General features: G+C 47.0%; 2 protein-coding genes across 2 annotated transcripts; one reads left to right on the top strand and one right to left on the bottom strand.

The window, feature by feature from the left end:
- The first annotated feature begins 3245 nt into the window (after positions 1–3245).
- SYNGR3 (synaptogyrin 3) lies at positions 3246–26093 on the top strand. Its single transcript, XM_032230185.1, has 4 exons — positions 3246–3344; positions 17321–17558; positions 20295–20437; positions 21260–26093. The coding sequence occupies exons 1-4, from the start codon at positions 3246–3248 to the stop codon at positions 21470–21472; spliced, it is 693 nt and encodes a 230-aa protein (XP_032086076.1). The 3' UTR covers positions 21473–26093.
- Positions 24741–54764, bottom strand: ZNF598 (zinc finger protein 598). Its single transcript, XM_032230184.1, has 12 exons — positions 52262–54764; positions 40389–40501; positions 39634–39763; positions 39308–39519; positions 36584–36801; positions 35733–35850; positions 34281–34459; positions 34051–34135; positions 32793–33544; positions 32184–32319; positions 29051–29195; positions 24741–27398 (listed from the first exon to the last, which is right to left on the bottom strand). Exons 1-12 carry the CDS (start codon positions 52448–52450, stop codon positions 27033–27035), a joined length of 2643 nt encoding a protein of 880 aa, XP_032086075.1. The 5' UTR covers positions 52451–54764; the 3' UTR covers positions 24741–27032.
- Positions 54765–60496: the final 5732 nt, after the last annotated feature.

The raw sequence follows: 60496 nt of genomic DNA, 5'->3' as shown, positions 1-60496 counted from the left end.
ATGATCAGACCATGACAAGGTTGGATAGAAATATCCCCTAAATCTAGATCATTCATTCACTACCCAGAGACAAAAATCAGGTCGAGCGTGTGTCCCCTATTATGGGTAGGGTCTTGAATTAACTGAGTTAGGTCCATAGCCGTCATGGAAGTCATGAACTCCCAAGCTGACTCGGATATCTCACCAATGGAAGGCAGATTGAAACCCCCCAGGATCATAAGCCTGGGGAAATCAACCGGTAATCCGGCTAACATATCCAGCAGCTCCGGCAGGACCTATGAAACGTAGCAGGGAGTACATAACAAAAAGGCTCACCTGAACTCGAAGGCCCCATTTCACAAAAAGGGACACACCCGCCTATCTGAGGCACAGTGACCTCCTGCAATTTTATGGGGGGGTGGGGTGGGGGGTTGATCTGGGTGGCTCATACAGGGTTGTGGGGGGGAGTCTGCCAGGGCATAGGCCAGAGCTAACTAATGGCGCGGGTCGGGAGTGCTGGGAAGGGTTGGATTCCGGGGGAGATATTAAGGGAAAGGGATGGTGATAATAATTTTTTATCGCTATTCAAAAAAAGTCACATGCATCCTGCCAGAGTAATTAACAACCACCCTGTTAGGTAGGCCATCGTGCATTCAAGAAAGAACTAATCTACTACAGATTTTTATGTGCTGAGTTAATGGGAATCGGTTTAATATTTGCAGGGTTTATGATGGGTTAGCGCACAGCTAGCCAGATATTCAGACTGGATTTGACATTTTTATTCCCAAGGACCTGGTATAGGCCTATTGGTATTTTATGGTATTAAGGAGTATCATTGCAGGATGGATTCTATTCCAAGTCAAGCTGCCTTTTGCAATTGACTGATTGAACGAAGGTCTCTGTTGCTGTCTCTCTCTGTCTCTCTCTTTCGGTGTCTCTGTTTCTGTCTCTCTGTCCCGCTGTCTCTCTCTGTCTGTGTCCTCTGTGCCTCTCTTGTCTGTTTTTGTTCCTTTCTATTCCTCTGTCTCTCTATCTCTATGTCTCTGTCTCTATCTGTCTGTGTCTCTGTCTGTTTCTGTCGCTCTTTCTGTTTGTCTGTCTCCCTTTCTGTCTGTCTGTCTGTGTCTCTCTCTCTGTTTCTCTCTCTTCTACCTTGCAGAGCGGTCTTATGGAAATAAGAGAACAGGAAATGTTTGCCCACTTGAGCTGTTGCATACTAGAAATAAAGGCAACAAGTGTATTTTGGAAAACAGCACTGAGAAAACAAGCAATATGGCTATCATTGCTGCTCGCTTTGAAGGGTCTCCCTCTTCTGGGTAAATAGGCAACTTGGTTAAAATGGGGCTAGGGGAGACACAAAGCCTGTAAATTATGCCTCTCTTGCCACTAGTGGATTTATCACCTGGCCTCTGCTTTTAAATATTTCCTTCCTCTTCAGGCTCCCTCACTGACGATTTTGCATCTGCAAATCCTGTTTCTACTTTGAAGTTTTTCCAGTGGACTGATCCATGTTGTCTTTAATAACTGCTTTTAATAGGATTAAAAATAAACAGGTTGTTTTATCTGAGATGTGTCAGATTCATAACCTCCTTTGCATTTATACGAAAAGCTATTAATTTAAGCTAATGAGCCAACATCTGTTCCTTGGAGGCAAACTTTCCACCTCGCCCTTTTCTCCCTATCCTACTGCTCATGCATAACCTTGAACTCAGTTCTTCCTTCCCGTTTCATATTGCTCTACACATACAGACTGCAAACCCACTTGGAAAAATGGCAACAGGATTATTTCTGGATTTGTGCAGCAGCACCCAGCACATGATACAAATTAATTAGACAGCAGAATAAACAAAGGGCAAATCCTAAACCCAACTCTATTGTCATGCCAAGATGCATGTTTGTTTGTCTACCTTTGCAGATGTTTGTCTACCTCTGTAGATTTTCTTTCTGCACATTTTCATCCAGCTTTTTAAAAAAAATAGGAACACACAACCCTCCTTAGGGCCATAATATGTAGCAACCGTCACTCTTTCACTGGGAAGAGACAGAATGGCAGGTTTGTGGGATGGAATTTTCTTTATCTTCTCTTTATACAACTAAATATTGTGGTGAATAAAGCTAAGAATTTTCTGCTGGAATACTGCGATTGCCTATTTTTTCTCTGTGCTTCCCTTTCCTTCTCTCCTCTTCCTCCATGATTTCCTTCCACTCCTCAGGTAGCATCTATTATTCTGAAAGATCTTGGAGAAGCTTCAGAAATTAGAAAATAAAACAAAAAAATAGTCATCTTAACCTTTTGGACTGCCCACTCCCTTTCCTGCAGTTGCTCCAGAGTGAAATGCAAACTGGAAACCAATGGCCGGGGCCCAGTCAGAAGAAAGCTAATGGTCAGCTTAAAAGGCTTTAGAAAAACAGGGAAGTGCTTGAAGAGCAGGAAAGATGAGACCTGAGAATTGCAAAGAGAAGACTTGTGCCAAAGAACCAGACAAGCAGTTACAGGAAGACCAGTATAGATTTAATGTCAGGACAACAATGCAGAGGCAAGAGTAGTTTGCTGTGGGGATCAATGATCCAGAGAAGTGAGGGGCATTAAAGCAGTGGTCAGAAAGGTCGGCAGTTCGAATCCCTAATATATTCCTCTCCTGTGTGAACATGGGGTTGGACTAGATGACCTCCAAGGTCCCTTTCAACTCTGTTACTGTTAAAACGCTGGTTAGTTTGCTAGCTTAACCGTGGCTTACAGAAATCTGCATCGGCACTACTAGAATTTGCAAGCCAAGCACGAACAAGCAAACCCAGAGGGTGTGGAGTACAGTAACCCAATAGGGGTCGGCAGCCCTGTCCAAAGTAGGCCGGACTACAAAGCTCATAACTGACTGAAAATGATGGACCGGGATAGTCGAACTGGGGCGAGCAATGAGGCTGGCCAAAGGTGGCGGCGTCTTAGCTTGGTGGGGCCGATGAAAAGCCGTTTTCCTCCGCCTCGCGTCGCCGAGGTTTAGCTCGGTGCAGATCTTCCACTCGCGTCGGCATGAACGTGGGAAGTGGGACCCCTCCACGGGCAGAGACGCGTCGGGGCAACCCTTCTGGGCGGACGCGCGGGGTCGGGGGCGAGCAATGCGGAGCGGCTAGGGCAGCGCCAGCAGGATCGCGGGCTGCGCGGCTGGCGGGCGGGCAGGTGGTGGCGCCAGCTCGCCCGTCCCTGCCCGCCGCCGCCCCCTCCTCTCTTTGCCTTCGCAGCTCGAGGCGGCGGCGGCGGCGGCGGGACGATGGAGGGCGCTTCCTTCGGAGCTGGGCGGGCGGGCGCGGCGGTGGATCCCGCGGAATTCGCCAGGCGGCCCCAGACCCTCCTCAGGATTCTCGCCGGGGTAAGAGCGCCCCTTCCTCCGCCCCCGAAGCCCTTTGCTGCCCCCGGGAAAGGGAGCGACGCCACAGCGCGGGGGCCGCTTGGCTCCTCTCGCCTTCCTTGGCGCGGGGGCTCCGAGGCACCCTCCTCGTCCCATCATCCGCAGCCAGTCTGGTCCTTGGGGGGCGCCAAGCGGGAGCCGGGCAGGTGACTGATGGGAGAAGGGGAGAGCCGGCCAGCTGCCTCCCGCCGCTCCTCCAGCCACCCGACTGTCCCCTGCAGGTCTTCCGATCCTTCCCCTGACCCTCCCCACGCTTTGCCTTGGGAGCAACAAGCAGGCGTCCCCGCCGTGCCAGCCCGCCCTGCCCGACCCTGCTGCTCGCCATCCCCGAAGCCAGGCGCCACGGAAGCGCCGATTGCGGCATCTCGGCCGGCAGCCTCTCCGCCGAGGGGGCTCCTCCCGTCTCGGGGCTGCCGGCTCAGCGGCGGGGAAGCGAACAAGGCCTCCCGCCGGTCCGAGGGGAAGGAGGGCAGCGGCCGCCTTCGGGGGAGCGGGCTCGGCACCTTGACGGGGTCCGCCGGGGAAGAGCTGCTCTCCTGCCCAACTTCGGCGGCGATGGGAGCCCCCGGCCCCTCCTTTGCGAGGCCGGTTCTCCTGGGGTCTCCTCCCCGCCTTAGGTGGGCTTTCCTGCCGAGGCCCCCAAAGCTGCTGCGATTGTGCTGCCTCTTTTGAAGGGCAGAAGTGATTCCCACGAATCTGTTTGGGTGAGGAAGGCGGTGGGCATATAGATAATGTCATTGATATGCTACCGGCAATTATCTGAAATACTACCAGTAAGATAATTAAAAAGAAAAGGATTGAAAATCTATATGGAAAAAAGACCAGGATGTATGTGTTGTTATTGTTGTTGCTGCTGCTGGGGAAACCTGTAATCTTTAGTTTAATGTTTTAAGTCAATGGAGAAACACTCTCACAAGCATACAGGACTCTGAAGACAGGTTTTCCTTCATAATCTTCTTTGGCTGTGCAATCTCAGACTGAAATATAATCTAGAGGAGGCTGTCATCTGAGCATACACAAAGTATTGTATATTCTCCACTTCCTCAGACCACATTCACAAGGAAACTCATTTCCTTAATTAACCCATTTTCTTTATTATTTAACAATATCATGAATGCACTAAATTGGGATGGGTCTAAGCAATATGATAAACCAGATTAAAATGAGCCGAGTAGATTTGAATACATACAGTCGCCAGGCCAGTGTTTCTCACGCTTAGACTTTAAGATGTGTGGACTTCAATTCCCAGAATTCCCCAACTAGCATTTCCTACTTCAGCTTGCTGGCTGGGAATTCTGAGATGAAGTTCACATAGCTTAAAGTTGCCAAGACTGAGAAATACTTCATTGACCTTTCCCTGGCCTATTTAAACGTTTTGGCCTTATTCAGGTATGGATTATTTTCTGGAAAATAAAGGTGTTTATGGACAGGGGAGAGGGAGAAATGATATATGATCATGAAAAGAAAGACAATTATCCGTGACAGTAACAGAGTGACCTTGTTGAAGGCTTCTGTGTTGTGTGAACAGCAACCCGTTTGTAGCCAGGGGCTCTATTGTTTAAATATCCCCTTTTCAGCCTTTAGTTTTTGTTCCTCTCTCGGTACTTTGAGAGGGTCAGTAGAAACCAATAAAATAGGTTTGATAAGCTTGTTCATACTATTGCCCTGCTCAGGCTGCACCTATAAAGAGGGTGCAATCTAGGGGGTTTCAGCAGCCCCAGAAAGGAACTGGCCACTCAGAAGCAACTGCAAGTTGAGGCTGATCAAATCTAGAAAGATCCTCTTGCCAGAGTCAGGCTATAAAGCAAGCAGCCCTCATTTTAACTCGCCTACCCACCCACCCACCTCCTGAATCTGGTTGCCCGTTTCTGAACAGCACTTGCTATCTTCTATTTTGTGGGCACTCTCACAAAATGGCTGCCATGGGCTGGGCTTATTAATGGCTGAGCTTCCAAAATGGCCGTTAATGTTTCCCTGAATGCCTGCTTATCAGAATAGAAATAAATAAGATTGCTCCCCTCAAAATGCTTCCATCAGCTTGATTGGGTTTTTCCCTTTTTTTCTGGGCAAGTGACTGGTCTCCCAAACCAAGTTAAAATCAGCCAAGTCATCAATATTTGGGGAAGGTTGGCACCAGTCTGCCCACCCTTCTTCTGTAAAGCTGTCTGTTTTTTTCAGAGCTGCAGCAGCTGCAAATTGGGTAAGCAGCACCTTTGTGTTTTGAGGCCTGTAATGTTGAGCAGCCCAGAGCCCTGGTGTGTTCCCAGCCTTGCTTCACCCAAATGGTTTCTGCAGGCCCTGAAGCTTTCTCTGTGTCATATGGAATTGTTCGCTTGCTGTTGCTGAACTTTGCATTAGTACTATGTGTAGTACAAAGTTTATTACCTTGCCAACAAGGATTTTGCTGGGGACTTTATTAGATTCTTAAGGATATTGTTCTCAGCCACAAGATGCAAAGATAACTTGAGTCATGCAGTAGATGAGCTTCCATGATGTGAATGCTTACTGAGCTCAAGTGATGAAGGAAGCCAAATTTAGCAATTTCACAAGCTGGAATTGTTAGGTCGGCGAGAAGCAGCAGGCAAGAGGCGCGAGTGAGTTTCAGCACTTTTTATTGCAAGAGTAAGTGACTGTGCTCTGCCGGCTGGGCTGCTGGAGCTCACCTTTTAAGGAGCTCTGGCAGACCAGCCGGCCAATGACAGTAGTTTAAACTTCTAGGGGTTTGGGCAACCAATCCCCAGTGAGCATGTGAAAACATGTAATTTTAACAACGTCCATACGTGCGTAACACCCATCCCCTCCTAGAATGAACAATGTCCAATCCCCTGCCTACGTAGTTGACGTAGTCTTTCAGGTAGGTGGGGCATGCCAGTCTCCTACTTGACCTGCACAGATCACTTGTTCCTCAGAGCTGGGCCGGTGCAGTCGAGCCTGCTGTTCCTCCAGCTGCCTGGGAAAGAACCTTCTGGAGCTCCTTGCCCTGCAAGCTCCAGCCTGGTTCCTTCAGCTCCTGAGATGCCATTTCTTCGTAGGATGGCTTTGGATGTAGCTACGTGTTCACGGCTTGGATTGGATGGTTGTCCCTTGATCTCTTGGCTTGGTGGGGCCAGTTCCTGCCCATCTGCTTCTTGGCTGGTGGTTGAGCATGCTCCGCGGGGTGGAGACCTGGGGTTTTCCAGGAGATGTTCTGAGCTGGTGGGTGCGGTCCAATCGCCCTGGTTCCTCAGTTCAGCATCCCCCAGGCAGTGTCAGAGCTGGTCGATATGCCTCCATCAGATTCATCTGTCCTCTAGCTCCACTCGGTACAACTTCAGCCCAGTGACGGCCACGATTCGCCCCGACAGCCAAATTGGGTACCCGGTGTAGTTGTGGGCGAATACCTGGCCGTTTATGTTGAACTCCCAGGCTGGTCGAGCGGAATCCAGGGGGTTCTCTGAAAGGTAGGCCGGGTGTTACCGGTCGAATCTGGACCTCAGACTTCTCCCCATCAATAACTCTACTGGACGTTTGTTGGTGGTTGCATGGGGGGGTGATGTATTGGGTGAAAAGGAATTGATTGACCTTTTCCTGCCAGCTTCCTGGTCCTATTCGGGTGAAGGTTTCTTTTGTGAGCCTCACCATTTGCTCGGCCGGTCCATTGCTTGCCAGATTGAATGGGACAATGAGAACATGCCTGATCCCTTGCTCTGCAAGGAATGCGTCCATTGTTTTGGTGGTCAGTTGGGGGCCGTTGTCGGAGACTAGAGTGTCGGGTAGGCCGTGGGTCACAAAAAGTTTCCGGAGAGCTCTGATGGTGGTGTGATTGATTGCATGCTAACGACCTCCAGCCATTTGGAGTAAACATCCACCACGATCAGGAACGTCTGTCCTTCTACTGGTCCCGCAAAGTCAATGTGGATGCATGAGCACGGTCCCTTGGCTGCTTCCCACTCTCGCATGGGTGCCTGGGGTGGGGCTGGTCATGTCTCCTGGCAGGATCTACCCACTCCGTGATGTCCTTATCCATATTGGGCCACTAGATGTAGCTCCGGGCTAGTGCCTTCATCCGTACTATCCCCAGGTGACCCTCGTGGAGGGCTTCAATGGATCGCCTCCGCGGCATCTAGGGTACAATGACTCTCCCCTCACAACAAGCAACCCTTGATAGTTGATAGTTCAGCTTGCTTACTCTGGTAGCTCTGGAACTCCTCATTCAGTGTCTCCTGTAGCCACCCCCTCAACACCCAGTTCAGAACCTTTCGCAACCCCTTGTCCTTTTGTGTGTACTCGGCAATGTCCCTGGCAGTGACTGGACTGGCTGGGTTGACGTTGATTAGCAGTACCGTGGTCAGGTTCTTCCAGCAGCTCCGGTAATGGGCAATGGCTGAGTGCATCGGCGTGGCTGATATCCTTCCCTGGGCGGTGGATCAGCTCGCAGTAGTACGCCGTGAGTAAAATGGCCCATCTGGTCATCCTTGGGGACATGTACGGTTTGTTGGTTCCCGGCAAGGAGCCCCAGCTCTGGCTTATGGTCTGTGACGAGTTCGAAATGTCTGCCATACACATACTCATGGAATCTCTTGATCCCTGCGGCTGCAACCAAGGCTTCCTTGTCGATCTGGCTGTAGTTGTGTTCAGCTGGGGTCAAGATCTTGGAGTAATAGGCTATGGGAGCTTCTGATCCATCCGGTAGGCGATGGCTGAGGACCGCTCCTATTCTGAAGGGGGGGGGCATCACAGGTGATCCGAACTGGCAAAGTATGGTTGAACTGGATGAGCATGCTGTTGGAGGATAGGAGCTCTTTTACCGCTGCAAAGGCCCAGTCTTTTCCCAGTTCCATGGCGCTGTCTTTCCCAGGAGCTTGTGCAGCGGCTCAGCAATGATTGCCTTCTGTTGTAAAAAAATACTACAAAAGTTCAATAGTCCTAAGAAGGCTTGGAGCTCTGTATCCCAGGAACTCTACCTGCCTCAAGCCAATTTTACATTTCTTTGGGTTCACTTTAAGTCCCTTTTCCTTGAACCTCCCCAAAGTCTCACACAAGCGTTCCATTAGCTGTTCTATGGAGTCCCCTGAGATGAATACGCCTTCGAAGTATGGCACCACCCCAGGGATTCCTTGCAGTAGCCACTCCATTAAACACTGAAACAATCCTGGGGCTATGCTGACTTCAAACTGCAGTCTGGTGCATTTGAAAGCCCCCCTGTGGGTCACAATCATCTGTGCTACTGCGGTAGCTTTGTCCACAGGCAATTGTTGGTATGCCTGGGCCAGGTCCAGTTTTGCTAATATTTTCCCGCTTCCTAGGGAATGCAACAGATGTTGCACAACTGGCACTGGGTACGCGCTTTGTTGTAAGGCCTTATTCAGTGTACACTTGTAATCCGCACAGAGGTGGACGGAATCATCTGGCTTCACGGGGGTGACTATTGGGGTTTCCCATACTGTGTGGTCAGTTGGCACAAGGATTCCTTGGGCAATTAGTTTGTCCAATTGCTCATTTATCTTGGGACGTAGAGCAAAGGGAACCTTTTGGTGTTTGAGACTGATGGGGGTTACATGGGGGTCTAGGTTAAATGAAATGGGTTTCTCCGTATATTTACCTAGGCCCCCATCGAAGACGTTCGTGAACTCTGCCAGTAGCCGATCCAGGTCATGGCTTGAAATTTGATGCAGGCCAGTGATGTTTAGCCCCAGGGGCTTGAACCATTCCACTCCCAGTAGGGATGGTCGGTGGCTGGCACTGACTGTGAGGGGTAGACGGCCCTGGAATTCGTGGAACACCACCTTGACCTCCATGCTTCCTAGGACTCGATCTGGTTCCCCTGGTAGTCGTTGAGCCGGATGTTTGGTGGTTTGAGCAGCTTCTTGCTGGCTGTCGGGTTCAATTTATTTTTTCCCCCCGAAATTTTTTTAAAATAAAAACAAATAAAATCATCCTCCATTACAATGTTGTAGAAAGTGTGTCAATTGGTTACACAGAGTTTTCGTGCATCCCTCCCTGTCATCACCTCTAATTCATATCAAATTATCTACATCATATATATTTATATATGGTTGTTATCATCATACCTCATCCTTCATATGACTATAGTTGTTTTAACATCCCTTTATAACAAACATTCAAAAATTTAAAACAGAACTACATAGTGGCATTCCCTTATCTATTTTCAATATCATCCAATCACATTATTCCTTTATAACACAAATAAAAAAATAATTATGTTTAATAACAAAGTTTTTAAACCTCTTTCTTAATCATTGTTACAACTTTTATCCAATTTCCCTTTTATCCTGTCAATACAAATCATTACATTATTATCATTATCAGTCATTTATTTAGCAATAGTTTGACTACATTTAACTTTTCCCCCTTTTTTCATCATTTAAAATTTTAACCAAATTTCCTCTTATCAAACCAATACATACATACACACACACACACACACACACACACACACACATTATTATCCTTATCAATTATTTATCTAACTTTATCCATTAATACATTTTTAACATAATTCTCTAATTTTAACAAAAATTTTAAACCTCTTTTTTACAATTTATATCCAATTTTCCCTTTTATCATGTCAATACAAATTATTACATTATTATCATTATCAATCATTTAGTTTGACTGTAACTTACTTTTTCCCCTTTTTTACCATTTAAAAATTTATAACAAATTTACAAAGTTTTTAAACCTCTTTTCTTAATCATTGTTTACAATTTATATCAAATTTCCCTTTAATCCTGTCAATACAAATTATTACATTATCATCATTATCAGTCATTTATTTAATGATAGTTTGACTGTTTAACTTGCTTTTTTCCCCTTTGCTTTTTTCACCATTTAATTTTTTTTACCAAATTTCCTATCAAACCAATACATACATACATACATACATACATACATACATACATACATACATACATACATACACATTGTTATCCTTATCAATTATTCATCTAACTTTATGCATTTACATTTTTAACATAATGCTCTAATTTTAACAAAAACATTTAAACCTCTTAATCATTGTTTACAATTTATATCCAATTTTCCCTTTTATCATATCAATACAAATTATTACATTATTATCATTATCAGTCATTTAGTTTAACTATGTTTAACTTACTTTTCCCCCCTTTTTCACCATTTAAAAATTTATACCAAATTTCCTCTTATCAAACCAATACATATGTACACATTATTATCATTATCAATTATTTACCTAATTTACCTTTATAATTATCACTACATTTTTAACATAATGCTCTAATTTTAACTAAATTTGACTAGTATTTTATTATTAATTTTCATATCTCAACCTGTGTCTTTTCAGTAATAGTGTAGTCCTATTTCTTTTGCCATTTGTGGAATTGATCTTCTGGTTATTTCCTTAATCAAATTTGTTTGGACTTCTCTTCGCAACTTGTTGCTTATTACATATCTTGTAAAATCTTGAAACCCTCCATCAGCTTCCTTAATCAGTTTATCTTTGGTTATCAGTAGTGTTTTGGTCAAAATGTCTCTCCTTAAGTCCATCCATTCTTCTCTTTTTCCTTCTTCTATACCATGAAATCTGTAGTAAAGCACCTTTCCATCTATCTTCCCTTTCCTTGTTCTGCTCTTTCCATCTCCAACCACACTCAGTTCACTGTCAATATCTACGGTTATCTTGCCTCTTTGTTCATTTCCCCCTGTGGGTTTTTAGAACTCCAGCCTCCACTTTTTCCATTTGCTGAATATCTTCTATTTGCTGAGTATCTTCCATTTTTCCATCAGGTTTTGCCACATTAAAATTTATATTTTCAAAATTTTCAAATCTCTTTTCAATTCTCTCTGTTGTTTCTAATAATTTTTGAATTGCCGACATAATCTATTGTAGTGTTATGGTTTCTTTTTGAAGTTGTGTCATCTTGCAATTAATAAACACTGCCACTCTAGTTTAAAAACAAATCTTTGTTTTCGCTTTTTTCCAGCTAGCAACAAGCATCCAGAGAGCACCAAACAATCCATGCCCTTCTTTATAAACAAGCTGAAGCCTTTGAAGTGCAAGGTCAAAATGATGAAAGGGAACAAAGAAAAAGCAATGTTTCCAGTTCTCAACCTCCAACCTCCAAGTGGCAGTGTAACTTCTTTTCCCTCTAAGGTTGCTACCCTCTTTATATACCTTTTAAATCTTCTTTATTTTTCAGGCTTTGGAAGAAATAAAGTTCTTAAATGAAACCAAATAAAAAGAAAAAATCCATCCCAACCAATATTGTAGAAGTAAAGGAAAAAATTTAATACATAGATAAAAAACGAAATAGAAGAAAATCCGAAACTTTCACTTTAAAAAGTAAAAAATATTCACAAAACTTCCATCGATAGAAAAAATAAAATAAAAAAAGATAACACACTGTCCAAGAATGCTTAATTCCGCCACTTTTTTTCCTTTTCTTTACCAATTTAATTTAACTTCAATCTTTTTGGGGCAGTCTTTTATAAAAATAAAATTTCCTCACCAGATGAACACACTTTCTCTTTCCGCTTTTCCTTCCGTTGCAGAGCTGTCCCGACTTCAGCAGCTTGAGGCTGTGCTTTTTGTCACTGACTAGAAGAGATTATCTTGGATCAATCAGGGACTTTGCGATGTCCCTGAGATCAGCAAGATGTACTCTTCCCTGTCACCATCTCTTCGGGACGGTTTAGGTCCAGATGGACCATCTAGTGGCAAAAGTATCGGCTGCGATCTCCAGAGCCCCTAGATTGCACATCATATCGTCACGACATCAGTTCCTTTCTCCTTCCGGGTTCAATTTCTTAATGGTCTGCCAGGACACGATCATAAAATATGATCCTGTGTCCAGCTCCATCTTGCATGGTCCCCCTTCAATGGTCATTGTGGTATGAAACTTTTCTCCTTCCTAGACATCTGAGTGGCCCACAGTGGTGTGATGGATCTCCCTCTGAGCTTGGTGCTGTTCCTCTCTCCACCTACTCCACTGTTGGCCGGGTCATGGGTTGTTTTGTCTCCCCTGCGGAACAATGGGTCTTGGATGGGACAGGGTGGGCTGGGATGCTATGGACACCTTGGCAATGTAGCCTTTCCGCTGGCATCTGCGGAAAGGCCACAATCCCTGGTGAGCATGTGGAAACATGTAATTTAAACAACGTATGTCCATACGTAACAGAAATCTCCGTCAGAAATTCCTCTGCTTGAGAACAGCAAGGTTCAGGCCCGCAAGAGAGAAATAGAAAAAGGAAACAAGGAGGAATTGGAAAGTGGAGGTCAAGAGGAAGAAACATCAGAACATAACGAAAGAAACAGGAGAGAAGAACAGAGGCATGAAATAGAGAGAGCAGAGAAGGAACGTGCGAAAGGGAAAAGTCAGATACAAACCAGAAGCAAAAAAACCCAACCCCAGTTAAAGATGATCAAGAAATAACAATTATCTCGATAAATTTGAATGGACTGAATGTTGGTATACAGACTATAGAACGAAAAAGAAAAAAAAATGATATGACATTATATGGGTTTGTGGAAATACCATCTCCAAGAAATCATAAACTGAGATTTGAAAGAGACACCAGTAACAATAGAAAAAGAAAGGGAGGGAAGAAGGAAGGAGAGGAGAGGAGGAAGGAAGTAGTGGAAGGAGGGAAGAAGGAAGGGAAAGGAGAGGAGGATGGAAAGGGGAGAAAGAGAAGGAGAGACAGTAGGGAAGGAAGAGGAAGAGTGGAGGAGAGGTAAGGGAAGAAGAAAGAGATAAGGAAAGGTGGGTAGAAGGGAGAGTAAGAGAAGGAGGGAGAGTAGGAGGGGGAAGAGAGAGAGTAAGAGTAGGAGAGAGGTAAGGGAAGAAAGAAGGGGAAGGAGAGGAGGTAGGAAGGAAGTAGAGAAGGAAGGGAGAGAGAAAAGAAGAAAAAGAAAATAAGGTGGTGTCATAATAGAGGCTTGGTATGGTAATCAATACAATCGAAACTGTACTCTATAATTTCTTAAATGGAATAACAATAGTATAAGATGGGCAAAGAAAAAGAATAACGATGTTTACCTGGAATTGTATGTATGTATATATAGCACATTAGAGATAAGCAATATTTGGTTATGAATAGCTAATTATAGAAAGGGAAAATACTAATTGCAAAGAAACCAATACGGAACTGCCCTATGGTTTTTGATGGAACTTTTGGTTCCTATGTTGTCCTAAGTCATGTGTTTGTTGTTGATGTGTTTATGTTTGTAAAATAAAAACTTTAAAAAAAAGGAATGGAGAATAGGAGACCCGAGGGCCTCTCTCATATATTAACCATTGGGAGGACAGTATTGGTCAGTATTTCCTTCTTCCGGGCAGTCCTCTTCTCCAGGTGTTCCACTTTTTAACAGCTCGTGTGTTGCTTTTTGATCCCTGGCAGCCCCTTCACAGTCCAGAGCCCCTTAGCTGCCCTTAGGCCAGAGCTGCTTCTTTGCTGTGCCTGAGAGCTTCTGCTGTGGTCCTGCTAGGAAGCTCGGCTGCGCAGGAGCTCCGACCGGAGGAGCTTGCAAACAGGGAAGTCGAGGAGAGAAAAGCATCACAGCAGGGGAGGCTTGAAACCGACTTCATCTTGATTTGCATGATGGGGGCAAAATTCCCCGGTTTTATTTTTCATTGCTATTTCCAACTCTTAGCTTATAGAATTGTGGCCAAGGACACCTGTGCTGACCGTAGTCTGTTTTCTTCTAACTTATGGACCTTTCCTCAAGCTTCCCTGTTCTTCTCCTCCCTCTTCTGTCGTTCCTCTTCTGAGGAAGTTCTCCTGGCTTCCAAAAGGGAATCAAGTCTCTCTGACTTGCCTAGACATCTTCATTGGGTTATCCTGGCCACAATGGACAACTGTCCATTGTCTTCTCTTAGATGTTTCCCCCTTGGGAGTCCTCCTGGTTCCTCATCCCCAGAGTAACGGTCTTCCATCCTGCCTGGCTTTCTGTGGGGAACTGAGGTTGCCTTGTTACTGCCCTGGAATATCTGCTCTCCTCCACTCAGAAGTCAGCAAGGCCCTGGCTTTTCCCAGCCGCCCAGGGCTTCTTTCCAAGCAGCTTCCACGCCCTGCTGGTCTCTTCTGTCAGAAAGCCCGCCAGTCCTCCTGTCCCGTGGCCCCAGGGACTTTCTGAAGATCCTCTTGGCTGCTTTGGGTGCTTCTGCTGCATATGCTAGAAACCTATCTGTGGTTCTTTAAAATGCTCTTTGGAACTTCACCCCATGGAGGAGAGAAGGTTTTCGAAGATACCCTGATGCAGCATTTGGCGAAAGACTGACTGTTGGGCAGATGAATAGAAAAGGCCAGGGGCCTCGGGCGGAGTGGCATGTTTTTTTAACTATCATTTTAGTTTTATCTTTTTAATTTTCAATCCGGATGCATCTCCCTATTCTTCTAATACTTTCATCAGCCTCAAACCTGAATTTAGTGGTTCAAGAATAAAAACTAAATCGTCTGCAAATGCTTGCAATTTAAAAACTTATTTCCTAATTTCCAGACCTTTGATTTGTGTTTCTTTCCATATTATCCTCGTTAACACTTCTAGAGTCATTATGAATGACAATGGGGATAAGGACACCCTTGCCTCTTACTCTTCTGAATTTTAAACTTTTTTGTCACCTCTCCATTATTAATTTAATTCTTCATGTTTTCAAATCGGTCTTTTCAATGTCCACCCTGTTGTCCTCTTTTCCCCTATCAAACTAATTATCATGGGGTTATGGTCTGCCCAGAGTTCACGTCAATTTCAACTTCCTTCATGTCTGATTGCTATTCTAGTGATGTCCAGAGCATGTCAATTCTGGACCATGATTGGTGTCTATTCAAGTAGTATGTGTATTGGTTTATACCCTGTTTTCTCTCTCTCCAAATGTCTTTTATTTTCAGTTCCTCCACCATTTTAAAAAAAGTTTTTGGTAAAGTTCTTCTCTTTCCCTTTTTTTGTCTTATTGCTTTTATAGTCTAATTTTTTATGAGTTATTGCATTGTACTCTTCCAAAATACAAATGTTGTCATGTTATATCACAAATAATGTTATGCAATTTCATATAAAATTGCTCTTGTTCTCTATTCAGAGCATAGATTTCTACTAATAGAATTTTTTTCTCATTTATTTCTATCTCTACTATCAGGATCCTTCCATCTTCACCCTTATAAATTTGCTTGGCTGAAATCGCCTCTTTAATATATAGCACTACTCTCTTTTTTGTTGTGCTAATGAGGCATATATGATCCCTAGTTTGGTATATTCTAACAGTAGTTTTTCTTTTTCTTTTATATGGACTTCCTGTATTGCAATTATATCCAAGTTTAACCTCTTTAATTTATTAAATGTTTTCCTTCTTTTTAAGGGTGAGTCTTCCTGCATTTCTCTATCTATACATCAGTTTGTGCTTCTTGTTGTTCTAACTTCTTTTGGTTCATGGCAGTGGTGGGTTGCAGGTGGTACTCCCTGGTACAGGTGTACCGGAGCCTGCCCGGAGTTCTGGTACGGTGCTCCGGAGGGCCCACTTGCCTACCTGAGCTCCTTACCTGTCCTTTAAAGCCTTCAGTGCTTCTGCGCATGGGCATGGCATGTACAGCCCCTGTGCGATGCTCCACCAAGCAGTTGGAGTGTCACAGAGGCTTGCGGAGGCATCACTCGAAGGTACGATGCAAGCGTGCACCCTTCATGTGGAGGACGCCGGGCACCGTTGCAACTGTACCTGTTGCAACGGGATCCGGAACCCACCACTGGTTCATGGTATCTTCTCTCATAGTTCTCCATCTTGTCTTCTTTTCCATCTCCCCTCTCTTTAATTTGTAATATTTTCTTTTCTTTTTCTACCAGTCTCAGTTCTCTTTCTTCCCTTTCTTCTACTTCTTCTTCATTACTACATATTGATTGATACTACAACATATGGATTATAGAATTCCTCCGCCTTGTCCACTGTGTCTATTCTGTGTCTTTTATCCTGCCACAAGACCATGATGCCTTCCAGTATCAGCTATCTGAAGTTGATGTTATATTTGATTAATTTTGAAGTAAAAAATTGATACGGTCTTCACATTTCTCTGACCCTTCTTGGCATTTGCTTTATGATTACCAATTGTTTTCTTCAGTATTTCATCCCGGATTGATTTTTTCACCAATCTAACATGTATTTCCTTTGGTAAATTATGTCTCCTCACCTAGTTTGTCTGTACTCTATAAATTTCGTCTATCCCCATCAACATCTCTTCCTTCTCTATTCCAAGTGCTTTTGCTAATATTTCCACCATGATTTCCGGTAAATCTCCTTTTTCCTTTCTTATGTTCTGAAAGCTAATGGGCTGATTTTTTGGATTCTAGAATAGAAAAGGCCAGGGGCCTCGGGCAGGGTGGAACATCCATGAAGAAGGATGCTGGCCATGTCAAAGCCTTTGGTACATGGGATGTACACAGCATTCACATACAAGGCTTAGGTTCTGTGATTGTAATATTCAATCATGGGGTTGAGATCACCTCTTGATTTGACACCCCCTCCTGGTTCCCCCCCCCCATGGAGCAAGGCTAAAGTGGAGGGGGCACGTTAACATCTGCTTTTAAAATAATCCATCCTAATCTTGTTTCCAGGCAGGGTGATGGCACCTGCTTTGGGCTGACTCTACCTGCCCCCGTCCTAGAGGCATGCACTGTTCTCATTGGGTCAAATTTTAATAGGGATGAGCTTGTACTTGTACTCTTCCCTTCTGAAACCTTCCCCTCTTGAGACATATGTGTTGTACAATAATCAGAGAGTGGAGACCTTCTCCAGATACAGGCATTCTTGATCCTCTCTTGATATGTTTTAGCATATTTTCTCTGGTTTATATAAGTTGTTTTGAGGATGGACCAGAAATGAAACATGGTATAATATGAACCCTTTTGGAAAGAGCTGAGGTTTCAACTTCACCTTGTTCCTCTCTTTCCTTCCTTCCCCCCACCCCCATTGCAGGTGTTCTCTATTGTGGTGTTTGGCTCCATCATCAATGAGGGTTATGTGAACACAGATACGTCCCCGGTGCTGCACTGCATTTTCAACAGCAATGAAGGAGCCTGCAACTATGGCATCGCAATAGGGCTGCTGGCTTTCCTGGCCTGCAGCTTCTTCCTGGTGATGGACCTCTATTTCCAGCAGATCAGCAGTGTGAAGGACAGGAAGCGCATTGTCCTCTTGGACCTTGGCTTTTCTGGTATGTCCGCTGGGATGGAGCGAGGAGTTTGACTCACGCGGGGGCTGGTTCACACCACATAATCAACCCAGACTTGGGTTCACCAAACATTCTTGTATCCACATAGCATGTGGTGCCAAAACAAACAAGACCATGGCTTTGCATAACAGCCGAAACAGGCTAAATCACACATCATGAGCCTCACCTGGTGAATCCAGTGAGCATGGCTTTATGCCACATTGCCCATGGACAAAGGCCAGGTGGGCTGGCACAAGTGTGTCTTACAAAGTGCTTGAACAATTGCAGGTGTGTAAGGAATGACGATGTTTAGTCCTGCTCAATTCTGATGGAAATCCAACCAAAGAAAAGCAAAAACAGTTAGTCCAGGCAATAAAACTATTGTGTTAAAATCTGTTTTACAACTTCTCAGATGTTCTCCCTCCTTCTTCCTTCCATCTTCTCAGTGTATTCTGAAGGCGTTTGGGAATGGCTTTTACGTTTCCTTTGGGGGTGTTTTCCAGCTGGCTGCATTCATGGGTGATGATGTAGAGTGGGGGTGTTTTTGCTTTGAAACTTGCCTTGGAATTGAAAGGAAGACTGGGAAGCCAAGAGGGCTGCAGATCAACAAGACCCAGGACCTTCCTGCCCGTCCTTGGACCCTTTATTTTTGATGAGATAAGGCAAAGGTTTAGTCAGACTTCTTTTGAGCATGGGAACCCAAGAGCTCTCCTAATGTTAGACCCGCCCAATCTGGTCCCTTAGGAAAGAAAGACCCTCAACTCCATTTGGTTGAAGCAAAAGGTTATTTTACTAAGAGATGTTGACTGCAGTAAAGTCAGGCAAGCTCTGAGTTTCCTGCGCTCAAAAGATACAGACCAGTTCATCTTCAGCCAATCAGAACTCGCTAAAGTGTTTTGAGAATGCTGAAATGTTTTGGGTTAATCCACATATTTTCTCAGGCTGCCTGGCCTTGGATGCTGGTACAAACTGGTTCTGAGCTTATCACCTGTCATTCCCCCCTCCCTCTTTCCCATCATGTGCACACAAAGCTTTATTGCCTTCCATGCCTTATTTCCAGACCTGGATGGCAGGATGCCTCTGAGATCCAAGCTGAGCCTGGCGGATCTGACAGGTTCTAAATTGTAACACAAAGCAGTACAGGCAGTCCTTAAGTTACGACCACAAAATTTATGTTGCTGAGACATTCTTTAAGTGAGTTTCACCCCATTTTATGACCTTTCTTGCCATAGTTGTTAAGTGAATCTTTGCAGTTAGTAACATGATTGTTAAGTGAATATGGCTTCCCCATCAACTTTGCTTGTCAGAAGGTCGCAAAAGCTGATTACGTGACCCTGGGACAGGGCAACTGGCATAAGTACATGCCAGTTGCCAAGCGTCTGAATTTTGAACACATGACCGTGGGGATGTTGCAATGGTCATAAGTGTGAAAAACAGTCATAAGTCACTTTTTTCACTCCCATTGTAAGTTTGAACGGTCCCTAAATGAAATGTTGTAAGTCGAGGACTGCCTGGAGTAGAACTTCTAAGTAAAGAATGTTGCAGTATTGTTAAAAATAACACAGAGGGCAAGACAGAGCTGGGGTGGTAAAAAGGCCCCCTCGGTGGGCATGATCAGAGCTCTGCCTCCTCGCAGAGCGGACGTCTCCATGGGGTGGCTCTCTTTCCCTGGCTGACAGCTTGCACTATCCGGACGTCTAGCCTGAACCTCCTTCCGAGGGCTTTTAGCTGCGGTCTGGTTGTGTCCTTTGTGATAAGAGGCCTCTTCTGCATGGCAACCCTGCTGATATCTGGTGGGGGGCTCCCACACCTGCCCTTAGAGTCCTTCTCTGTAGGCTGAGTGGAGTCGGGGCATTCACTGCTCCTCACAGGGGTCGAATTCCCTCCCAGTCTCCTGTAACCCTCCTCCAATCTGACCCTGCTCATCTGAACTGGGGTGCCCCAAACTGGAGCAGGTGTTCCAAATGGGGTCTGACCAGGGCAGGGAAGGGTGCCCTGCTTTATTCCCTGCTCCTCTCTGTCCACCCCAAGAGAGCACCTGCCTCTCCAGCCGTTCTTCAAGGCAGGGCAGACCACAGCCCAGGGCCTCCCCTTCCTCTCTGTTCATTTCGGCCCAGGATGGGAGGTTTTGATCTTGTCAACGTCTTTAGCCACTCTTCTCAGCAGAGTCACCTGCAAACGTTACCAGCATCCCCTCCGATCCCTTGTCCAGGTCACTGATGGGCAATTGAGCCGACAGAGTCCAGGACTGAGAGGGGCAGCGCAGTACTGGAAACAACGCTCAAAGCTGAAGTGGAGGCACAGGGTGTCCTCATTCAGACAACTGGGGGGGCCCACCTAACAACACTTTAGTTTAGCCTGGAGACTTTTAGGAGAGATTTAGAGGAGTTACAAGAAAGGTCCAGTGATGGCATGTCTAAACGTATCCTCTGAGCTACCGAGTTAGAAATTCTGCCCAAAGAGAGAAGGGGAGCCAGGCACCATTTGATGGCCACAAACCTTTGCTTCGTCTCCTTCATTGGAGCATGTTGTCTAAGTGCACCTAAAGAGGGCCTTGCTCTGACATGAAGCTGACAACTCCACAGTTGATAGTTGCTCTCCTCTGATCCTCCAGGATGCCAGCAGCCCTCCTAGGCACTGCAAAGTCTGCTCTGAGCGGTTCTGTTTCCAGGAGTTCTTTGGTCTACCTTGAAATGTATCCAAGCAACAGGGGTGCTGACTGTTTTTTCTGCTCGACAGGCTTCTGGTCCTTCCTCTGGTTTGTGGCGTTCTGCTTTCTGGCCAACCAGTGGCAACGCACCCCTGCCAGCAAAGGGGCATCACAAGGAGGAGATGCTGCCCGAGCAGCCATTGCTTTCTCCTTCTTCTCCATCATCTCCTGGGTAAGAATAACACATTCTGGGCTCCCCTGCCCAGAGCTGGTAGCCTTGCAGGCGCTAATTGTGCCTTAAGAGTTAATGTTTTAAAATGCTATATTTATACCCTTCATGATCCCTGACAAGGACACCTGTATGTGTATTGGTGCATGTGTGTCAAAAAGTCAAGATGGTATACATACTTGTGCCATATGATGTATAGGGGTGTGTGTGTGTGTGTGTATGTGTTGGGGCTCTGATTGCACAAGTCTGTTTAATATTTGGGGGCTTTGTGTAGTGTCTGAACTCCAGGGAACAAGACCTGGTGGGGCTTCAGATAAGTTCAAGATATAGATAGCAATAGCACTTAAGACTTCTATACCGCTGCGGCCTTACTAAGGTTTATAAAGCGGTACTAATACTTCAGATAATTTTGATTCTATGTCTCTGTTTATACAACCAAGGATTGTATTAGCTTTTTTGACTGCTGCCACACAAAGCTGGCTCATGTTTAAGTGATAGTCCACTAGGACTCCAAAGTCCCTCTCATGGTTACTGTTTTTGAACCAGATTTCACCTAATCTGTAATTGTACTTTTGGTTTTTCCTGCCTAAAATCTTGCTTTTCTCCACATTAAATTTCATGTTGTTGGATAAGGCCCATTGTTCAAGTCTGTCAAGATCTTTTTGGATCCCGAGTTTGTCTTCCGGGGTGTTGGCTGTTCCTACTGGTTTAGTGTCATCTGCAAATCTCAAGTTCCCCTTCTATTTCCTAACCTAAGTCATTTATGAAGATATTGAAGAGTCCTGGGCCTAAAACAGAATTTAAATGTTCTCTTTGCTGTTACAGGTTGCCCTGACCATAAAAGCCCTCCAAAGATACCGGATGGGGACTGACATGTCTCTCTTTGCCACGGATCAGTTTGGCCCTGATCCCATGGCAGGATATCCGGGACACCCTCCCACCAGCGGTGGCATCGAAAGCACAGAAACCTATCAGAGCCCACCATTCTCCGAGACCCTGAACACCAGCCCCAAAGGTTACCAGGTGCCAGCTTACTGAAGGGGCAGGTGACCCTCCCGCAAATGGGGTTTCAGAGCAAACTGAAACCAGACCCATAAAAATGGGCTGACATACCACAAGATGCAAGTATAGTCAACAGATTGGTTGCAAGTGTATTCAAAAGTACTTTCCTTTTCCTTTTTTAAATTTTTTTACATGTGGTGAGTTATGTGCTGGGTTAAACTTACTCTTAGCTAATGGTGCAGTGAATTCTGTACAGTGGTTCTTGTCTTATCTGTCCAAGGATATTTTTACTTTAAAAAGAGAGAGAAGGGCAACAGTGTTCCCTCTAAGCAGGAAACTCTAGAAAAGCTGTAACTCCCATTTCCCTGACTGCAGTGGCATTTATTCATGTGACACTTGGCTGCAAGTGCACAAAAACCCTGGCAAGACACAGGGGTGCTGGAGCGGTATGGGTGCCCCGCCAAAACAAGATGGCAGCCACCACTGCGTGATCAAAGCCCTGTTCCTTGTTTGTAGATGCCATGAATACCCAAGGGACCAGCCAGATAGAGTGCCCATCTTTCCTGGCCAGCTGGTACTTCAAGTACTTCCAAGGTAATCACAAAACAATAGTTCTCCCAGATACTCTTAGAAGTCTTCTCTTTCCCTCCTTTTCAATTTTCTTTCCTCCTAGAAAGAACTTAGAACTGTTAAAAAGGAATGTGCCAAATTAAACTACCAGAAAGAATAGCTGTGGTCATCTTCTCTGATGTATAGTTGGGTGTATATAAGTGCTATATTTAGGACAATAAATATGTACATATGCTGCACCCGTGTTTCTGGTATTCCAGGACACTTTGTTGTTTAATTTGAGCACCAAAAACTAAACCTTGTTCCAGACAGGAAACAAACCAATAAAAGTCCTTCAACAGCACGAAATGTAGCATTTGGCCAACTTAGGTGCCATCTCAAGATTTGGTGGCCCCTATGATCTTCTTGTTGAGAAATCAGAAAGGGGAGGGAAAGTTGGGAGGATATTCAAAGACAAAAGTAGTCTTGATTCCAGACACTGGGTGGCCCCCAGTGGTTAAGATTACTAACATTTGGCATGCTCTTTTTCAACATGAATGAGACAAAAATGTTATTCCTCCCACTCCTTTAAAAAGCCACGTCTCATTTGAGGCTACCTATGATTTCCTCTGAAACAAAGATACATGTTGGCATAAGCTTTACAACATTGAGAAAACTCCCTTTCCTTTGCAACTCAAGTAACCGTTTCATAGGGACAAGTTTTGTAAGTTTCAAAGAAAAAGTATTTATAATATAATTCCAAGTGCAAAAAACCATGAAAGTGGGATAATGTATATTTTAGCTGCCTCAGATATCTTGGGAGTGGGAAAGGCAGAAATCAAACAGAAATAGTAAATAATCAATACGCTAAATTTTCACAGGGACTGTTAAAATGGCCGTGGACATATTTCAGCCTTAAAATACACCAGATTTGATTCTGCCAGGTGATCAAGGCAGCCTTGGCAGTTCAAAAGCAGTGCAAGATTGAAGATGTTTTTAAAACAGGGTAGAATTGAAGCAATACAGTATTTTCCTTAGAGAGAACACTGCGATATTAGCACCTCACAAAACTTGTGTTTCAGCATTTTAGGAAGAAACCATGCAGACTCAGAAGCAGAATTATCAAATATTTAAATGTTTCTCTCGGTTGTACGTGTGAAATAAATGTCTGTTCAGTAGTGTACTTTTTTCCTAACTATGAAGAAACCCTTTTCAGACTACCCTTGTGCTAACTGTAAGGAAAAAAGAAAAAACGGGCGATTATGTTTTGTGGAGTGGTAGAAACGTCTCGGTCACTGTTCATGTGCTATAGATTACTGTTCTGAATGTATGCACATGCTGCCTACGCATGTATTCCCTTCCTTTCAGCCTCCAGAGCTTACGGGGAGAGGCGGGAACTGGTTCGGTGGCTTGGACAAAGCTGTGTCAATGTGTTATGCAGAATTCACAACTCAAGGCTGACACTGAAAATGGTGTGGACTAGAACACACGGTGTTGTGTGTGTGTGTGTGTGTGTGTGTGTGTGTGTGTGTAGCAGCGAAGCCAGCCTAATCCCAAATCATGGCCTTGGCTCAAGCCAGAAGCTCCACTGCGCCCACCTCAGCCCGATTCTGGCTCGGGGGGATGGAGTTAGATCATCAAAAGATGGTGGCTGGGCCAGCACTGTACTGGAAGCAGCTGCGGGTGGGCTGGAAATGAGGGAGCTCCGGATCCCCCTCCCCACGCCCAGCAAGGGCCAAGCGGCTGACGGAATCCAGGCACAATTCCTCAGCACAAACCTGCAGCAAATGGGTCAGAGCAGCCATGCTGCTTTCTGTAGCAATTCTTTCCTTAACTGGGTGAAAATGGCTGTTTTTATCCTGAACAATCCACACCCACAACATAACCTGAAATGTTAGGATTGTCCCAGTTCTAAAACTCTTTTGTGGGGCTGTTGTCACTTTCCCAAAGAATGTGCTAAAAGGAGAGCTCCAGTGCACCCAATTTGCTCTTGAGAAGCCAAAGGGTTTCACCCTCCCCAGGCAGGAGGATTTACATCCAGGTCCTGTGGCCCTCAGCCACTGCCAAAGAGGCGAGAGAGGCTGGCCCTTCCTTCTAAGACTCCACTTTCCCTCAGCTCTCTCTCCACCTGCCTTTGTCCCAGAGAGCACTGCAGGGATGGACGGCCAGGACGACACAAACCATCAGCACTCCAGGAGGGAGATAGTTTCCAGGGAGTGACACGGGAGCCCCACGGCCAAAGCAGGTGGAACTGGCGCCCTTTGGGACTCCCGAGCAGCAGCCTCAGCCCACCCAGCATCCCCTTTTATGTCCCAGCAAAGGGCCAGTGGGCATTTCAGGGATGATTCTGCCTTGTTAATGCAGCAGCAGCAGCAGGTTAATTCTCCCTTCAGATCAATCCCAGCTGCAAAAGCCTCCCTTTTGGCCTCCTCCTGCCCCAGCAAGAAACCCTCCATCATTTCAGGCAGTGCAGGCAACCCATTTCCCTAGACTGGATTTCTGCCTCAAGCAGGTTCCGGTTCTCCTTAACCCCGGCAACCATTCTGTGGTCGGCCAAACCATCCCCATTGGCAGAGGTCTGGTTGGAGGGGAGAGAAAAGTCCGGAATTGCTGCACTGCCATTTTGGCTTCTCCTTGTTTCTTGTCAAGGTTAATTCGGAGATCAAAGAGGCTTCCATTCATCACCAACAGCAGGAAAAAAGTGGCCACTTGAAGTCATCCAACATGCACTGTAACAGAAAAGCCGACCGTGTGATTTTTTTTAATGTTTACATTTTTATGTATATAAGTATAGCTATACATTTTGAACAACAGATTAGTCTGTGATTGTGCTAATTTAATGGTTGGTGTTGCGATTACAACTTATTTTCCAATAAAGAGCTTAAAAGGAAGAGCCTGAAACGTGTCAAAATGTTCCTGGGGAAGGGAGGCCACCGGGTGATCCAAATGCCTGGCGCAGGGTTATTGAGAGGCATCCTCTCAGGCCAGCAGGGCTCCTTTTTATGTCATCCCTTCCAGGATGCCGGGCAACTGAGCTGTCCTACCCAGGCTGAGGCTGATGGCTCTTCTTCTCATGAAGAGCCCCAGTCAGACTGAGGTGGGGGGGTGCTACTGTAAGGAGCAGCAGCTTCCTTGTCTTCCATTCGTGCTCAATGGGAAAACACTGCAACGGGAGCCATTACTTTCAAGAGAGAGCCTAAAGGAGCAGGAGCTTGGGGCAAAAAACAGCACCACAGAATCCTCAGGACCCCCACATACAGTCTCACCGCAGGGCATTCAGGAAGGGAAAAAAAGGGATGTCCTGCCAGTAGAAACAGGCCTAATGTGGGGGTGGAGTGGCAAAGGAGATCCATGAATATGTTACGGGTGAGAGGAGAGCTGATTTGCAGTCCCAGGCCTTGGCTGAAGTTGAAAGGAGCCCTGCGTTCTATTATAGTTGCAGGGAAAATGTGGAAACGACTGGAAAATGTTGGCTGAAAAACGCAACTTTTAAGACTCAGAAACAGTAAATTGAACTTCATCTGAAGACAAAATAAGATTGTCTGAGATTGAGGCTACAGGTCTTCTTACAAGCGTTGCCAACATAAAAGAACGTTCGCTTCAGTTTTGGAACTCAACGACCAACTTGCTACAGCAAAGTGCTCTGCAAATAGTGATTTTAAAAAACACGAATCTACCACTTTTGCTCTTTAAAATTAACACCAAATCCTCAGGAACTAAAGGCAGCCCACAAAAATGAATGTCGCAGATCTGTAGATTGTACTTTTTGCTTCGCAAGACATCAAATGTTTTCTGTCGTCTCCCTCCCTCTTTAAATAGAAGCAGTGGGAAGTAGCACAATCCAATTATATGCCACATATATGTACACAAAATGAAAATTCAAGGGGCCTGTGCTGGGTCTTGAATACTCACATGTGGTTCTGTGTGTGTGTGTGTGAGAGAGAGAGAGGGAGGGAGAGAGAGAGGGAGGGAGAGAGGGAGGGAGGGGGAGGGAGAGAGGGGGAGAAGACAGAGCGAAGAGAGAGGAAAAACACAACAGAAAATCGTAAATCATATTTATAATGTCTACTCTTGAATGTAAAGAGCTAGTGGAGCCTCTGACCAACTTTACAGTCTCAAGAACCTTTCTATGGAAGCAACTCAACTCTGCTGCTGGAGATGGTCTGGAGAAGGAACAGGACAGAACTCATGGATAGCAGCTGGCAACACTCAGGGCATCCAAAGTCACTGGGGCGGAGATCCAGGCAAGCAGCCCTTTTCAAGAACATGCCAGGATGGCACTGAGGCATCAGGAAGGGGTCACTGCTGAGCAGCATTTAATGAGCCACGAGCACTCAAGACCATGGAAATAACTGAACTCACATCACTGGACAGAAACCTACACTTACAGTGAGAAGTAAAGAAAGCACTGAATGGTACCTTTCCCCCGCATGCAAGTCTAAGAGAACAAAAAGGCCCAGGTTTCCTTTAGAAACAACTTGAGAGCAACAGATTCTGGGTTCTTGGGCAACTCTTCTGCCTGAGGACTCTTTCCTGCTGAGACAAGCCACAAAGTCCTCTCTGCAAAACACTGTGAAGAATGAGGGAAAGAAGGATAGAGAAAGGCCAAACGGCATTCTTTGCCCAAACCTGTCACTATTCTCTCCCATCTTCTGGAATCCCTTTGGACAGACCCTGGGAGCCGCTCTTCGTTATTTCTCAGCAGCCAACCCCAACCTTCCCCTCTTCAGAAAGCAGCCGCCGCCCTTTGCCCGGCATCCTTGCTGTGGCCAGCTAGGAGTTAAATTCTTATCCACAACAGTAAACCAAGTGTCCGTCGCCCTGCTGCTCCATCCTATTCTGCAGGGGAGAAGGACTGCCCCCAGGTTTCTATTACAGCTACGTCTTCCTTTAGTCTGTCACCATTGAATTCCCCCTGCTTTTCTTCCACAGGTCAGGAGGCCCTTTGGCCCACGCACACAGCTGGCTCCTCTCCCCTGGGTAGAGAACCTGCCTGAGAAGAGCCACTTTTCAGAGGGAGACTAACTTTATTGGTCACCTGGGACAGCTAGCTGATGATCCGGCTAATGGCCTGCAAGGAAGGGAACTCCTCCTCCTCCAGGTGCAGGGCTTGGTGAGAAACAAGGTCCTGCTGGGTCAGCACCTGCTGGCAGGTGGGGCAGACGCAGCAGTCAAGATCAGAAGGCGGTTCTGTGTGCCAGACCCCCTTTCGGTTCTTCTTGGACCTGGTCAAGGAGGAGGGGGAGGAGGAGCCAGCTGGAGCTTTGACCTTCAAGTCCTGGTAAGCAGAGAGCAGTTCCTGTTGCTTGGCTGTGTCTGGCAGGAGGACCAAGAGCTCATTGAAGATCTTGTTGAAGTTCTCGCCCAAGAGCTCCTGGCAGCTTTTGTAGTACTGCTCTGCTGAAATCAGACCCTAGGAAGGGAAATTGGACATTTAGGAAAAAGAAATGAAGAAAGCTAAGCCTGAATTGGCGCTAACGCAAACGGGAAGCTCAGATCTGTGGTGGCACAAACATATTAGATCACAAACACAATCCCTATGTGCAAGAATGAAGCCGAGAGATCCCATGGAAGTTTTTTCTCCATAGCCAAGGAAATCATCCAGTAACAGATCCTTCTCCCACTTTGCATAAGGATTTGGCAATTCCAGCAGGAGAAAGCAAGGGAACCGAACTCATCAAATTTGTAGACAACACTAAGCTGGGTGAAGGAATTGGCAACACTTTAGAAGACTTGAACACTGGGCCCTATCAAATTCAACACAATTCAGTGGTGCAAAAAGGAAGGTTTTATACTTAGGCAAGAAAAACCAACGCACAGGTATAGAATACACGGTTACCTGGCACGACAGCAATCCAGAAGTCCTAGTGGCCCACCTCTTCAGTCCGAGCCAGCTGTGTACTGCAGCTGCCAAAAAGGGCAATGCAGTCACCTGGGCAGTATTAATAGAACCAAGATCACGATAAGTGTTAGTGCCGCTTTAGGCTGCACTGCTGAGACCACAGTTGGAATACTGGGTCCAGCTCTGGGTGCCACAATACAAAAAAAGATGCTGAGCCCCTAGAAAGAGGACAAAGAGCAGCCGAGGTAAAGAGGGTCCTGCAGGTTAAACAGCTGCTTGTCTCTGTGCTGGGTCTTGGCCAGGACCAGGGCGGATCAATTGCCATGGAAACCTCAGCCATTTCTTGGAATACAATGTCAGGAAGACAAGACCAAGAGGTAAACCAAGCAGACAAGGGCACTAAAAGCAAGCAAAAAAGCTTTCTGATCCTCTCTGGAATCCGAATGCCTCAATCCTGAGAGCTTCTAGAACCTTTTATGTATTGAACTCAGGAAGAGTCGGATCATCCCCAACTGCAGTTTGTTGCATGTCAAAGTTTCAACTCTCTCCTACTTACAAAGTAATTCATAAATCTGAAGCACATCATCGCTTTCTATTTTTTTAATGAAGTAGACGCAGATAAAAACAACAGATAGCAAATTTTCCTGCTATTGAGGGTCCCTCTTAGTTTTAACCATCACTTCTGGGCCAATCCCTAGTTTCTACCTTAGTGATCAGGTGAAAGACGCCCCAGTAGTTGTCATTCTCCGTCTCCTCTTGAGGTTAAGGGGCATCACTCTCTGAGCGTGGAGAAAGGCTCGCTTGGGAGAAGTCCTCCCTGCTGTCACCCACACCACGGAGAACCGCATGCCTCCTGCCAGGCCTCGCTTTGAAGCATGGCTCCTCCTCAGCAGACAGGTCAGATTCTCACTTACAGATCTTGCTCAGGATCAAGGGCAAAAGTCTCCCTCCCCTCCCTGGGTCTTCTGCTGAGGCACAACAAGCCCTCGCCCCATTTCTGAGGATAATGCCAAGCCTCTAAGGAGACCAAAGGCCAATCAGCCTCTTTGAAAAGCAATATTCCAAAATGCTGGCTGGTTGCTCACAATGTCAGTCTCACTTCTATCCAGAATGATGAATAGTTTCTCACAAAGAAATGTTCATCTAAAGGCAGATTCACAATTGCCGGGAAGACCCCACATGGCGTCAACTGTTGCTATGAAATTAATTTCCTGGCTACTCACCTGCCTGAACTGCCCCGAGTACATCTTAAATTTGTTGAACTGAGATTCATCTTCTTGAAGAAATTCTCTGATGGACTGAATTAGCTGGATGTTCCGTTGCTGGAAGTTTTCCAGGATCAGATAGGGTCCCTGACAGAGTTTGGGCCTGTTTTCAGAAAAAGAAAAACATAGCTATCTATACTGAGAAGCACCAGGTGATCTATTGCTGTTGTTCTTTGAAGCTGTCATGAATACCCCAGCCAGAAATTCCTAAACCAGATGCCAGAGCCCAGAATCCAGGATTCCTAGAGGTGGAAGAGGCCACCACTTGCCCAGGGCCAGAATCCAAGCATCTCAGATAGATGCCTGTCCAAAGAGCCACACAGCTGGCACTCTTGTCAATGTTCTGCTGCAAGGGGCCCTCCTTCGGGGAGGAGGGGGGGCTCAGGATTCTGTTGTGCCAGAGTTCCTTCTCTGCAATATCTCCCCCCCCGCCCTCGGTTGTCACAGATCCCTCTAATCCATTATAAGAAAGGGAAAGGCTGCTTCATAAAATAAGACCAGATACTGGCTTGATTTTAATGACCTGTATCCTCACTGTAAAATGTGACAAAAACAGGCACAAGAAGTTAGAGCTATGGCAAATTTGAAACTCAAATAGTGACAGCAAGGAAGCCCTGGGGCACTTGTCCACAAGCTCATGCACTGCTGTCACATATCTCCCGAAAAACTATGGATTTGTTTCGAGGAGGTGCCAATTGGTACATCATGGTATGTAGACCTAGAGAGCGAGAAACTCTCTGCAGGTGACAGAAGTTGCTTAACTGTCTGAGCTTGGAAGCAAAGCAAATTGGTATTTGGATGGGAGACCACAAAGAAATTCTAAGGCTACAGGCTATGACCAGGAAGTTGTAGAAGGCTGCAATGGCGTGCTGTTGACAAAATTATTATTATTATTTCTTTTATTCATTAAACAAGAAACTCAAGTGAACATTTAAAGATGTGTCACAAATACCACTGACTGGTGCTAATGGTTGATACAGTTTCCTGGCAGCGTCCTAAGTATCAACCAAGTACCTTCTTAAAATATAAGATGTTCCGAGTAGCACAGTTTTTTGCAGTTCCACTGGTGTTATTGCAGGAAGCTGCAATTTGTTGATGTATCTTATAAAATTTTTGGACATGGTGCCAAGTGCCCCGATGACAATGGGTATCACTGTTACATGCTTCATCCATAGCCACATAGTTTTGATGGCCAAGTTGCGATATTTCGTGATTTTTTTCCTAGTTATTTTTCTTTGACTCTGTCATCTCCTGGTACAGCGATATCAATAAACTGTACACTTTGGCCCTCTACAACTGTGATATCTGGCATGTTGTGTTCCAAATGATGATCTGTTTGTATTTGAAAGTCCCACAAGATCTTCACCACCTCAATTTCGGTAACTTTTTCCACTTTGTGTTCCCATGACTTTTTGGATACGGGTAAGTCATATTTTTTACATAATGACCAGTGGATTAATTTAGCAACTCAGTTGTGTCTAGCTTTGTACTCACTTTGTGCAATTTTGCTGCATTCACATATTAAATGTGAAACAGTTTTGACTTTGTTGTTGCAAAGTCAGCAGCTTGGATTGTCAGTGGATTTTTGTATCTTTGCTTTCATGGCATTCGTTTATAGTGCTTGTTCTTGAGCAGCCAGTATTAAACCTTCTGTTTCTTTCTTGATGGTTCCAATCTTAAACCATGTCCACGAGTTTTCCAGACAGGTGTTAATCCAGCTGTGGAGTAATGAGTCGAATGCCTTCTTGTAATCAATGCACGCCATGTTTAAATTTGTTTTTCTTTGTTTTGCATTTTTTAGTTCCATTTTGTCAATGAGCAGCTGATTTTTTGTTCCTCTTGATTTTTTATAATTTCCTTTTTGTTCTACTGGATACAAGCTGTTTGCCATCAGATGATTGAATACCTAATTTGCCAGTATTATTGTAAAAAGTTTGAACGTTGTTGGCAGACAATTAATTGAGAGATAGTTGCTTGGTTCTGTGCCCTTTTCTGGATCTTTCATTATCAAGTATGTTCGACCAGCTGTTAACCATTCTTCACTTGTTGTATTTTGAAGCATTTGATCAAATTGAGGGGCCATGCGATGATGGAGGCTGATCAGGTGTTTCCATGCAGTTCGTCCAGGCCAGGTGCACTCCAGTTCTTCACCTTCTTAGCTTGTTTTGCAACCATGTCAGTTTATATTATATTTCCCATTTTGTTTCGTGTTGTTTGTTATTGAATAGCTTTGATCCAGGAGGCAGTTTTGTTGTGTTCCACTGGGTTTTCCCCACAGTTCTTTCCAAAAGTTCTAAGTTTTTTCTTTACCTGGATGAACATTAGTTTTCATCAAGGGATCGATAAAAGAAGTGTTGGTTTCTTCTGAACTGGACATTTTCATGATATTGTTTTATTTGTTCTTCCTATCTTTCAATTTTTTTGTTGTTGCTATTACACATTGCTTTAGTTTTTCCATGATTTCTGTTATTGTTTTTTCCTCCAGGTTGTATTTTTTGTGTAAACAATTTTTCAGCTTTTTGTTCTTTAGTTTTCCTCCTTTCAAATACTTCAGATTGCTGACATCCCCTTGTAGTTTTTTTAATTTTATTTTCAAGTCAAATTTTCCACTTTGGTGTTCCAGTGGGTTTCTTTTTTGACTTTTTATAATCCAATTCTGCAGTTATAATGGTGGCTGTGCTATACACCAGTTGATTGCTTTCATATAGTGTGCTGGATAATTATAATTATTATTATAAATTACTCTATTCTTAAAAAATCTGAGATCTGTCCATGCAGTCCTCAAAATTCAAGGAAGCCTCCTTGCTCCCTTATCATTTTTGATATTTTTTGAAATTGAATAAAGAGGTTGCAAAATATTAACAGCAGCTGTTTAAGCTGCTAAGTATAAATACAAAACAGACAAGCATAAAGATAATCTCTGCAACCTTGAGCAGAAAAGCCAGACTGATCCTTCTGGGGAGAGCCTCTCCCCAGTCCCCAAAGGCCTTCCTTCCTGGCCCCATGGCCCGAGGCCGAGAAAACTGGCCCTGGAGCCATTCAGGAGGGGCAGAAAGCACCAGTTACCCAGAAGGGCTACTCTTACACTTACTCTTTCACTGAAGCTGGGGCATTTTCTGAAGTACTGGTGGTTGGAATAGGAGTGAAGCCAGGGGGTGGTTTACTAGGAGGCACCGACAGCCCAGGAGGGGGTGGGGGGCTATTAAGTAGCACCACAGAATTGAAACCTAGAAAACAGGAGGAAGTGAGACAGCAGTTAGAGCAGGCACTGACAGCCCCCGCAGGTCCCTGTTGTTAACCACTCTCGCTCTTGTTGCGTCTTCCCCCCCCCCCCCCACAATCCCTATCCCAATCCCATAAATCCAGTAAAGATTTTGTAAAGCAAAGAGGTGTAAGAAGCACATGCAATTCAGTGGTGGACAATGTCTGAGCTGAGATCCCAGAGTGGCTCCTGATAAAAAGATCCCAGGCGGAGGATCTGGAGGAGCAGAGGACCCGGAGTGAAGGGTCACAGCCTGGCCCAGCAGCTGCAGCCACTCCATGCCTGACCACTCTCAATGAGGAGAGTCGAGGAAAGGCCCAAATGTCCTCAACCCATCTTGCTTCCCAAAGCCAAATTCAACTGCCACGTTTTGCCCTCTTACAGCTCCCACCAGGCCTTTCCCCAAACCTAGGACCGAGGAGCACCTGCAGCCCTTACCTGGGGGTGGAGGCATGCGAGGTGGCCCGGTGTTCCCAAGGGCTGGAAAGTCTTCCTGAGGCAACAGGCATTGGCCACCTCCGGAGGGCTTCTTAAGGCCAGGAGGCTCTTTGGGAGCCCTGCAGGGCAGCGGGGGCTTTTCTGAGTGACCGTTCACCAGAGTGGCAGATGTGCTGAGAAGGTCAGGACCGGCAGTGACGGGCGAGGACTGCTCAGCATCGTCTACCTTCTCGAGAGAGTGGGGGGCAGCTGGCACTTCCTGCAAGACTGTTCTCAGCTTCTCAGTCCCAACTTTCTTCTTCTTACCCACTTTGGCAAAAGTCTGAGAGTTGGAAGCTGCCAGCAAGGAGGAGACGTCCACCATGGTCGGCGCACTACGGATCTCCTGGGTGGAAACGCTGCCGCTGCCGTCCTGAAAGTTACCAGGGATTGCCACTTTGCTCTTTTTGCTGGCTTTGCTGCTGCCGGGAGGGGGCCCTTTTCTGGCCGGCTGGCTGGCTGTGGCCGTCATTGCTCGGGCCATGTTCTTACTGGAGCCACCACTCCAGGCTGAGGCGAGGGTTGACACTGTCTTACTGCTGGGTCGTACTTTAGAGACCAAGGCAGGGAAGTCTTCCTCCTGAAATCCCGTCTTTTGGGCTGTAGCCATGTATGACAAGGGCAGAGAGGCAGAGACCACAGGCGGAGCAGAAGAGAAGGAAAGCCTGGGAAAGTCCTCTTCATCAAGCTTTACTGGCGCCAACTGAGATGAGCTGAAAGAGAAAGCACCGATGCAGGACAACCCCTCCCTCTGCACTCCTGAGGCAAAGGGCCCGGTTGGGGGGAGAGGAGAGAGGGGGCTCAGAGGGTAGAGAGCAGAAGGGCAGCCTAGAGCCAAGGACATTGATGGAAGGTTTCAAGGCAAACACTCCATGGGGGCTTTAAAAAGACACAATTGTTCAGAGGACAGCAATTTTAGCCTCTGGGGCAGCTCTGAAAGCACGAGAGGCCGAGTACATTCCCCCGCGGGAGAAGCAGCAGCAGCCTCACCATCGCTGGCAAGGCTAGAGCCACTGACCTTTGCCTCCCAATTCAGATCTGAAGCTTCAAGCTGTGAGGACCAAGCAAAGGACCATCACAACCGGAGAAGGGAGAGGAGTCTTGAAGTGGCCTCTGAAGACCGGAGTCTGACCCCTTTCTGCAAGGCCTTGCTCACATCTGTTGGGGAGAATCCCTGATCTTGTGGCCAGTTTATTTCTCCACGCTACCAAAGACTTACCTTGGCACAGAATTCATGTTTGGCGAGCCAATGGCAGGAAAGTCATCTTGGCTTAAGGCAGCCTTGGGAACCGCTTCCTTAGGAACTTGGGAAAAACAGAGAACACAATTTAACCAAAAGGCTACCGAGAACTCCAGCAAGACGGCAAGGCCATCACCTCGCCAACACGGAGAAGCCCAATGTCTGAGACAAAGCCCAGCGCGGATTTTGGGGGCGGAGCGAGGACTCACCTGGTTCTTCGGATGAAGGCTTCACCCCTCGCTTAGAGACTGTTGGCTCAGGATCTTTGGCATCTTCCTTCTTGGGGCGACAGCTGTCCCCTTTATCCTCCACCCTGTTTTTCTCTTCTTGCCTTTTGGCAGCTACTGAGGCCCGAACAGCTGCGGCAACATCCCGGTCTTCTTCTTCTCTGCAGAATTTTTCAAGCAAAACCAAGAGAGGTCAGAGAGGCATTTCCCATACTTCCCAGGAGGGGGACAAGCAATGCTAAGATATTGAGGGCAAGATGCAGGAAAGGCAGCCTGTTATGCGGAAGGAAGGGAGTGGATAACACCAAGAAGAAATTATAAACCCAGACATCTCCCCATCTTTGAATCCAGCTGGGAGACCTGACAACCGGATCCAATTGCTGCCCCCTCTAACAGGCAAAAGAAAAACGCCCTTTCTATCAACTTCTCATCACCTCCGGGACACAGATCAGCAGGCGCACCCCCATAATGAACCCTTTGCACAGAGAGTGAAATGAGCCTCCACAACATCCTCTGGCCAGAAGCCGTTCTATAATATCTACCACTAGGGATCCCCCAGTCACCATGGAAAGCTGCTGTGGCCACATGCACCTGAAATGCAGGCTCAAGCCCAGCCCAAACTCCAAGGACTGGGGGAGGGTGGATAGGAAGGAGCTGTGATGATGACCCTGAAGCTGATTCTGCTGGCAGTTCTCCAGAGTGACTCAATCCAGCTGCTTAGATGAGCAGGAGCCTGATCCCAGGGGACTACAGTCCCATAGTATGCTCCTCTCTGCATGGAGCGTAGCAAAGGCCCTTCATAGGTCTCACCTGACAGGGTCAGTCCTGGCCCAGCAACAGCTGCCCAGCAATAGCCCACTAAAAACAACTATCTCATTTAGATTGTGTGCCTGCACCTGTCACTCTCATCCTGGACCAGTTGTCACAAGAAACCCTAACCCTCCCCCCACATCCCATCAACCTTTATCTAGCACCCGTTTAGCCTTGGCCCTTTGTTGACTAAATTCTTGTGAACAAGAACAAGAAGCAAACAAGAAGAGCTAGCCAAAACATGGGCAACTGTGCAGGCAGAAGCTACGGGTGGCTTTTCCTGGGCAAAGGCTGCAGAGCCCAGAAGTAGCAGGCAGAACATCAGGCTCAGGGCAGGTTTTGCCCCGAATATGGCCAGAAACTGGAAGGGGAAACTATCATTTAAAGCAGGTTTTCCATTAAAGCAAACATTGCTGTAGGTTAACATGGAGCACAAGGCAAAAACAAAAAGGATAAAATGGATGATGCCATGAGAAGTGAGAAGGGTTTACTGCAAGCTTCTTCTATGCTGGCCTCTCTGTGCAGCTCCTGGCCTGGCTCCGAGGGCCTCCTGAAGGCCAGCAGGTCCTTCCCAGTCCCGGCCCACCTGAAGGAAAGCCCCCAAACAATCACCACTGCTCTTACCTCTTGTATCGCCAGCTGCCTCTCCTGTTCTGCTGCCCACCTCGGGATCCTGACCTGCTTCCTCTCATCTGCCTGTTATATCGATCAACTTCATCGTAGTCTTCACCACTCACAACCCCTGGAACATAAACACAACAGTAAAACCATCTCAAAAAAGAAAGCTGGATTCTGGGCTTGCCCTACATGCAAATCAAATGAGTTAACATACTGTCTTTATTCTAGTCGGAGGGTTAGCGCAGGAGATATCGGCATCCTGGCACCCTCAATATCACCAGGCAAACCCTTCATCCCATCAGGATGGAAACAGGAACTTTTGGAATACTACAGACTGGGTTCCACTTATGACCATTTGTTTAGTGCTGGTTCAAAGCCATGAGGGCCCTGGAAAAATACGCCTTTCGGTCTGAACTTGCATACAGGACAGCTCTGGAGTGCCAGGATCGCACTTTGGACGCTTGGCAATGGCTCACATTTACATCCAGTTGCAGCACGATTGCAACTTGCAACTTTTTTTTGCTGATCTCTGGTATAAAACTCATTGGGGAAGCTGGATATGCTTAACAATGACAAGATTCACTTACTAACGGCCATAAACATTGTCATAAAATTGGTTCCCACTAGTGACCACAACTACTTATGATGGGAATTCTGATCCCAACTGTGGTCATAAGTGGAGGACTTATGAGCAAAGATTTGGGGGGGAAATGGCATTTTTCACTACTATGAGAAAGTAGAGTTCTCGAGGGAATGGTGAGAGAGTAAAGAGCCCGCCAGAAAAACCATGATGCCCAGCCGTGCCCAAAGGGACCCTTCCGCCGGAGACTCCCTGCCCTCGCTCCCTCCCGGCCTACCCTCGTTTCTCCGCTGGTGTCTCGGGGCATAGTTGAACTGCAGGTCAATCTGCCGATTCTGCCTGGCTTCAGCCCGGTTTTTGCTGTGACAAGCTGTCTTGTGGGCTTTGTAGTCGATTTCAGTCCGAAAGGCATGGGTGAACTGCTCAGTGCTGCACCGACCTTCTTCGCAGAGGAAGTGCTTCTCCCGGAAGTGTTCACGGAGGTACTCATAATCACTGCGAGAGAGAGATACAGCCCATGGGTGCTTGTGGGCTCCTCCACACTGGTCTTAGATGGAGGCAGTGACAGAAAGGGAGATCACCCTGAAGTTATTCCACTGTGCCAGTTTCTGAAACCATCTTGCAACCTCAGGAATGTATTTTCAGTACAAATCTTAAAATGCTCGCCTTTTCATAGGTATTTTTTTACCACAGAAGACAGGTAGTCCAACCCCAACCTCCCTCCTATGCAGGATCTGCTAAATCCACAGACTACACCTATGGTGCATAAAGCTTCCTAAAGTGCTCCTCATAGGCCCAGTTTTCCAGTCACCTTCGGAGAAGCCCTTCTCTCAACTTGCTCGTTTGTCAGCTCTGAAAGACAGACCAGGCACAGAATTCCACGGGGAAACTGAGGGAGAACAGCAGAGTCCAGAAGAACAACTGCTTCCCATTACAGTGGAATCTCTGGTTAACGACCGTAATCAGTTTCAGGACTTTGGTCGCAACCTGATTTGATTGTGACTGGAAACAAGATTGGCTGCGCATATGTGTACAAAAAAATAATAATGGTGCAGCAGGGGAAATTGCTGCGGTGGTGTTTGATCGCCACCCAATGATGTGTTTGCAACCAGTGAAACATTTAGCGAATTTTTGGGTTGGCAGCCGATTTGGTCATGGTCAGAAGCATTTGTGACCAGAGGTTCTACTGCATCCAGATTCTAAGTTTCTGTTAATACAGAATCTCAAGGCAGCCACACCACACCACTGCCTCTCCTTCAACCTGTGATCTGGTAGGACATCCAAATCCTTTTCCTGTGAATCTATAGTCTTGAATTAATTATTATTATTAATTATAATGGCACGTTATATATTCTGTTTCCTGTAAACTTCTGCTTATTACCGTCTTTCTCCCAAAAGACCACCCACCTTGAAAAGAAGCCCTATCACGATTTTGAGCAAATGCGATCAAATTAAGCCCCACCCACAAAATTAGCCCTAATTAAGACCCCGCCCACCCCAGGTTGCAGTGGTGGGGCGAGGCACATAGGTAGAAAATAAGCTAAGGTGGGGGTGGGGGGTTGGAGCTGTCCTCCTTACCAGGCCTCACACACCGACACCTGCCTTACCTTCTTCTGTGGCCACTTGCCGCCACTCGCATGCATTATCCTGGCCTCCGTTTCGGCTTCCAATGCCTAGCAGAAGGCCAAGAAGCAGCCAATAGTAGAGCTCCATTATCAAAGGTGATGCATGCAAGCAGCCGCAGAAGAAGTCGGCCAGCCGCAAGCTCCTGTCGGTGCCACCGGTGCGAGGTGCGTCAATAATTATAACCCTCCAAAAAGAAGGCCTAGCCATTTTTTCGGGGGGTCAAAAGGAACACGGTAGCTTTCAAATTTTAAAGAACTGCCGTCTCTCCAGAGAATATTGAAAATTAGCCAGATTAACAGCATAATGAGTAAGCAAATCAAAGAAGGGAAATAATGAGCCTAGCTTGACTACCAAGGCAGGGCAAGGACTTCCTCTTGTGAGCTACTCTTGTCTCTCTCTCACCCAGCAGCAGCTCAGAAGGATCCTGCAAACTATTCCAGAGTCAAAGATGCAATGAGAGGAACTACTATGATAACCCTGCCCCAACCAGCATTGTAGGCAAGAATAATAGCGAGTTCACATAGCTAAAGTCTTCCCAGGCTGGGGAAGATTGTACTGGTGATGGAATAGCCCTGGCCCATCCCAGGCCTTCCAACGGAAGAGGCCTGCTGCGGATCCTATCAGCCCAGGAATGAAGACTCTCTTCCACATGGAGACATTCTGCTGACGGGAGTGAGGTCAACCCACCACCCTGAATACCTGGCTCTGCCGGCTGGCCTGGGTGCCAATGGAGACACGTCAGGCTGGAAGTGGGGACAGAAGGTACCACTCCTGTTCCATGGGAGCCCCTGGGGTTGCTTTTACTCCTTTTACTCTATGTATGTCTTGTAATTTTAGCTATTTCCGTATTTCTAACTGAATGTTATGTTATTCTACTGCATTGTAACCTGCCCAGAGTTGCTCTCGACAGACGGCATACACATTTCATAAATAAAATAAATGTAGCATCCCAGACCTACTATACCCCATCTGCCAAAGGAACCAGCCACCTGTATCAAGGCCCTACTATAAGCAGAGAAGATGGTCCTGATGGAAATACACAGGACCCGTTACTTAGGCAGAAGTTACTGAAATATTTTCAAAGTCCAGGACGAGACAACACACGGAGGAAGTGACTCAGGCAGGCACCTTTAAATCACAGGAGGAGGAGGAACTACAGCACCAAGATTGCTGTCAGCCTCACTTAGGAAATCAACTCCACCAGAAGGCTAAATCTCTTGTTTATTGAGACTGGCTCAATAAATATGGCAAATATTACAAGACTGATTATGCTGTGCCTCCTTCTCCTTTCTAGAGTTCAGTGCATTAGGGAGGCAGCTGTCTCTTCTTTCTTACTTTCTAGCGTCAATCTTGGGGGTCAGCTGGAGTCACAGACCTGTAATATTCTTGAGCTCCATCAGAATCACAGAAGTGGCAGAAATAGTGGTCTCTCCTCAGGTGCTTTAGTAACTCATCATTATCCAAATATCGCTCGTCACAAAATTTACACAAGGGGTGCCCCCGGTGAGATGTGTCGTCGGGATCTCCATGGATTCTGTGCCGAGCAAGATCCTTGCGGGAATACCACTTGCGCTCGTATGTAAAGATCTGGAAGGTTAAGAGGGAACGGCCTTCATGTTTTCAGTAGAAACGGATCCCCCCTCAGCCCCTCCCCACTGCCTCACTCCCCCCCGCCTGCCTCACTCCCCCCCCCCCGCTTGCCTTCAGGTGCTTCACGCAGAGCTTGCAGCAAAAGAGCTCGTGCTGCTTCCTCATGTGCTGCTCCAGCTCCACAATGGTGGGAAAAGCCCGGGAGTCCGTGCACAGAGGGCATTCGTGTTGCAGGAGTTTCCTAGAGGGGAAAAACACACATGAGGGACAAGAACCACATGCTGCAGGATGCTTCAGCCACTGATACCAGTTCTCACACAGGGGCATCTTTCCCTCTGCGTGAACGCTTGCGTTTCTCCTTCCTTCCTTCCTTTCTTTCCTAGGGTGTGAGTATGTTTATTAAATGAATACATAAATGAAAGCTTTTGCATACAAAAGCTAAGTAAGTTTATTTTGCATTTTTTTTCACAATGCAAGAGCAGCTTCCGCTCAGTTTGTTAGTTGCCCCTGACTCCTAAACACACTGACAAAAAGGCTAGTAGCCAGAGGGACGGGTGGAAGTTTCAATGTAAACATGGAATATTTCACATTTGAAAGCAAAAGTATTTGTTGGAATTCTTGTATAAGTACGTTATCTTTTTCTTAATCATACTAATTGGAGAGACGTGTTTCTTGATCATTTCCAGACTAAGAGTTGCTACAGGTCCTGGCAAGCGCTGCCCAGAGCATCTCCTGGAAAATTCATTCATTCCATCCAGTCTCCAGACAATTTTCAAATGTGGCTGGTATGAAAATCATTGTCGTTCCTTTGCTGACCAGCCAGTGTGCCTGTATTACCCTAAGAAAGGAAGCTACAGAATATTTACCTATAGAGAGCATAAATCTTTCCATCAGTAAAATAGATGTCATATTTCTTCTCATGTTGTAACTGGCTGAGTATGATTGTTGAAAAGGCTGGCAGCTTCTTCCCAAAAACCACCTGTGGGGAGAGAAGCAGGAAGAGGTAAGGAACACAGAATGTCCAGGTCCCAAACAGCTTGCGGCACAAGGAGGCTCCAGAGGGCACCTCTGAGAGAGAATTAATATTTCCAAGAGAGATCATCATCCAGAGGAAGAATATAGGGAACTCAAATCCCTAATAATTGCCATCCTAATCTATCCTGCACATTGCGGGAGGAAAAACAAAACTGAACAGGCTCACAGTACACATTTCTCTCAAGAGGCCCAGAAGAATAGAAGTGGTGGTCTCACTGGGCTTAGCTATTTAATACACAGGCACCTTGAAAAGTTCAACTTTGGATTTCAGTGAATTAGAGGTTTGTCTCATGGCTGCAATAAGGTTAAATGTGGGCAGTCGTTGTTGAAAAAGCACAGAGCAAATAAGTTCTCACACTTTCCAGCAACATATGGGAAAACTGCCACTAACAGCATAGAATAACCTAGTTGGAAGGGACCTTGGAGGTCTTTCTAGTCCAGTCCCTTGCTCAAGTAGGAGAAATGGCTGTCCAGTCTCTTCTTAAAAACCTCCAGTTCTTCTGAAGGCAACCCCTTCCACTGATTAATTGTTCTCACAATTAATTAATGAATCTCACAAGTAATTGTTAGGAAATTTCTCCTTAGTTTCCATCCATTGATTCTTGTCCTGCTTTCAGGTGTTTTGGAGAATAAGGGGCTGCCTCTTCTTTGTGGCAGCCCCTCAAATACTGGAAGACTGCTATCATGTCACCCCTTGTCCTTCTTTTCACTAGACAGACCCAATCCCTGAAACTCTTCTTCATATGTTTTAGCCTCCATCCCCTTAATTATCGTTGTTGCTCTTCCTTGCACACTTTCTGGAATCTCAACATCTTTTTTATATTGTGGTGACCAAAACTGGACACAGTGTTCCAAGTGTGGTCTTACCAAGACCTTATAAAGCGATACTACTGCTTCTTATGTTCTTGATGTTATCCCTCTGTCTTCAAGGCTGGGAGCGTGAGAATGGAAGTTTCTTTTTGAGCTCTTCTCTACCGGAAATAGAAAAGATGTAATCACTTTCTATTTCCCACCCTCTGATTCCAAGCACTTTTCTTGATGAAGACCTGGAGAGTGACTCATTCCTGCCTTTTGTGCAAAGGAACCGTCCATGTTTCCATCACGTGGAAAGGCAGAGGACAATTCTACTTCTTGGAGAAAGGCCACTCTGCAGGCAACTTTCCCATTTGCCTTCTGCAACAGATTTTGTGGAAGGAATGGATACCCTGCCTGGCCCTAACAGATGTGAGGTTGTGTGGGTTGTATGCAGCCCACTCCCTTATAATCTCATTTTCCCAAAACTGTGTTGCCCCCCCCCCAACATTAAATTATGATTTAGAGAATTCATGAATGTCCCCCAGCAGTTCCCTTCACCTCGGCCTCAGAACTGTCCTGAATAAATCCAGCCACAAGCAGGCCAAGATGAGTCCACAAGGCAATGGCAGGTAGTCCATAAAACAATAGACAGTTGCTCCAACAAGTCCACCAAACAAACTTAAATCCACCAGGCAAAACCAAAAGGACATCCACAAGAGCTCAGTTGGCAAGAGAAGTTCAATCTCCAAGGCACTAAGTCAGGCAGGAATAAACACACAGCGCGATAAACCCAACATGTTGTTCCCAGCAATGCCTCCCTCTGCCCACCGCGATAAATAGCTTTCCGATGTAGCCCATCAAGATGGGCAGGGCTGCACTGGAGTAATCTGGCAAATCTCTGTTGCCCTTGTCTTTTCTCTGCCCTGTATGCTCTCGGATCCACCATGGAAGGCAGCTCCACTTCCTCCTCCTCTTCACTGACCTGCAAGCTGTCCCCAGCCGAATCCTCCTGTGAAGTGTCCCACAAATCTCTTTCAACTGGCAGTTACAGAGTCATTAATTAACCCAGTTCTTGATGTGCCAGGAATGAGCTCATCCTCCCTCCAAGGAAGAGTCAGAGGAATTATCCAAGGGAGAGAATCACACTAACTCAATGAAGACTCATACACCTCAGGTTAGCAACAACAAAAATCATATAACAACCGCACTCAACGTGTAGTCCTCAATGGAACTGCATCTAGCAATAGCAATAGCAGTAGACTTATATACCGCTTCATAGGCCTTTCAGGCCTCTCTAAGCGGTTTACAGAGAGTCAGCATATTGCCCCCAACAATCTGGGTCCTCATTTTACCCACCTCGGAAGGATGGAAGGCTGAGTCAACCCTGAGCCGGTGAGATTTGAACCGCTGACCTGCTGATCTAGCAGTAGCCTGCAGTGCTGCATTTAACCACTGCGCCACCTTGGCTCTTTTATCTACATGGAGGGAAGTATGCAGTGGAGTACCCCAAGGCTCTGTTTTAGGCCCAGTACTCTTCAACATCTTCATCAATGACTTGGATGAGGGAATAAATGGGGAACTCATCAAACTTGCAGATGACACCAAGCTGGCAGCCACCACTCCAGAAGACAAGCCTAAGATACAGAAGGATCTTGACAAACTTGAACATTGGGCACTATCTAATAAAATGAAATTCAATGGTGAAAAAAGTAAGGTTCTACATTTAGGCAACAAAAGCGAAATGCACAGGTACAGTATAGGTGGTATCTTGCTCAATAGTAGTAACTGTGAGAGGGATCTTGGAGTCCCAGTGGACAACCATTTAAATATGAGCCAGCATTGTGCAGCAGCTGCCAAAAAAAGCCAACACAGTTCTAGGCTGCATAAACAGAGGGATAGAATCAAGATCATGTGAAGTGTTAATACCACTTTATAAGGCCTTGGTAAGGCCACACTTGGAATACTGCATTCAGTTTTGGTCACCACGATGTAGAAAAGATGCGGAGACTCTAGAAAGAGTGCAGAGAAGAGCAACAAAGATGATTAGGGGACTGGAGACTAAAACATATGAAGAACGGTTGCAGGAACTGGGTATGTCTAGTTTAATAAAAAGAAGGACTAGGGGAGACATGATAGCAATGTTCCAATATCTCAGGAGTTGCCACAAAGAAGAGGGAGTCAAACTATTATCCAAGGCACCTGAGGGTAGAACAAGAAGCAATGGGTGGAAACTAATCAAGGAGAAAAGCAACTTAGAACTGAGGAGAAATTTCCTGACAGTTAGAACAATTAATCAGTGGAACAGAAGTTGCCTCCAGAAGTTGTGAATGCCCCAACACTGGAAGTCTTTAAGAAGATGTTGGATAGCCATTTGTCTGGAACGGTATAGGGCTTCCTGCAGGGGGTTGGACTAGAAGACCTCCAAGGTCCCTTCCAAGTCTGCTATTGTATTGTAATATGTTGAAGAGGGGGAGAGGGCTTTCACTATTCTGAAGAGACAACCGAAATATCACTTCATCGACTTCATGGGAGCCTAAAAGAAAGTTACAGAGATCCACTTGTTGTTCACCCCACCTCCTTTAGAGATGAGGAGCTTCCAATTTCCAATTTAATAAAATTTGTATGCCGCCCACTCCCTAGGGACTCTGGGCGGCTTACAGACAGATAAAAAACATTTAAAAATTTAAAAATAAAGGTACATTATTAAAATTGCACATCATCCATTCAGTGTAGGTGGGGCTGGACATTGATCAACAGCCCCAGGCCTGCCGGAACAGCCAGGTCTTGGTGGCTTTACAGAAGGCCGGGAGAGTGGTAAGGGTCCGGATCCCTACGGGTAGATCGTTCCACAGGGCCGGCGCAGCTACAGAGAAGGCTCTCCCCCGGGGAGTTGCCAGTCGGCATTGTCCGGTCGATGGTACCTGGAGGAGGCCCAACCTGTGAGATCTAGTTGGTCGTTGGGAGATGTGTGGCAGGAGGCGGTCTCTCAGGTAGCCAGGTCCTAAACCATGTAGGGCTTTAAAAGTAATGACTAGCACCTTGAAGCACGTTCGGAGACCAATAGGGAGCCAGTGCAGCTCGCGGAGGATGGGTGTAACATGGGTGTATCTAGGTACACCCAATATCGCTCGCGCAGCTGCATTCTGGACCAACTGCAGTCTTCGAACACTTTTCAGGGGCAGCCCCATGTAGAGCGCGTTACAGTAATCCAGTCTTGAGGTGACGAGGGAGTGAGTGACCATTCGAAGTGCCTCCAGGTCCAGATAGGGCCGCAACTGGTGCACCAGGCGAACCTGGGCAAAAGCCCCCTGGTCACAGTTGACAGATGGTGTTCTAACGTCAGGTGCGGGTCCAGGAGGACACCCAAATTGCAGGCCCTCTCTGAGGGGTGTATAATTTCATCCCCCAGGCTAAGAGGTGGAATGTCTGGACTGTCCTTGGGAGGCAGCATCAATAGCCACTCGGTCTTATCTGGGTTGAGTGCAAGCTTCTTCGCTCCCATCCAGACCCTGACAGCCTCCAGGCACTGGCACATCACTTCCACTGCTTTGCGGAGTTGGGACGGGGCGGACAGATACAAGTGAGTATTGTCCGCATATTGATGATATTTGATCCCGTGTTGGCGTATGATCTCACCCAGCGGCTTCATGTAGATATTAAATAGGAGGGGGGACAGGACCGAACCCTGCGGCACCCCATAAATGAGGGGCCTAGGGGTCGATCTCTGTCTCCAACCAACATCAACTGCGACCTGTCCGAGAGGTAGGAGGAGAACCATCGTAAAACAGTGCCTCCCACTCCCACCTCCCGTAACCGCTGCAGAAGGATACTATGGTCGATGGTATCGAAGGCCGCTGAGAGGTCAAGAAGCACTAGGATAGAGGAAAGTCCTCTATCCCTGGCCCGCCAGAGATCATCGATCAGCGCGACCAAAGCAGTTTCAGTGCCGTAACCAGGCCTGAACCCCGACTGAAAGGGATCCAGATAATCTGCTTCATCCAAGGTCCGTCGGAGTTGAAAGGCCAACACTTTCTCAACAACCTTCCCTACAAACAGCAGGTTGGAGACTGGACGGTAGTTGTTTAAGATGGCTGGATCCAGGGAAAGTTTCTTAAGGAGGGATCTCACCGCCGCATCCTTTAGGGGGTGTGGGAAGGATCCCTCCCGGAGAGAGGTGTTAACAATCCTCTGGATCCAGCCATGTGTCACCTCCCTGCTGGTCGAGACCAGCCAGGAGGGACACGGGTCCAGTAAACAAGTGGAGGCACTTACCGCTCCCATGGCCTTGTCCACTTCCTCAGGGGCGACAAGTTGAAACTCACTCCATAAAATCGGATCAAGATCCTGCCCCAGCATCTCAGCTGGTGCTGTCCAAGTGGAGTCCAGGTCCGTCCGAATCCGAGCGATTTTATCCGACAGAAACTGAACTCCTCAGCTCTACCCTGTAAGGGCTCGCCCGCATCCCACTCTTTCAAGAGGGAGCGTGCTATCCTAAACAGAGCGGCTGGGCAAGATTCTGCGGATGCAATAAGAGCAGAAAAATGAGCACATTTTGCTGCCCGTATCGCCACTAGATAAGTCCTAATAAAGGCTCTTAATTGTGTTCGGTCGGATTCGGAGTTACTAGCCCTCCAGCGTCGCTCTAGGCGTCTCTTTTGGTGCTTCATCTCCCGGAGTTCCTCAGTAAACCAAGGAGCCCTCCTGGACCCACTGCCATGGAGAGGCCGTAGAGGCGCAATCCGGTTTAGAGCCTCTGCCGCTGCTGTATTCCAAGCAGCGACCAGGGACTCTGCCGGACTGTGGGCCAGGGAGTCAGGTATCTCACCAAGCACCATCTGAAATCCCATAGGGTCCATCAGGCGCCTGGGGCAGAACCACCTAATCGGTTCCCCGTCCCTACAGTGGGGGATTGGTTCAAAAGTCAAGCCTCAATAGGAAGTGATCTCACCATGACAAGAGCAAGATCTCAATGCCCTTTAAATCTAGATCACGTCTCCACTGCTCCGAGAGAAACACAAGGTCGAGCGTGTGACCCACTGTATGAGTCGGACCCTGAATTACCTGGGTCAAGTCCATGGCTGTCATGGAAGCCATGAACTCCCATGCTCCATCAGAGCGTTGACCGAGCAACAGCAGACTGAAGTCCCCCAGCACTATAAGCCCAGGGAACTCAACCGCCAGCTCGGCTACTGACTCAAGGAGTACAGGCAGGGCTGTGGTAACGCAGGGATGCACCGGCCCATCCCCGTACCCGTAGACCCCTCTTCCCCTCCCGTAGCCTCCGTTCTTCCCGGCAGGCCGTTTCTGCCATGCATTCTGGGATGAGAGGCTGATCCGGGCTCCCATCCACTTCTGCTACTGCACTCAGTGGAGGGGGCTCCAGACCGCACTCTCAATCCCCTCATACGTGTCAACCAAGCATTCCCCACAAACATACCCCACTACAATTTAAAAGGTACAACAATATAATAAAGTAATTTATACTAGTTTAAAAGAAGGTGGGTTCATTCATTCACAGGCATACACATACATTCCACATACAAAGAAAAAGGGGGTGTGCGCGCAAATATTAAGATGGATGTTAAAATTGTGCAAGTAAGGTTTCTGGCTCGTGAAGTAAGGACACAAGGATCAGATCGATGACAAGGGGATGCAGATGAAATAGTTCGTCTTCTCTTCTCTCCCAGATAGTATAGTAGAGGGAGGCAGAGGACTGGGTGGTTGAGATGGTGTCTCTAGAGTAATAATAGATAGTAATGGTCGTAATGGAGAAAACAGGATTATATGTCCGGAAATCCAGGAGTCTGAAAACCAAGGTCCAAAGTTCGTAGGCAGTCCAAAGTTCATAAACACTCCAATGGTCGTAAGCCGGGAGGGCCAGGTGGTAAGAGTAATAAAACAGGAAGCTACCAAAGGGCAAGGAAAGGCCACAGCGTGAAGGCGTCCGATCGAATGGGGTGGGGGGGGGAAGTGGGAGGGGGCGCCCGGAGGGGTCATGGTGATGGTAAACCAACAGCTGTCCACCTCCGTCAGGCACCACATGAAGCAGCCACCCCACCCCGTGAAGACAGGCAACAAGGCAATACCGTCCTGCAGGTTCCAGAAGCTTCCAGGGCTCTCCCAGTCACGAAAAACTGAAGAAAAGGCCGCCCGGGCTACCGCAAGCCAGGATACAATGAGAAGGGGGGGGCGGGGAGAGCCGTGGTGGCGGCAGCAAAGCCAGCCGCTTAATTCCGTTTGGCATCACCTGGGCCAGCTACCCCTCGTTGGCAAATAGCGTAGCACTGTCCCAAAAGGTCCCCCGAATTTCCTCCAAGTTTTCTCCTGGGTTTTTAAATCAAGAGGCAGACCAAAGGCGCCGGCATCATTAGAAGCTGCCGGGCGCCGCCATTTTCACCGCCAAAGTAGCAAGACCGCCAAAAACCACACAGGCAGGCGACCAGCCCGAGAGAGCAAACCCCCAGTTGACCGCCCCACCCGGTCCTCCAGATCATACCCCACCACTCACCCCTTTTTCTGCGGGGGGTCGCCGATAGGAACGCAATGCTTTTCCGATCTTTCATCTGTCCCATGCCGGAGCAGGAGCTCCCGGCCGTTCACGAGCTTGCACATGCTTGGTAAGGTTCCATTTCCCACAATTAAAACATGATGTAAAAGGAGATGCCTCTGACACACTCTTCCAGGAATAAATGAGATGCACCATTTAACCAGACACAAGGGGAAAACCCCTGACAGAACAAGTCATAAAAAACTATCGTCCAGTCTCCAACCTCCCTTTTTTAGGGAAGGTTGTTGAGAAGGTAGTGGCCCTCCAACTCCGACAGACCTTGGATGAAGTAGATTATCTAGCCCCTTTTCAGTCTGGTTTCAGGCCTGGTTACAGCATCGAAACCGCTTTGGTCGCACTGACCGATGATCTCTGACGGGCCAGGGATAGAGGACATTCCTCTATCCTTGTGCTCCTTGACCTCTCAGTGGCCTTTGATACCATCGACCATGGTATCCTTCTGCGACGGCTGGAAGAGGTGGGAGTGGGAGGCACCGTTTTACGGTGATTCTCCTCCTACCTCTCCAACAGGTCGCAGTTGGTGGTGGTTGGAGGGCAGGAGTCGATTCCCAGGCCCCTTAATTATGGGGTGCCGCAGGGGTCGGTCCTGTCCCCCCTCCTATTTAATATCTACATGAAGCCACTGGGTGAGATCATTTGCCGGCACGGGATTAAATACCACCAGTATGCGGACAATACACAGCTGTATTTGTCCGCCCCGTGCCAACTCAGCGTAGCGGTAGAAGTGATGTGCCAGTGCCTAGAAGCTGTTAGGGTCTGGATGGGAGTGAACAAGCTTGCACTCAATCCTGACAAGACTGAGTGGCTGTGGATTTTGCCTCCTAAGGACAGCCCAGCTAGTCCGTCTCTAAACCTGGGAGGAGAAAATTTGCTCCCCTCAGAGAGGGTCCGCAACTTGGGGGTCCTCCTGGATCCGCAGCTGACGTTGGAACATCATCTGTCGGCTGTGACCAGGTGGGCCTTTGCCCAGGTTCGCCTGGTGCACCAGTTGCGGCCCTATTTGGACCGGGAGGCACTGCAAACAGTCACTCATGCCCTCGTCACCACAAGACTGGATTACTATAATGCGCTCTACATGGGGCTGCCCCTGAAAAGTGTTCGGAGACTACAATTAGTCCAGAATGCAGCCGCGCAAGCGATACTGGGTGTACCTAGGTACACCCACATTACGCCTATCCTCCGCAAGCTGCACTGGCTTCCTATTGGTCTCCGAGCACGATTCAAGGTGCTGGTTATCACCTTTAAAGCCCTACATGGTTTAGGACCCGGATATCTTCGAGACAGTCTTCTACCGCACACCTCCCTAAGACCGATAAGATCGCACAGGATGGGCCTTCTCCAGGTGCCATCAGCTGGACAATGCCGGCTGGCGACGCCTCGGAGTAGGGCCTCCTCTGTTGCTGCTCCGGCCCTATGGAATGAGCTACCCCCAGAGATCCGGACCCTACCCACTCTCATGGCCTTCCGAAAAGCTATTAAGACTGGCTATTCCGGCAGGCCTGGGGCTGTTGACCTCTGGATTGAGGTCCAGCCCTGCTTAGATTGGGTGCATGTTGTATCTTTTTAAATTTGTCGTGTTTTATCTGTTTTTAATTTCTCTTAACTTCTGTTTCTGAAAGCCGCCTGGAGTCCTTCGGTATTGGGCGGCCCATAAATTTAATAAACAGTTAAACAGTCATAGAAGATGACAGGAGGAAAATAATCAGGAGCAAAAGAAGCTACAGAGGGGAGAAAACTTTTTCTAGAAAAATGGTGACCACAAGCCAAGGGCACCCACCATTCATAATGACTGAGCGTCTTTTGCATACAGTACTTCTCAGGTCAGAAATGATGGAGCCCACACAAAACAGACCCTCTCCACCTAAAGAGACACAGAAAGACTGAAAGGAACTCATCCTTCAACCCACCAGCATGAGCGGTCCAGAGGCTGCACACGATGCTCCCTCATTTTTTCTCTTCCTTAAAGATGCAGCAGTTCAGCAGCAGAACCTAAGACTGCTATCTAAGAGATCTCAAGCCTAACCCCAGCACTCCCTAGTAGCAGGGAGGAGAAACAAACAGGGAGAAAGTCTCTGAAGACTCTCTGCCAGTTACAGTGGGCAAGGATGGGTCTGAGCCTTAACTTATTATGAGCCTTGGTGGCACAGTGGTTAGAGTGCAGTACTGCAGGCTATTTCTGCTACCTGCCAGCTGCCTGCAATTTGGCAGTTTAAATCTCACCAGCCTCAAGGTTGATTCAGCCTTCTGTCCTTCCAAAGTCGGTAAAATGAGGACCCCAAAATTGTTGGGGGCAATATGCTGACTCTGTAAACTGCTTAGAGCTGTAAAGCACTGTGAAGCAGTATATAAGTGCTACTGCTATAGCTATCTCTAGCTAGAAGCCCACTGCCGTTTATTCCATTCATGTTCATAGTTCTTTGCTAAATACCATTGTATTTGTGAATGGTGGTAAAGGACGTAGCCACTGAACAAGGAGAGGCTGTATAGGGGCTTTTAGTGCAGAAGAAAAGATTCAGTTGCTTAGAGAGGGATCAAGTCGGGAAACTGACCCCTCAGTATGACACAAAACAGTGTCATCCTGTTGAATTCCAGCAGCCCTAATTAAACAGAGTCAACTGTTGACACTCACTCAGGGCCAGGGCGAGGGTCCCAAGGCCAGCAGAGCAGCACACCTGACGTGGTGTGTGCCAAATCCCATGTCAATATTCGAAACATTCAGCAATTATAGAATTAAGTAGAGAAGACTATTAAAAAAATTCCTTGCATAATCTGACAACCGTAATTTGTAGGTCTCAGATGTTAAAATTCCGATGAGCACTAACAGAAATCTTTTGAAGTCCAATTCTCATAAGGGAAAGTTTAATTTTGTGAGTAGGAGGGTGACAAGGATGAGATGATTAGAGAAAGTTGGACTGGAATAACAGCCAGGGCAATTAACACGGCCTCCTCCCTCCACTTCAGTCCCATTTAAATGGGCTAGATGGCAATTCCCAGCTTGCCTAGCAAGGACTGTAATTTATCACATCTAAGCAAAAAGGCTGCTTTAGAAAAGATAAGAGTACAGGAAAAGAATACAAATTATTCTTTATTTATTTAGAGAAGCAAATGTCATAATATTAGCTAAAACAATTACAACATTGATCAGATAGATTAAATATTTCCTATGCTACGTGTCTTTGATTTTGTCTTTGTAAATGAAGTATTTATATTTGTCCATTAATGTTCACTGGTGTTTTCAACCCACATCTCTAACTTATCCTTTCGAGCTGTGTTTCTGTTGTCTATGGCTATCCCACTCAGCTTTGTATCATCTACTCGTTTAACAAGCTTCTCCTCACTCTTCAACTGATGAAAATTGGGCAGCAATTAATGGAAACATTGAAGAGCCCCAGTCCCGGGGCTGAATCCAGGGACACCCTTTAAAACCTTTCTCCACTTGGATCTGAACGGCTGACCAGACCTTTCCAGCCACCTAACAGGCTATCAAAATGCCACCTTTACCTACCTGGTTAATCAGAGAGTCACTGGCTATTCAAGCCCTGGGCTGAAATCAAAGGAAATCATATCCACAGGTTTCTCATCATCTGATCACGAAGTTCTTTTAGCATTTCAAAAGACGAATTAAGGCACAACTCCCAGCTGGTCTTGAGCAGATCCACCATTGAACGGCTGTGGAAGTCTTACTTTCGAGACAAGCAGGACAAGGTCCAAGGGCAACGGCAGGGCAGCAGACACCCGTCTCATTTAGCTGGGTCTGGCCAGGGGACACCCAGAAGCCCAGTGGCAGCCAACACCCCAAGTTCTCCGGGCAGAAACTGGGCCGTCATTAACGTTGGGGAGGCCAGAGAAAGAGGCGCCAGGCTTGCTTTAGGGGGGGAAGGCTTACCCTGGGCGGCAGCGCGGGGATCCTGCTGGAGGCGGAGCCCCGGCCGATGTCCCTCCTAAACCGCCGGCCCGGCTTTGCTGCCTCCTTTCCAGGGGCCGAAGTCTACCGCCCCCGCCCCGAGTGCCCAGGCAGGGCGGCCCTGCCACGGCAGCAGCCTCCGCCTCAAGGCCAACCCCAGGGTGGCAATCAGGGCCAGCCGAGGAGGCCCTTTCGCCCGGGGGCGCCGCTCGGCTCGCCGAAGCTCATCCAAACCACCGCCAGCCCCGAGGCGCCCCGCCGCCCGCCCGCCGGGTAACCTGCGCCCAGAGGAGGAGGCTCTCCGCCCCAGCCAGCTCCTGGCCCCGGGTGACGGCCCCGGCGCCCTGCGCTCCCCTGCCGAGGCCCTGCGAGCCGTGGTCGGCCTGGCGGTTGCCGGTCTCGCCCTCCGCCGCCCCTCCCCGTCGGGCGCCGCTCACCTGGGCCAGCTCCTCTCGGCAGACGGCGCAGTAGCGGACCCCGCAGAGCGCTCGCATCCGCACGGAGCACCGGTAGCAGATGGGGTGCTCGCAGCGGCCCAAGGCCACCACCTCCAGCTCGCCGCAGCACAGGACGCAGCTTCCCGGGCCCTCCGCGCTACGCGACTCCGACGGAGGCGAAGCCGCCATGACGCCGCACGGCCCAACTCGACGCGGCTGCCGGACGGCCACGCCGCCCCGCCGCTCCTGCGGCCTACTAGGCCCCGCGCGCCGCCTAGCAACCGCCCCTAGCCCGCACAAAGATGGAAGCCTAGAGCGCCGCCCCCGCGCGGGGCGGCAGGACCAAACATCCACGCCCCGAAAGAAGGGCGCGGCCGAGTCACTTCCGGCCTCCTCACTGATTTTTTTTCTCTCTCTCGAGCGCCCTGCCAAAAAGGCTCAATGGGAAAGTCTCGGGATTTGCCGGGAGTGTCAATAAGGCAGCAATTCCTGGTTGCTCTGCCCAAGGCCTCCCGCCAGGCACCTCACGGCGGAAAGAAGACGTTGCATTCCTCAGGCCTTAAATCATTCTAAATATTCTGGGACCTGCCCCGGGATTTCCTCGTACCGTCCCTTCCAGGGAAATACTTAACCTGACCCTGCTTAGTTATTGGGGACCCACCAGGTGCATCTGGGGTGAGAACATGGTGGTGGTGCTGGAAGGGACCACAAGGATAATTTACTCTGCAACGTGCAGGAAAACTTAATTAAACCTTCCTTTAAAATTGGGATTTGCTGCCGTCCTCAATTTGGAGCGCTTTCAACACGTCAGGAAATGCAGTTTCTCTGAACTGTTCCCGGTAGGTGTACCCGGAAGTTTGATATCCAAGCAGCTATCTACTATTTATATGGATTTGTCTCCCTCCTCCACTGGCTTCCCTTCTTTCCGCCCATTCTTTGCTCGAAGTTGCTCTAGCGCCGCCTGCCCCTCTCTCGATGCCTGCTCCGTCCCGGAGGTCCCACCAGCAATCCAGCGCGGCGTTTGGCGCCCTCTTCAGGAGGGAGGTTGCAGACAGGCTGGAGTAACTAATGGGACATTCGTGTATTTATTGAGCCTGCTATTCTGGCATTTCATGTATGGACTGGCACTGATGGACAGTATTGTTTGAGTCCAGTGTTCTTGTTATGCTCAGGGTCTATGCATGGGTCCATTTCTTCCTTTTCCTAAGAGGTGAGAGCTGGCTCCATCTGGCTCAGGTGCTGCTGGGGTCCCAGGAGAGCCAGTGGCACCAAGACCGATCGGAAGGAGACAACTGGGCTGGACTGAGCTGGGGGCTCTTGGGCCCTGGGGAGGAGAGCCTGTCTCGACCACTTTGAAGCAGGAAGGGCATTTCCTCGGGTAGAGAGGTATCGGGGCTGCCAGTCTAACCAGGTCCCGGAGCCTTTCTCCTTGCCTGGATGAGGGCTTTTCTTCTTATGACTGGTAATCTGATCCAGTCAGAAGCCGAAGCATCAGCTGCCAACTACGCATGGCTACATATTCATGTATTCAAGTCCTTGCCATCCACAGCCCTCAACTGACACCCAACATCCCTGTGAACCAATAACTAGCAACCAACATGCAAATGAACTTGCTGCGAGTGGCAAAAATAAAGGCCGGGAAATAAGCGGATTAATTAAACTGCCTAAAAGGACACTTAGTTATTTTATTGGGGAGTAAGCATCCCTAATCTTAAACGGGCTTTACATCTGAACGTATTTTTGCAAAGTGGCAAGGAAAAGAAAGATGGTCCCAATTTGCTTAACTGTGGTCATAAAATAAGTTTGGCTAACCAGGCTGGGGATACATAACATTTTAAGTCCCAAGCCAAATAAGCCACAACAAAGGACTTGCACCCCTCTTAGGATGCCACCACAGGAATTGATGTCAAAGTGCTGCCACCTCCTGCCAACACCAATAATTGCACAAGATCTCTAATTCACATGAAACTGTCATGAATTCACCCTTCAGGCAAAAGCAACCAGAAGCCCTTGTGAAGAGTCTCAATAGTAAATTTATTGTTAGTCACCTCTGTTGCAAGAATTTCACCAGATTGACTATTCCCTTGGGAACTGCAAGAAAAGGTTTCAAGGATTCTAGAGGAGGCCTGCAGATTTGGACATTAAGAGTGAACATACGGGGTCAGGCTGGATAGCCTCTCAGGGACCCTTTCTTCTTGTTATTATAAAGTAAAAGACGGAGTTTGCAAAAGAACAGGAAGTGTGAATGCCTATCTGCAGGGTTCAGCTAAAGTTCTTACAAAGCCATGTAGCCATTATGAGACTAGAGCTCCATGCTCGAATTACCTGCGGCCCAGACAAAAGGGGAAGCAGGACAGTAACCAATCAGAAATGGGTTAAGTATTTCCATGTTCTGTTCCTTTTGACAAAGTATAAGAATGCGTGCTTCCATTAGAAGGGTTGTTCAGAAGTTACATGCTTCCCTTTGACTAGCTTTTCTGAACCTGGCTGCCAAATAAACTTCTCCTTGATCCTGAGACGTCTAAGCCCTGTTATTTTCTGCAACAGTAAGGCTACTCTTCATGCCTCCCTCCGATCTAGATCTGGCATCTCCAAACCTGTGAACTTCAACTGGCTAAGGAATTTTGGCAGATGAAATCCACAAGTCTTAAAGTTGCCAAGTTGTAAGCCCCTGCTCTAGATGGAGATTCCACTACAAGTCTAAAATGTTCATGTTAAATTCCAGCATTCTTTTCAGTCAGTTGTAAAAAGTTTAATTCTAGTTTATTTTAGCTGGTTGCAGTCATGTTTTTCTCAGGGCAAACTGATGGTGTGGAGCGTGCAGGAGCATTGGGGTGAAGCTCCCCTTATAAATTCTGATGGGCACAGGAGTATTGCTTAGGTCATTTATTTTAGTAGCTAGAAGCTGTAAGGCATATTCTACTTCCTCTCATCCCCAAAGATCCATCAAGCCACCCTGGACCAAAAGAGCACCGGAATTGACCAAGAGCAAGCAGAAACTCACTTATCTGGGAGTGTGATAGAAACAGATGAGGACGGGGGGGGGGGACTATGCAAAATTGAAAACAGCAGAAGGACAGGAACACAATGGAGAAGGTGAATGGATGAGATGAAGAATCTGATTGGGCTGTGCTTGAAAGAGTTACTGAGCCCCACCAGCGGGGGGGCGGGGATTGGGATGGCATTTGGGCGGTGAATTCAATTGTTGAGGTCCTTTATATTAAGGTGGTTGTGGAGTGAAAAAGGATGTTTGGGGCAAAGCCACAGGCTGGGCCCAGCCACGGTTGCAACCAAAGTGTTTAAGCGTGGCTCTTTGTCCATGCTTTTTGCTGCTTAAGAACATGAAGATGAATGCCGGGGAGTTTGATTCTGGCAAGAAGAGTCCTGAATTCTAGCAAGACGTGAAAGTTCAGCCCGAGTCTTCAGCCCAAGATTTTGAGAAATTCTCATCAAGACCTTCTCTGGCTCGTCTCCATGGCTCAGCCATGTTAGTAAGTCACAGGTCAACCCAAATGCAGAGTAGAACTCAACTGTTTGCATCTCTTCCTGGAATTTCAGAAGGAGGCCAAGAGAGGTGCAAAGTGCAAAGTGCAAAGTGGAATCAACTTCAGGAGTTTTCTTCTTTCACCCATCTTTTCCCAGTTCAAAACTGATCCTACATAATTGAGCAGTATCTAGATAACAGGGAACCTATCTGCATAATGCTTGCGTGCATTTAATTCTCTATTCTTTTTTCTTATTCTTTCCATTACTGGTTGCCAATGAATCCAAGCAGCCTCAAGAGTTGCTTCACCAGAATCTGGTCTTCAAGATCCTCCTTTGATTTAAAGCCCACCCAGTCATGGTAGAGAAGCCCTTGGGGCAGCTACAAGGAAGACAGAGGACAGGAATACAAAATGGAAACTCTCTTCACCCTGCAGAAGACTCAGCGGTTTGGTTTTAGCAATTCAGATAAATGCAAAACCTGAAATCCTGCCTGTTTCAGTGGTAAAGATGTCTGTGGATATAGATGTTCAACTGGCGAGAAGACAACACTCAGCAGTCTTCAGGGAAAGGCAACTGGAATGAAAAAGACAAGTTGGAGGGTGGAGAAGTTATGAATGATGACGGCATGGTGTTAATTCTAATTCCCCCATAAAGAATGCCAGGGTTGTAATTACTGCTCTCACCCTCCATCTCTATCTGGATGAACAATACTTTGGTAGTTGTTTTTCATGTCACAAGAGCACCAGTCCAATTTGGGAAGGCAATTAGCAGGAAACGAGCAAACAGCGGCAGACAGGAATGGCCCATCTTAAGTGTCACTTGTCTGTGAAACAACGCAAGAAGTGAAGTGATGCATCCTGCAGTTTGGGCGGTTGGAAATACACCATTGCTAATGAAGCACTGTGCTCGCTCCCTTTTCTGTGCTCAGGCAATGCTCATCCTACTATGGATCCAACTAGAAGCTTCCCTGATTTCCTCCAGAACATCAACCTTGTGCCAATTTGCAGTGATTGGGGAGGCGAATTTCCCCCATTCTTCGAATCCAATAAAGCAGTGCTTCAGAGTTCTTTATCTCATTGCAAGGTTGGCTGAGCAATTCTATTGCCAAACAGATTGGATGGAGACAAGTCATCCATTTGCTCAGTGCCTCCCGTGAGGCAGGCCAGGGAAGGCAAAAAGACCTTGCAAAACAGAGCATTTTTCAACTTGGAGATACATCTGAAATGGTTTAGCTGTCTCCTAAATCACCTTCCCTATAAGAAAAGGACTTTAGATCAGGAGTGTCTAACCCCGGCGACTTTTAAGACTTGTGGACTTCAAGCCCCAGAATTCCCCACCCAGCCATGCTTCTTATCCTCAGTCTTAAAAGTCACCAAGATCAGACACCCCTGCTTTAGATGTTCTGACAACTACAAGAAGTAAACTGAATCTTCATTAAGAATTTATGAAGAATATAGCAAGAGAACTGCAAGGGGAAGTCTTCAGTGCTGAATGTCCAGGAAGGCTGAGGTGCAGTTTGTCAAGAACTGGAATCCAATCTGTTGAAGCTTCAGTTGAGATAATAGAGAGTAGCCTGAAAATGAATTTAGTAGGGTAAGGGTGATGGCACTCTGATTAAATGCAACTGTTGGAAAGAAATGGTTTGTTTATCAGAAGCCTTTAGCAAGAACTGTTACAATATCTTCACTGGCAAAATAGTGGCATCTTTTGCTTCTCTTCTGAAGCAGAGTAGGAAAATGGGACATTCTTCATCCTGGCACCTCTGCAAAGTACCAGGTGGGTGAATGTGTAGGAGGCGGAGTCCTGCGTGAAAACACCTGCCTTGGCCTTCTGCATGCCTGAAGGATCCTGACCTGCCTGGGCAAGGTCAGGATCCTTCAGCGATTCCCCTATAAGCCGGAACTCTCTTTTGAAGGAGGGGCCCTCGGTGTGTTTAGGTGTGTGCGAATGCCAGTCCTTTTGACACGCAACCCTTCCTCCTGCTGTCAGCAGCTTTCCTTGCTTCCCTGTGGGCAGGGGGGGCGGTGGAGACTCGGGTGGGGGTCAGTCTAGTTGGCAAATCCACAAAAAGAAACTCCTGAGACATCATTTTACCAAGAGTACAAACTTTACTGAATAAACCACATTGGCACAGAAGAAGAGAAACCAGCTCTGGGCTTCCCGCACAAACGCACGGATAGTTCATTTCCCCTTTCTCCGCAGGCCACTCACACTCCAATCACTTCTGTTCGTTTTGTTTTGGGAACCTATGGTGGTCTCTCATGAGGAATAAGACACTCAGGCAAGATGTCTCAGGATGAGAGCTCAGAACAGAGTCCGAAACTCCCTTTTATTCTTATTACACTCATTAGCATACAATGTTATCACTTAGGGCCAGAGCTGGCTATGGCCAGTTACTTTTATGAGTCATTTATCCTGTTTTCCACATCCCATGCGCTTTCATTGTTTCGTGTGCACTACGGCACATCCTGTGTGAGCAGGTCTCTGCAATTATTCCCACATCTCCTCCTTTTTTATATTATCAACGGAGACCTCCTCTAAGTTTAGATGGACCTCGGTTTCCATGGCCAGAGCGTCCACCCTATTAGAGGGAAGGAGGGTTTTGCACGTTTGTAGCAGGGATGGGAGGCATTGAATACAACAACAAAGTAACACCAGCAATACAATGATGGTTATTATCACAGGAATCAGTGACCTCAGCCAGGAGCCATCAGGTAGCCATGACCACAGAGCCCCCCATAAGTTGATGGTACCAGAGCCATCTCTATTCAGGGGGTTGTTACGTACCAAGGACTCAATTTTTTCCACTGTGGCAGAAATAGGTTGATTATCATGAATGTACATGCAGCAATGTGAATGAATCAAAGCACAAACACCACCTTTTGCAGCCAAAATAATATCCAAAGCAAAACGATTCTGCAATGTTACACTACGTATTTCCTCCAGTTCCTGATTAATTAATTTTAGAGCAGTAATAGTTTCATTAAACATAACAACAGTCCAATTATTTAACTTATGCAAATCTCTATAATTCATTGCAACACCTAGTGGAGGGAGAACACCTCTAGAAAATTGAGTCCAGGATGATCCTCCCAACGTCAGGGGGGATTCAGAGAAGGTGTCTCATTTATTTCGAATTCTTCCACTAGGTAATACTATCATAGCATATATACCCGGGACCAACAATCCCAATGTACATACGCCTTGCCAATTTCTTGGAGTCTGTCGGTAAGCCCTTCTACCACATATGAGCCACATATTAGGTATGTCATAAGTTCCTTTTTTCGAGGAGTTGGCAAACTGTACCATGGCCTGCATTTGACTGCAAGCCCAGTATTTATTGACTCCATCTGGCGCTGTTGTATTAATGGCATCACAACAAGTAGCCAATCCATTCCACGGAATCAGAGTCTCACAATTAGTGTAGGTGCCAAGATATTGCATTCCTCCATCGGCCTGTGCTGGAAAAACAGTAATGAGCAGGTTCCTGCACACGCGTGGCTACAGCATATGTGATGTCGAGCAAACTTTGCGTTCTAGGCCAGGTAGCTTGTTTCCATCCTGTTTCATTAAAGGGAATAGCGTGTAACACCATGCCACCTTTGCTATCAGCCGGGATATGTAAGCAAATCCAACAATTAGTTAAATTAAAAAGGTGTGAAACCTTCTTCAAGTCCTGTAAATAAGAATTGGGACCCCAGGTCCCTAAGTCATGTGTACTACACCGAGGCAACGTCAGCAGGCACCATGTAAGGCCGAACACAGCGAGCAGGTGTCCAGATAATTTAACCATGGTCTTCAACTGCAGCGTAACCACGGCCCCAAGTAATGAGGGAGGCAGGACCTTTCCAGGACGGGTCCGGCAGAGGTCGGTAGTACACTTGTGGATGTGGAGAGTCTACAGGAGAAGCAGAAAAATGCCTGCTGGCGGCTGTGAGACCCGGGGTGCCGGTAACATTAAGAAAGTTGAGAGTGTAAAGAGTAAGATTTAAAACATTTTGTATTCCAGGTAAGCCGGGGTTATTTTCCCCTTTATTTTTGGAGTGGGCAGCAAGAGCAGTTTTCAAAGTTTGATTAGCTCGTTCCACAATGGCTTGACCAGTGGAGTTATAAGGAATACCAAATTTATGGATAAAGGACCAGCGATGGCAAAACGCCGCAAAGGCGGAACTAGTGTAAGCCGGGCCATTATCAGTTTTCAACTCTGTTGGTTTACCCAAAATACAAAAAGTCTGAATGCAATGATTAATAACATGTTTGGTGGCCTCACCCCATTTTGGGGGGTGGCCATAATAAAGCCTGAATGGGTGTCAATGGAAACATGTAAATATTTCCAAGGGGCAAATGGCAAATATTGAGTCACGTCCATTTGCTACAATTGACAACTTTGCGTCCCCCGAGGGTTGACACCTTGGGGAACTGCATGTGCTTGAAGGCTACAGGTAGAACATTGTTGAATAATGGCTGATGACTCCTGAGCTGAAAGGGAAAATTGTTTCATAAGAGCTTTTTTATTCTGATGAAAATATGCATGACTATCCCATGGAGTAACCGGGGAAAGGATTAAAATGGAGGAGGCTGCAGAAGCAGCTCCATCCGCCCAGGCATTGCCCTCTTGAAGCATGCCCGGAAAAGGAAAGTGGCTACAAATATGGGTGGGGAAGAAGGGACAAACACGACGTTGCAAAAGGAGTTGAAGGGTAAGAAAAAGGCTTAGGAGAGAGTCGTCCAAAGAGGGAGAAACATAGG

This window comes from Thamnophis elegans, chromosome 14 (assembly GCF_009769535.1).
Source record: "Thamnophis elegans isolate rThaEle1 chromosome 14, rThaEle1.pri, whole genome shotgun sequence".
Lineage (NCBI taxonomy): Eukaryota > Metazoa > Chordata > Lepidosauria > Squamata > Colubridae > Thamnophis > Thamnophis elegans.
Note: the sequence above shows the minus strand (reverse complement) of the source record. Positions and strands in the feature narration are given on the sequence as shown.

What these genes read in the sequence shown, in the direction of transcription:
- SYNGR3 (XM_032230185.1), top strand. Translation starts at nt 3,246, where the DNA reads ATGGAGGGCGCTTCCTTCGGAGCTGGGCGGGCGGGCGCGGCGGTGGAT. An exon ending in TCCTCAGGATTCTCGCCGGG is followed by an intron (nt 3,345 to 17,320) that starts GTAAGAGCGCCC and finishes CCCCCATTGCAG; the next exon opens with GTGTTCTCTATTGTGGTGTT. An exon ending in TCTTCTCCATCATCTCCTGG is followed by an intron (nt 20,438 to 21,259) that starts GTAAGAATAACA and finishes TTGCTGTTACAG; the next exon opens with GTTGCCCTGACCATAAAAGC.
- ZNF598 (XM_032230184.1), bottom strand. Translation starts at nt 52,450, where the DNA reads ATGGCGGCTTCGCCTCCGTCGGAGTCGCGTAGCGCGGAGGGCCCGGGA. An exon ending in TCGCATGCCTCCACCCCCAG is followed by an intron (nt 32,320 to 32,792) that starts GTAAGGGCTGCA and finishes CCTGTTTTCTAG; the next exon opens with GTTTCAATTCTGTGGTGCTA. An exon ending in ACTCGGGGCAGTTCAGGCAG is followed by an intron (nt 27,399 to 29,050) that starts GTGAGTAGCCAG and finishes TTCCCTTCCTAG; the next exon opens with GGTCTGATTTCAGCAGAGCA.